At 36.8% G+C, this 72,089-nt stretch overlaps 2 protein-coding genes and 1 non-coding gene across 6 annotated transcripts; 1 reads left to right on the forward strand and 2 right to left on the reverse strand.

Annotated features, from left to right (window-relative positions):
- The first annotated feature begins 4,167 nt into the window (after nt 1–4,167).
- On the forward strand, nt 4,168–36,085 carry LOC106661634 (cytochrome P450 306a1). Of its 4 annotated transcripts, none has more exons than XM_024225572.1 (9): nt 4,198–4,275; nt 4,323–4,495; nt 6,483–6,798; nt 29,513–29,658; nt 29,715–29,914; nt 30,175–30,448; nt 34,726–34,858; nt 35,155–35,355; nt 35,804–36,085. In XM_024225572.1, the coding sequence occupies exons 3-9, from the start codon at nt 6,483–6,485 to the stop codon at nt 36,010–36,012; spliced, it is 1,479 nt and encodes a 492-aa protein (XP_024081340.1). In that variant the 5' UTR covers nt 4,198–4,275; nt 4,323–4,495; the 3' UTR covers nt 36,013–36,085. The 4 variants fall into 4 exon arrangements, with proteins under 4 accessions (XP_014240651.1, XP_024081341.1, XP_024081340.1 ...); XM_014385166.2 differs by having other exon boundaries at nt 4,215–4,275; nt 4,337–4,495; XM_014385165.2 differs by lacking the exon at nt 4,323–4,495 and having other exon boundaries at nt 4,168–4,275.
- On the reverse strand, nt 10,081–10,154 carry Trnak-cuu. Its single transcript has one exon. It is a non-coding gene; the product is annotated as a tRNA-Lys (tRNA).
- Nucleotides 36,086–42,385: 6,300 nt separating the features above from the next.
- LOC106661588 (cytochrome P450 18a1) lies at nt 42,386–45,842 on the reverse strand. Its single transcript, XM_014385103.2, has 6 exons — nt 45,137–45,842; nt 44,745–44,866; nt 44,401–44,667; nt 43,858–44,285; nt 43,608–43,783; nt 42,386–43,305 (listed from the first exon to the last, which is right to left on the reverse strand). The coding sequence occupies exons 1-6, from the start codon at nt 45,492–45,494 to the stop codon at nt 43,061–43,063; spliced, it is 1,596 nt and encodes a 531-aa protein (XP_014240589.1). The 5' UTR covers nt 45,495–45,842; the 3' UTR covers nt 42,386–43,060.
- Between the last annotated feature and the right edge of the window lie 26,247 nt (nt 45,843–72,089).

The following is a 72,089-nucleotide window of genomic DNA, read 5'->3' on the forward strand; positions in this document are numbered from 1 at the left end:
CCTGGGGGGGGGGGTCTTTTTGCATTCTTCAGCTGTGGATTGGCCTATGCGTTTCTTCTTTTATTTCTGTACTTCGCATTCACCATTGAAGTATGTATTGAGAAGGATGCTCTGATCTTCTAAGAGCGCACCTATCGGTCTTTCTTTGTTTATTGTGCAAGACTTACACCTCCACAAGCGAGGCTTCGTGTTGCTCAACTCCGAGTTAGTGTGACCAGATCTAGAATAGTGCCGTTTAGAGGAATTCGTGTCTGCAAATACACACCCTAACCTTCTGCATACCGCATAGGTCAGTAACAATCCTCAAGAGCAAGCGAAGCATCAGACGCACTATGGCAGTTGGTTGGCACGAGTGATGGCCCAGTCTCTTCCAACAAAGGCGTAGCGTCTAGCTTTCTTGAAGTATGTACTGCTGTAACAGATAAAAAAGACATGTCCTCAAACAGCAATACATTCAAATGAACATTTAATTAAAACTTAATAATTAAATAAAATATTGTGAAAAGTCAAATTGAATCGTATTCAGTTCACCCTCATCTTCCGGTATTGGATAAAATTTCCCGTTTCGAAGGTGAAAAACATTTTTTTTTTTTTAAAGCGGTTGCGCTTTTTTTCTTCAAACTAGAAATAAAACAGATCGGGTCTCAAACTCAACAGTCACACAATTTAATTGATACGTCTGAATGGGCAAGAAATACTATCCGGTCAGCCTTGTAGACTGAAGTGACAGCGATACGGGAAAAAGTGCCTCGGCTGGAACTTACCGGTTTTTATATTTTCAAGGATGATTTTCTCATTTATTTTCTTTCTGCCGGGGATTTGCATTTAGGATATATTTGCCTGGGCTCTCCTACCTCAACGATAATTTTTTCCTTTATTTCTTTCCTACTACCAGAAGCTTTTGGTGACTTCTTTTTTTTTGAAGAACAATGGAAGCTCCTTTGAAATTTCAATTTTTAGGATGTTCTATTAGCTTCCAGACGTAAAAACCTGGACCAAATTAATTATTAATTAACTAATTAAATAAGGTTATTCAAGCAAACTTTTTCTCATTTCCCCGAAAGAGATAATTTGTAGTACAGCAACTAACCACCAAGTTCTCTAACCCTTTTTAGATGGCCCGGTTGAATTTCTCTTGAATAGATAACGTTATCGAAAAACCGAAAAATACATACGTCATATTTTTAGTCTAGTTTTAAATGTTTCCTCCTTTTTGGTAAAATTTCCGAGTCCGTCAGGGAACCTTTTTTGGAGAAAAATTGTACAGCGTACCTCAGTTCCAGTTCATCTTCACATCCTGACTTACCATTTTAAAGGATTTTTTACGCTGAAAACAATTGTGCAGTTTTAAATTGGTCAAAAAATGACAAGTTATGGCGAACAGTTTGAAAAAACAGCCATTTGGTTTAATATTTATTTCATGTTCGAACTGCCTGCCTTGCGTAAAGAAGCAAAGATTTGCTCTTTTTAACCATTCTTCAACGGTGCTCAGAGTGATGAAGTGATGGATTGGCAAGCATTTTCTACCCTTCGCCACAGATCTTCAACTGATGTTGTGGATGCCTGGGTTATGTTTGGCATAGACACTGTTTTTTAAATGGCCCCATAGAAAATATTCAAGTGGAGTTAATTCGGGTGACCGAGGAGGTCAACAGATCGGGTCATGACGTCCTATCCACCAATCCTGGAAGTGACGATTTGAAAAACGTCTCACCTGCAAAAAATTGTGTGCTGGGCATCCATCAAGCTGGATAATCGTTCTTGTCATTGTGGTAGAGGAACATCATCTAATGGTAATATTGGTAAAACCTCCCTCAAAAATTTAAATTTAAATTAGATTAGAAGAAATAAGGCCCAATTAATTTATTTCCGAGAAGACCACACCAAACGTTGATACTGTGAACCACCTGATGATGACAAGAGTACGAAGTTCTCGCATTTTCCTCCTCTCAAGTTCAAACAATCCGACGGTTTAGTATGCCATTAGAGGTGAACTTGGTTTCATCAGTCCATAGGATGTTTGGAAGAACGTTTTCTTCAGCCTCCCAAATCGGAATTTGTGCAAGGAACGTTATATGCCTGTCATAATCAGAGTCTTGAAGTCCCTGGACAAGATGAGAGCGACACTGCTTAAAATTGTAAGCCTGGAGTGCATCTCTAATTTTATTTTTTGAAAAACCTAAAATCCTTCCAACATTTCGTAGAGAGGAATTCGGATTTTCACGAACATACAGAAAAATTTCAATTAACTGTTGTTCTTTATATATGATCGGGATGAAATGAAAATGTCTGAATTAATTAATTGAACATCATAAAAATTACGGACAAAAAACAAATCATCTCAGGCAAAATTTTGATAGCATGAAGACCGATAAACATTGAAACAATTCCAGTATATTTAGTGGACTATTGACCAAATTACTTCTTTCAATTAATTAATCTTTTTATGTAAGGTTTTGGTCGGAATGAAAAAGGTAGTGACACGAGCGGGATTCGTACCCACGATCTTCGGCTCAATATTATACAGGGTACGTCAGGCCCAGTTCAAATTCAAAATGTCAAATACATCCTGTTACATAATTTTACATAACCTCGATACAAAAGAGTGGAGTTTTTGGTGTGACATTCGTTAGAAGGATCTAATCAATGATATCAGATGAGGGCAATTTTCTAAAAAGGGACGTGTCTATATTTACGGAGACGGTCGGTCTGGGTCAACGTGCGACTTTCGCAAAAGATAGTAACCTCATTAATGCATATGTGTACGTGATTGTGATCATGCGAGCATGGCGGATGGGATGCTGACACCGTACAAATAAGTGGACCGATCCCGTGGCTCCTTACAGCTTCCTGCAATTTCGCAGGAATCGGGTAAAACTACGGTTTCACGGACAACGAAAAAAAAACCATTCACTTCCTCACATTAAATCAATTCGATATATAAATTATATTAATATTGAACATCAGAATATCAAATTTTCAAACTTCAACGACCAACCACAATAACACTATCATTTATGTACAATATGTGTTTTTTACATTTTGAAAGCGAAACTTGGGCATGTTTGAGGACTCCAAATAAATAAATTCTTGCTTTACGTCACATTTTAGCCTTCAAATTACCAATGCCTTTATACATCGTGGTACAAATTCGAAACTTGACTAAGAAATATTAAACACGCATGTTTTGTTTTTTTGATAGCATCATCGGTTCAAGAGAAATTCTGCCGGGCCATCAAAAAAGACACCCTGTATACGTATTAGGGCAGGTGTTCCTCAGGGAAGAATACTTGGCCCATTTTTATTTTCAATATACCATTATTCACTGCAGATATTCCTACATGTATTAGCATTTCAACATGTACATTCTCAGATGATTCAGCGATCTTATACGTAATTCTCCCCTTATATTACTCCTCAATTAACACTCAATTCTTACACGAACACCTGAATGAATTAACAGTATGGTTCACTAAGTAGAGAATGAAGATAAACCTAACGAAAAGCGTACAGATAAATTTTACCCTACGTAAACATATCTGTCGTGCAATGAGTATAAATGGAAACCCCATTGCCTCCCACTGACGTTGTTCGTTATCTTGGACATTTAATGGATAAACGTCAATGGATAAACCGTTGCTGCCACCGACGCCCCACTACCGTTTATTACTTCCTAAAATCAGTAAATGTGTCAAGGAAATGTCAGTAAGGTAATCGGAACTGATATGCAAAATTGTTATCGATTGGCGTGGCCTGTATGAAGTGAAGTGTATGACACCTTATTTGGTCACAGGTTGAATTTAAACCAAACCAACATCCTTCAGGCTTCTATTGTTCCCCATTATTTTTATCTTAATTTATAAGGTTTATTTCGTCCTTTTGTGAAAGACGTTTTAGGTTTTTACAATCGAGAAAGACAAATAAACTATTTAATGACAATTAGAAATATTATTTATGTAAGTGTCTGAAAATATTTTTTTTCCTTTCCTCTTGATGGACTGGCGTATTATGCCAAGATTTTCCACGAGCTGAAACAAATCGACATTCTTTTCTAAAGCGACGTTCGTTTAAGGATTGACGATAAGAATTGAATAAATGCATAATTCAAAACACCGAGGAAGGAGCCATTAGTGTTAACTTAGCGTATACGTTATCGAGAGTTTTTGATGAGGTAGCACGGGTTCTTCTCCATGGTTTGTTTGAGTCAGTACTATCTCGGACGGCCTGGTGACAACATTTTAATAGCTTTGTTTAAACTCGAGAGAGAAAAAAAAGGTATGCTTGTTTGAAGATTATTTTTGAATGTATTAAGTTCTGGAAAGTCCTGGAAAACAAGGTTGTGGGGTCCGTGTCTAAATGGATTTTCCATCGGGACAGAGCAGATGCGTGAAGACAGACAGGCAACTGGGTCAAACAGAATCGGATAGATGACACAGAATCGAGGGGACGATAATTGCTCAGCAACCATTCTTCCCACGGCTTGTCTCATCTCACGGTAAACATCATCTTCAAATAACTGGCGTTTTTCAGTTCTTTTCTTTAGGGAGAATGGACATTTTAGATACTGTAGTCAAAACGGAAAGTCCTGGTTTAACATGGCTGTTTTTACATGGCCCAAGTCACGTAAAAACAGCCATTGTAACTTACATCTGATTTGACTAGTGGGGGAATTTTAAGTTCGGGTTTTCGCTAGGTGTAGAAAAAATGGAGTATTGAGAGAGGTGAGGATGTTGTGGTTAGATATTCAGAAAGGGCACCCGATGCTTTGGAACCTCTACATTCTTTGAATGTTAGAGAATTAGGTTGAATCCCAGAGTTCAAGTCCATAAGTCCATACATTTTTTAAAATTTATTCAGATCATCAGTCAAGTAATTGAAAGAACAACTGATACCGTCTTTTAAGTATAGTTATTGAGTTTCACGTCAGTCTTTGTTCATAGGTCCCAGCTAGCATACATTATCAGGATCTGGTGTATCAGGATATAAAAAAGGGCGTTAAAGTTAACTGTCACATATTTACTTTTAGACTTAAGATGTTACTTTTTATTTATTGCAACCCAATTCCAACCCGATTTTGTTGATTTCTGCTGGTGACCATAGGAGCGAGATGAGGTCTTAAGGTACAGGTCGACATTTCCGTAAAAGGAGAAATAGGAGTGTCATGTGTACATGGTATAAATAATAGGACCTATTCCTTATGGACACAGGCATAATCAGTTCAGCACAAAATGTATCATTTAACAATGTGATGGTAGTGAACAATAAAAAATATGGCAGGAACGTTTCAGAACACGGGGATGGGAGAAAGGAACCTGCCATTGCTGGAATTCTCGATCTTTAGGATTCCTGGTTGATCGGTTTAGGGTTGTCATGAGTATGTACGAGTATGTATTTTTAATCGGCGTTGAGGATTGTTAGGGTGGAACAAAGAAGTCCTTGGACTAGAGAAATGGTGTGGAAGTTGTGAAATTTTTCTTCACGTCCGTCACGAATAGTATGCCTAGGTCTTTGTAGGCGTTTTGGTTAATGGCGTAGAAGGAATTTGAGGATGTGACGCACAAATGTCGATTGAAAGGATTGGATTCTTTGGATATTGGATGGCTTGGCTGAATCCAACATCTCGACTACGTAAGTCAAAATCGTCTAATTAGTGTCTTATATATTGTTAATTTATACTAATGCATAATAATTGCGGATTTGGGCCCAAGTGACCTCCGAGTTTTCTATATCTTCAGTTGAGTTCTTGTCTTTTGTTGTTCTTTTTTGATGTGAGTGTTCCATGTAATTCTCCTGTCAAAATATAACTCAAGGTAGTGTTAGTATATGTGCACTGGTTTCATCTGTGCAACGTCACGTGCCAGATAGTAAGGTCTAGATATTTTTGGGTTGATTACGCTGCAAAAATAGGATTAGAATGTGATGAAAGGATTGCGGTGTCGAGGAAGAAATCAATAAAATAAAAGACAGAAGTCCTTCCTCAAAACTTGGAATTATCTGTCGGACCTGTAGGATTGCAGTAAGGTAAATCAACGGAAATTATAATTTTCTTGAAATAGCAATCCAATTTATCTAAAGACTGTGCTACGCCCACCAATATAAAGACATAAAAGAACAGTAATAACGTGTTTAAACGTCATTGGGTCTACACTCGCGGAATTTTGTTTATGTTACCCAAACGCTGTACTCCTCCTGAAGATGACACAAGGCTGAAATTCATTTGAATAGATGTAGACAGACTCAGTAACTAAAAGTGCTGGTTCAACATTGTTCACCGACTCTCAGACCGACACCCACTATCAACGGACTGAGATTTTACTAATGGACGAAAGCACGTAACGATATGTTTCTGCAGAATGTACCTTCATCTTGAAAGTTTTTCGTTTTAACCTACACCAATAAATAAAAATAGACGTTAAGAAAGAATCTATTGCATAAACACCGTTTAAAATGAAGATATTATCTAAGATTAAAATTCATTACAGATGGATATCATGGTGACCATGGCGATTGCTCTTTTAATCGGCTATCTGCTTTATGTCTATTCGAAATGGAAATCGTTCCCCCCTGGGCCCTGGGGTCTTCCCATCGTCGGCTACCTGCCCTGGATCGACAAGGACAAACCATACATCACACTGACTGAACTGGCGAGACGTTACGGCCCCATCTATAGCGTGTCGATGGGCTCGGTCTCGACCGTCGTTGTCTCCGACGCGCAGCTGATCAAGAACGCGTTATCCAGGGACGTTTTCTCTGCGAGGGCCAACCTCTACCTCACACATGGAATTATGAAAGGATACGGTAAAAACTTTACTATTAAATAGAAATACATTATGCATGAGTAAAAAAAACCGCATTAAATAAGACATAACGAAAGTTATATTTTAAATATACTAGCTATGAATTTTACAAAATAGTGGTTTGCCAAGTTGCTGTATAAAAGTCGCGGTGACTGGTTAGATTTTTGGGAAAATGGTAGAGTGAGGCGTACCCTTAGGGATTGGGGATAATCCCTGCCCAAACATAAATAATGGTTCATTTATATTTATTAGGTTTCGTGGTCCGCTTGACCAAATAAATTATTTTCAATTAATTAAGGTTTTGGTTTACTTTTTTGTGTCACAAGTGGGTTTCGAACTCACGATCTTCGGCTAAATACGCCTGTGCTCTACCACTTGAGCTATCGTGACTTCGATCCACTCGGACACCAACTTCCCATCTCAACCCCACCTTTTGAATTTTCCCTCCTTTTTGCCATTTTTCAAATGTGTAATCTATTTGATTCTTGGTGACAAATCAAAACGTGGAGTTGGGAAGTTGGTGTCCGAATGGATCGAAGCAACGATAGCTCAAGTGGTTAGAGCAGAGGCTTATTTAGCCGAATGTCATGGGTTCGAATCCCGCTTGTGACACTGACGTTTTTATCTCAACCAACACCTTAATTAATTGAAAATAATTGTTAATGAAGAAGGGCTACGTGAACGGTCTGTAATTGCATTTTCTCAAAATCTGGATCAATGTAACATGAGATATATTGAGTAAACGATCAATTTTCATACTAAGACAAATGAGGAATTTAGTGCCAACAGTCTGCATTAAATTTTGCACTCAAAACTACTTGCGCCATAAAATTAAAAACTTGCCTTTACTGAAGGCTTCCTGCACCTTTAATATCAAGGTCTAGTAATGCATAAAATACCTGGGAATACGAAATCAGGTAATTCTGGTGTGTGTACCAGTGAACAAGGTGATTGAAGCAACGAACAAGCTCACTAACTAGCAAAAACAGGTGCGGCTGTCACACTTTTTGGACCAGAACCGCAAATTGGCACGCCTCAAAGCACATCAAATGAATGGAGAAAGAGATGGCCACAAAAACAATCAAAGAGGTTCGCAATATCCCAAGTGGAAAATCAAAAACTACCTATTTAATTAAGAATTAAGGAAAATAGGTTTTTGTTATTTGTTTTTTGGTTGTTGAACAACATACTGCAGCATGGAATTTTCCTTCGTATATTATAGTATTAAAAAATACTAATATTTAATACTAGAAAACAATGAAAACAAAAAGATTTTTTATAGGTATACAAATGCAATTAACACTGAAGAGGACTTATGTCATGATGTCGAATACTGTTACGAAAGAAAATTCCATGCTGCAGTGAGTTGTTCAACAACCTACAATACAAATAATAAATTTATAAAATAAACAGCAAAAATGTAATTATTATTATTTTTAATATATAAAAATGATAGATTTTTATCCTGGCCACACGTTCAACTACCACCAAAAAGTGAAAAACAGAGACAGAAGCCTGCCAACTTACTAAAAAGGAGAAATATCATAACATACCCTATGTGTCATTGCAAAGCAGTCCGGGAACGGTACAGCCTTTTCGAAACGTCCTGGTGCTTAAGGGTAGTGCACTTTGGGGCTTTGGAAATAAAGAAGGGTCAATTTCACAATAGATCTTTTAGGCCGCAGTGGAAGAAAGGGAGAATGGTCAGTTCAGTGACCCCGGAGGGAAAAAACAAACAGATAATACGTTTTGACCACGATACATGTTTTAAGTTAATATGCAATAATAAAAATTTAATGTCTCACATCATTACACGTTTTAGGTGTATAAAGCTTTGGTTTGATAGCAATTGCATAGTTATAAATAAAGATATGGAAAGCATATGGAAGACGGCGACTCATCACTGTAAAGGTCCAGAACTAAAATATCAGCAGCCCTGATTTTCTTTTTTTAAATAAACATCGGCACTGAGAGGGTAGATGACATCGAGATTATTATGAATTCGCTGGTGCCGACTCCCGAAAAAAAAGGAAACCTAACTTACTATTAATTTTATATTGTATACAGGGTGTCCTTTTGATAGATGGCCCGGCAGAATTTCTCTTGAACCAATGGCGCTATCATAAAATCAAAAAATACGTGTTTAATATTTTTTAGTCTAGTTTCAAATTTTCACCATTCGTGAAGGCATATTATACAGAGTACCTCAGGCCCAGTTCAACTTCAAATTTTCAAACGTCCTGACATAGCCATTTTAAAGGATTTTTTACGCTGAAAACAATGGTGCAGTTTTAAATTGGTCAAAAAATGACAAGTTATGGGAAACAGTTTGAAAAAACAACCATTTGATTTGATATTGATTTCATGTGGGAACTGCCGGCCTTTCGTAAAGAAACAAAGATTTGCTCTTTTTAACCATTCTTCACCGGTGCTCAGAGTGATGGAGTCAGGGGTGATGGATTGGCAAGCATTTTCTACCCTTCGCCGCAGATTGGCGTTGTCATTGTTTTTTAAATGGCACCACAGAAAATAGTCAAGTGGAGTTAAATCGGGTGACCGAGGAGGCCAAAAGATCGGGCCATGATGTCCAGTCTACCTATCCCAGAAAGGACGGAAATAACGACTCACCTGCAAAGAATTGTGTGCGGGGTCTTTGTCGTTGTTTGCAGAGGAACATCATCTAATACAAAAAAACTGTGGAATTATTTCGTAGAAATATGGCCCAATTAATTTATTTTCGAGAAGTCCACACCAAACGTTGATAATGTTTACTAGAAGAATACGAAATTATCGATTTTCCTCTCCCCACATTCGAAAATTCCACCCGTTTAGTGGTGAACATGGATTCATCAGTCCGTAGGATGTATGGAAGAACGTTTTTTCAGCTTCCTCAAATAGATATTTGTGAGGATAGTTAGACGCCTGTCATAATCAGAGTCCCGAAGTCCCTGGGCAATATGAAAACGATACAGCTTAAAATTGTAAGTCCGGAGCGCATCTATAATTTTATTTTTTGAAAAACCTGAAATCCTTCCAACATTTCGGAGAGATGAATTAGGATTTTCACGAGCATACAAAAAATTTCAATTAACTATTGTTTTTTTATATATGATCTTCGTTGAAATGAATATGATTGAATGAAGATGACTAATAATTCAACATCATAAAAATTACGGGCAAAAAACAAATTATCTCAGGCAAAATTTTGATAGCATGAAGACTGATAAACATTCCAACAATTCCATTATATAAGATAAGGTATTGGTCGAAATGAAAAACTTAGTGTCACGAGCGGGATTCGAACCCACGACCTTCTGCTCAAGACACCGTTGCTCTAACCACTTGAGCTATCGTGGCATCTATTCGCTCGGACACCAACTCCCCATCTCAACTACAAACTTTTGAATTTCTGGATGGAAGTCATAACCGGACACCCGAAGTCCCTGGACAATATGAGAACGATACGGCTTAAAATTGTCAGTCCGGAGTGCATCTATAATTTTATTTTTTGAAAAACCTGAAACCCTTCCAACATTTCGAAGAGAGGAATTCGGATTTTCGCGAACATACAGTAAAATTCTTTTTATGTAAGGTCTTGGTTGAAATGAAAAAGTTAGTGTCACGAGCGGGATTCGAACCCACGATCTTCGGCTCAATACGCCGCTGCTCTAACCACTGGAGCTATCGTGGCTTCCATCCGTTCGGACACCAGCTCCCCATCTCAACCTACAAACTTTCGAACTGGATGGAACTCATGATAGCTCAAGTGGTTAAAGCAGCGGCATATCGAGCCGAAGGTGGTGGGTTCGAATCCCGCTCGTGACACTAGCTTTTTCATCTCAACCAGACCTTACATTAAAAAAAAAGTATAATTAATTGAAATAATTTACTAAATATAAATGGATACAGTATCTATACACAAATATTCAGCTCCTTTTCGAAATTACGCTGCAGGCTTCTTTTTAGATTTTTTTTTCATTTTTTGACTAACGTAAAAATCTTTGCCTTTTGACGCAAGGCAATTCGTACATGAAATAAATATCGAACCAAATGACTGTTTTTTTTTTTCACATTTTGCCATATCTTCGTCATTTTTTGACCAATTTAAAATCCGATTCCAACGTTGTTTTCAGCGCAAAAATCCTTTAAAATGGTATGTCAGAACGAATTTGAAAACTTAATGTTGAACTGGGCCTAAGGAACCGTGTATAATTTGTCTCCAAAAAAAGGTCAATATTCAATCAATAAATTAACAAATATTGACCGCGTATTTTGTGTTTTTGATGGCGTCCAAGAGAAATTCAGCCAAGCCGTCTAAAAAAAGACACCCTGTATAAAATGGTATTAAAACCTCGATACAAAAGAGTGGAGTTTTTGGTGTGACATTCGTTAGAAGGATCTAATCACCGATGTCAGATGAGGGCAATTTTCTAAAAAGAGACGTGTCTATATTTTCGGAGACGGTCGGTCTGGGTCAACGTGCGACTTTCGCAAAAGATAGTAACCTCATTAATATTGAACATCAGAATATCAAATTTTCATACTTCAACGACCAACCCCAATAACACTATCATTAATGTACTACAATATGTGTTTTTTACACTTTGAAAGCACAACTTGGGCATGTCTGAGGACTGAGAGGACTCCAAATAAATAAATTCTAGCTTTACGTCACATTTTAGCCTTCAAATTACCAATGCCTTTAGGTATCGTGGCCCGTTTGATGTTATTAATCACTATTAGGATTACCTAATTTTCCTTTGTCTCTTTAGATTAGTTGGACGAGTTATTTATCAAAGAGGGTCAACGACTGATGTCTGTTGTGGCGGGAAAGCACGATAATTTGTGGAATTCGTCTAAACAACGTCTGGTCAAAATTAGATATAAAATCGCAGGTTTGATCTATCACACGAGTTTTTAGCATTTTTCTGTAGTTGGCCTGTGCGTCATTTCGCCGTCGTGTCCCATTTATACGTTTCTAAAAAAGTAAAGGGTTGGAACGGTTTTATCACATTTGTCTTTACTCATATCTGGGATATTGTGTATTTTAATTAAGTCGGTTTTTAACAGTTTTTTGTATTGAAATTGCCCTGTATTTCTAAATTTCCGAGTCCATTTTCCTTCCTTTTTAAAAGTCATGGTGCAATTTGGAACTTGTCAGAATTGATGAGGATACTTGGTGGTTTTGTGTGAGATGTTTCTCTCAGTTGGGATTTTCCTAACATTGTCCCTAAATGATCTTAGGGGTGTTCCCTGTACCTTTTCTGTACCTGTTGGTAGACTTAAGTCCTTTGTTAAAATTTGAGCTTAGGCTATTAATATTGCATTTCACCTTCGCCATTGTGGCCTTTTCGAACGTTTCTCGGTATTTATCCGACAGGAAAGGCAGCATCCTTTCATCAGCATGATGCTTTAGTCTGGGTCGTTTTATTTTGTCCACAAAAATTCGATATATAAGAGTGGATCCTCCTTGGACAAGTACGCTTGAACTGACCTCCTCGAGGACCAAACCTGATTGGAAAGGATCTTGCTGCAGGCTCATCTAACTTCGGAAAAGCCATCTTCAAAAATCTTTCTATAAAATTCAATATCGACTTAAGAAATCGGTTGTATTTCCTTTTGTAAAATGAGAATTTTCAAGAATAGGTTTTGTGAAATATATTATGGGAAAATTGGGCAAATAAAATTGATTTATGTCATATAGGAGAGCTAAACACCCGGACCATTTTTTGAGTGTCATGGGCAAAAAATGTCTAAATATTCCCCGCATTATTTTACAGCATTACTTGCCCTTTCCCTACTTTTCCTTGGAAAGCCCCATAAAGCACGTACTGGCCGAAATACGTTTGTAAGCGTCAAACCTCAGAATCTTGGTAAGGACAGAAATCAATTGGGCAAGGGAACAAAAATAATTCGTAATTTCTTACAATTTGGCCAGAGTGAATACTTCGATAAATTTTTTTAAAATAGGCAAAATGCATCCGTAAATAAGAAATCTAACCAATTTAAGCTGTAAGGTTTCTTGTCCCTGGTGTTGGGAAAGACGAGAGCCCAAAAGGGTTCATCGACCCAAAGGTGTTGAACATTTCAACATTAGTAGGTTAAATGGATGGCCGGCTCGATGTGTTATTAAGGGTCATCTTCCGAAGCCGCGACTGCTAAGTCTGACAAATCTTCGGCCTGTGAAATAAGACCGTCAAGGGCGGTTATAATTAACAAAAGATAATCTAGATAAGAGTTAGCAAAGGAAGAAGATATGGCACGTATTGGCGAAGGATAATTAAAATTGATAGACCAAGTAATGACAAAAACGTGTGCATTGTGTCATAAAATAGACCACATGTTTGTTTTTTTGGAGAATATTTTTACCATACTCTATGCTAGTATCGAGATGGTGTACCCATTATAAGTATTGATGCTATACTAATTACTTAACAGTATCGATACCATAATAAATACGAGTATCGTACCACACTCAATACTAAAATCTATAACAAATGGCAATTACTAACGGTACTCATTACTATCTGTAGAAACGATGCATAGTAATACGTTAAAGCAAATGTTCAAATGCATCGAAGCAAAAAAATCGATTCTGCATCATCGATACTTTATAATAAATAATAAATTTTGGGAGTTAGAAATAAAGATAAACATTGCCAATATTGTGTAGAGATTAGTGACCGTTAATCGATAGTTATTCAGATATCGTGAGATGCGGTCTGGTGTGATGTAGGTTTCAGAAAAACATTTTCTTTATCGTGCCAACGTTTCGATCTTTTATTGAGATCATCTTCAGGGCCTGGGATTTACAAACAATGTTTACATTTAACAAATACATTTAGGATGTGGAAAAGTGAATTTATACAATGCAAAATATATTTTATATTCAAACAAAGTATTTCTACTCACCCAGGCCCTGAAGATGATCTCAATAAAAGATCGAAACGTTGGCACGATAAAGAAAATGTTTTTCTGAAACCTACATCACACCCGACCGCATCTCACGATATCTGAATAACTATTGCCAATATTGCCATGCTATTTGATGCAATTTTGGGCGAGTATTATTGGTAGAGAAACAGAATCTTGAAAGATGAACCTTCTTTCTTGCACACTTTATTGGTGGTGATCATCATAAAAATTTGACTCGTACGATCTTATTTGAGGTAGCAGGAAACTGTCCTCATCAGGAATAGTAATTTTCATTCTATTTACGGCTGAAGAAGAAGAAATCATTGTTCTCTTCTCAAATTTCTGTAGATAGCTTTCGTCTTGTTATATCGTAAACGTTGTAGTCGGATTAAATTTATTATCTAATATAAGAAAGCTATCGGATTAAAAAAATTATAGTCTATCATTTTTGACATAATTACAGTTAAACAACTTTATAATCAGGTCAGTGTATCAATTTGACGAAATTCAAATTGGTAATTTCCCAAATCCGCCTACACCTTCGGTAACGTTCCTCGGTGATACCACCGCCTGTCGGGGAATGTACGGCCGTTCGGTTCAACGTACTTTCAAATTGTTAGCTACAGCTTTCTCCAAAAGAATACATTAAATGAACCAACAACGCCTATCTAAGCCGGACATGGAGTACATAAATCCATAACCAGTTCTCCCTCCTCCACCGGCCATCCCACCTCCCTGCATTAACCATCTCATCCCCGCTCTAAAGTCAACGATTAGAAAATAAAAAGCAAGGGAATCGGCCCTAAATCCTGATTTGACGTGTGCCGAGCTTTTAGAAAACGGCCAGAGCGGGAAGGGTGCGACAGATTTGAATCAGATTGATTTTGAAAATAAGTTTTTTTAATGACTTCTTAGTCTTCTCATGTGTTTTGGCTTGGGTTAAACTTACCAATATTCGAATTAATTTATGATTATCATAATCTACAAAAAAAATAAACCGTTTTTCTATTTCCTTTATTCTGATTGTTCCAATTTGCGGATTGTTTCATCGAAAAAATGTCGCAGGTACATCGTGCACATCCTCTGCAGAATGTCGCGGCCTCCTGCGTGCAGACCCGGGCTTCTTGCGTCATCGGCCACCCGTTGGAAACAGGTTGTTAGAGCAAACTTGAGTCACGGTATCGGGCTAGTTGACTAATTGGTGTCGTTTTTTGATATTCGGCTTTTATTTAACCTCGGACCCATTATGTAAAATTAGGCAACCCCCTTGTCTTCGGGACCGTTTTACTATACGCGGGGGCCTAGTAAATCCAAAGATTTACGAGTATGAAATTTAATTTGAGAAAAGTTGTACACGGGAGAGTTTGAATGTGTAAGATGGTTCATTTGTAGACAAAGAGAAATCGGCAATTTGTAAAAATAAAAAAAATATCGAATTTCACCTGAAAATCATTAGAAACACTACTTGAATTTGGATCGGGATACATACACACATGTAAAGAGTTGAAACTACCACTTCTCTCAGTCCGCTGGCATTTCTAGCTTTTGTAAATTACCGGGAGGCCTCGAGAATCACCCACCTCGGGTGTTGGTAGTCCATCCAGCCACCGAGGTTGGGGTCCGGGTGCTGTCAATAGCTAGGTCATGTCAGTTCCCAACGCAATCATTTCCTAAAACGATTCGCACTCTCACTTATTCTTAAATACATTATTTTCTATTTTCATATCATTGACTCAATTAGGGTAGTGGAGTACTTATCCAACACCCTTTACACCTATTATATACCTAACCTAATTGAGGATCGATGAGGATCGGGTACTTGATATCCGCCATCGGCCCTCACACATATGCACGCTAATAAATACATTCGCTCTCAACACATTCTCGGGACACAAAACTATCAGTACTATCCAATGAAACAACCCTGTTTCATCCAAGAGTTGGAACGGGGAGCCCAGATTCTCGCTGCAGATTGTCATATCGGGTGGTCGAGTACTCCATCCTCCATCACTCATTACAACTTACATGAGAGTCGATGGGGTAATCAATATTTCACCTTCACCCCTCTTTCACTACACATTCACGCCAATACATACATTCACTTTTTAACACGCGCCAGATGCACAAACCTGTCATTAATTTATATAATAAAACAACCCTATTTCCTCCAAAAATCGAAACAACGTACCCAGATACCCCCTGTAGATTGTCATATCGAGTTGTTAAGTACTCGATATTCCTCCATCACACATTATAACCTAAATGAAGTCGATGGGGTAATCAATATATCACCTTCAACCCTCTTTCACTAAACATTCACGCTAATAAATACATTCACTCGTAACACGCTCTAGGTGCACAAATCTATCATTACTGTATATGATAAAACAACCCTGCTTTCTCCAAAAATCGGAATACGGTTATCAGATATTCGCTGCCACGCTCAAGCATAATTATTATATCGATGGTAAGAGTTTTTGTCTTGGTCTGTTCTATGCCTTCTTTTTAAGGCAGTTTTCAATTTTGTAAAAAGTATCTGGGCCTCTTTGTGTTCCTGATTATTCCTTAATTACCCCTTAATTATCAGATCCTTCATTATGCTTCTAACTTTTGTGCCCTCGGACCCAGACAAATACCATTAGTTCTCTATTTCTACTTCATCCAGGCACACATACATCCCATATTGTTCATGATCTTACTTAAGATGAGGCCAATGCCAGTGGCTACTAATGCGGACTCCTCCCTAGCTACTCATCCGCCTGTATGTTACTTTGTCCAGTGTGGCCGGCATCCAGACCAGAGTTCCTCACTGAAGATGGCGCAAAGCCAAAACGTGTTTGAGTGACATCCATCGAAACCCGCGAGTGTAGACGGTACCAGTTCGGCATGTGTTTACGGATTCGCCCACCAACATACACTATCAACATGCACATTCTCACATCGGATGTCATTCCTACACGCTTTCTATATGGAGCCCAGGAATCGCACTCATCAAAGTGCGACACATTGAGCAAACTTTCTCTAAACGCCGAACACACACGCGATCTATGGCCCAAAAATAAGCCTAGTCTAATTAGGAAATTAAAATTAAATTAAAGAAATTGGACTTTACTACTTACAAACACCCAGGACCACACACAATATTAAAATTTATAAAAAGCAAAACTACTTAAAAAATGATATTCCTTTTTATCATTTTATCATTATTTTTATAATTAATTAAGGTTCTTAGTTGAGATAAAAAAGTCAATGGCACGAGCGGGATTCGAACCCACGATCTTCGGCTAGATGCGCCGCTGCTCTTCACTTGAGCTATCGTGACCTCGATCCACTCGGACACTAACTTCCCATCTCAACCCCACCTTTTGAATTTTCCCTCCTTTTTGCCAGTTTTTATCTCAACTAAGAACCTTAATTAATTGTAACATATTAATTGGTCAAGCGGACCACGAAATTAGTGAATTTAAGGAATTATTTTTTATCACATAAAATAATACATGGGTCAAATGTTAAACATATGATATTGGCAAATCGCCATAGACGACTAAGTCCATGATCAAATTAATTTAAATATTACGACCTTTCAATTGACGTGTTGGATTGCGTTTCCGTTATTAATTGGACGCATTTGAGTTTTAATTAGAAATAAAAAGTATTCAGAACCCTTCTGGACATGGCATAACTAACAGCCGTAACAGTCGTTCCCGACCATTCTCAACTGTTTCCAGCTAATTAATGTTGCACTTTCTGCGGCAGTTATCCTCGTTTAAATTGTGCAGAAGGCTTGTGTGGAATGTTCCATCGAGAATTGACGGGCCCACGTATGGTACCAAGGCCGGCGGAACTGATCATTGTAAACAACTTTGATTTATTTCCAGGCGCCAGTTTTTTTATTCTATCCTCAACCGAACCCATTTGGGCGGGTTTTGTTTTATTTCAATAGGATATTTGCATCTGAACTTTAATTGCTTTTGTCTTAGAGCCAAATCGGCTCATGATTTGCATATCTATGATAGATGTAATAATGATAATAACGAGCTGCTTAAAATGGAAAAATCGTTACAGTAATATATTTGCTAACCTTTTTTTTTGTTAGTAAATCAGCTTTAAAATATGATCATGCATAAATTATAAACATATAATTATTGTACATAGTAAGGGTTTATCACACTCTCCGTTGAGTTATAAAGTTCTTAGGTCAATAAAGATTTTCTAACTAGGAACAATTTTAATTGAATAAGAATTCAAATCCCACGGATTAGTGGTTTTATTTTTATAATAACTGATGATAATAATTGGAATGACTTCGTTAATGATAGGTCATGTGCGGTAGATGCATAGACTTTTGAGTCCGGTTGTGTTAGTAGTCTACATAATTGAAGGATGTCATTCTTTGGTTCTTTACAGGGATCGAGGAGGAATGACACTCGCTATGAGAATTATGTTTGAGACGGCAGACATTTTTTGAGTCCACTGTTGTTTGGATGAAAATAATCTTTGTACAGGGTGTCTCGTGTACAGACGTCATTACTTGAGAAATCAATTTTAGCTGAGAGGTCCGAAGTCTGATTCTCATTGCATTCGAGATATTTCATTTTCAGGCGAATTTAGCCTTTCTATGTTCGCACTGAGAGTCAGTCTGATCATTCTCATCGGTATTGAAATGCTCTTTCCATTAGTGTAATCAAATTTTATTGAAGGATTAATGTTTTATGACTTTGTGAAATGTTGAGATAACCTGAAATGTGAAATATCTCTAATACGATCAGACGTTGGGCAATCGAGGCTCTTTTGTCGAATTTGAAATATAAAATAACCACCTGAAGTATTGACGCCTGTTTGCTGGACAGAATGGCTGTGTTGTGTTTTAAATTGAGAGAACGCATTTATTAGCGCGAATGTATAGTGTATAAGTGCATATTTGTGGTATTATTTATAAGAAAGGTAATTCCCACTTGATTGATAATTACAGACCTTTTTGCAAATCTTCTGTTTTCGCCAAGATATTGCATTCTATTCTAGCAGAGACCCTAAGCACGGCTTTTCGGTCATGTGTTAATAAGTTCAGAATTGCCCTAAAAAGGGCACATCCATACATGTGTCTTGAAAAAGGCAGTTTTGTGGTTTCCGGCACGACCTTTCATCCGGGCCTTTCACCACCCTCGGAGAGATAGAGCAGGACAACACCTCCGGCTCCGGTTGGCCGGTACGCTCCAGCTAAGGTACAAACAACGACCACCACGAGTCCAACCTCAACTAGTAGAGCCGCTTTGATACTCTACTCCCGTGGTTCAGTATTATTTTTAAGGTGAGACTGATCGCCCACCCGGGAGTTCATACGAACCTACTGATGCACCCGTTGTCTGAGGGGTGCGGGTTCCGTAACCCAGGAAGCCTCTGCCAAAGCAGGGGGTAAGGAAGAGAAAGAAAAATTAGGAAAGGAAGGAAGAAAGTAAGGGGAAATTTGCCTTATCATTTGTCAGCCCCATGCACCAGGGTTGATGGTCGGACTTTGCCTGGGCCTACAAGGAAGGTGTCCCTGTGGGTAGGAAAGGAAAGCAACCCGGATAATGGCCTTCAGATTTGATCTTACCAATCTGAATTACATGGAAAGATCGAACACTTGGTCTAGAGTCGCTTAGCTCCGCCCGTATTTCTGCTGATCTCATTTGGGGTTGGAAATTGTGGAATGGGACCCTTGGTATCCAGAACTTATATTTATCACTGTGTGCTTCAGCGATCACTAAGGAACCATAAATAGTTCTTTGTCCCACATTGCAAAACAGAATATGGACTAAACTCCCCTCTACCGAGGATAATAAGATTGCAGAATCATTATCCCAAAGAAATAGATATAGTTCACGAATCCTTAAGTTTTTTTTTATTATGTTTTTTTACTATTCCTCTTGTAGATTCATTCTGTTGGAGTTTTAAATAAATAAATATTCATTCATCGTTAAGATTAGTTGGATAGGCTATGTGCGGTGGTAGAGGTCAAGTACTGCTTGAGTGGACAGTATGTTTCGCCGTTCCCTATCATTTACATCTTCCGTAGTGTTGTATATGAATTTAAGAATGAGCGAGAGTGAGAGTGATTGTTCAGCTTTGGACCGCGTCTTGGAAGCTGGTATAACCTAACTGTCGATAGTCGCGGAGATCTAAGTAGTCGGGGTCATGACGGACATGCCCAACCCCAGACTGCACCAAACATACAAGAGATTCTCAACCTTGGAAAGTTTGAAAAATGGAAACTTAGAATGTTTAACTAATGTAAGACCATTGATCACTGCTGTTTAATCAAAACTGGAAGGGTTTTCAAAAAGTTTTATTTGTTGCACCAATGAGTTGGAGTGGGCGCTATGGTATTGAGGACTCTTGAGTATCGAATTAGTTTTTTGTCAAAATGAATTTTGAGATTGATGTGGTGAGAAGATAATCGGGATTCATTGGCCTTTCTTATTGATTTTTGAATGGAATGACAGTATTTCAGAATTGATGGAAGGGGGAAGTTAGCGGGCTTAAAGCCAAATTTTCCCTCGTAAACTTTACGGCTCTGAAAGGAGAAAAAAATACGACGCCCAGTAATGAAATAAAAGAGCGACTCGGCGAGACAGTATTGCGTCGCGGACGGAAAGGAAGTCTAAGAGCATTTGCTGAAACCGGTTCCACGAAGAAAGCGAAAGTTATTGGGTATCATTTTGCTTTCAGACCCTTTTACACAATTCTGTAGATAAAAAAAAATTAACCATCTTTCTCGCTCGCACTTTTCGGAGAGTAGAGTGAATTTTCATTTAGGCCCGGGAAAATTAAGGCAATGAAAATGTCATAATCGTTGCAAAATTGGCATTCCTTCTTCTTCCTGTGATATCTAGAAAGCACAATTACAACGTTAAAAATGCAGCCTATTTTTTTTTTAAATTTTGGATACGAAACAGCCAATGTTGACCCCTTGTCCAAAATTATAACCAAATCAAATTATCATACAGAGTCACTTTTTCCACTTGCCTTCGTGACACCAACAATTAACTACAGATCAAATGGTAAAGTCGCTATGAAATAATTTGTTTATCACATAGAGGTAAAATATAAGTGATTTGGAAATTTCCTTTCACATTTTTCTACAGCTTTTTATGATGAAATTGTGTATCGATGAGAGAAATGAATGTGAGAATGAGAGAGGGACTATTTGAGGAATTTCTATGAGAACATAAATCTCACTGGCATTTATATCATTTGCGTATTTTGAGAATGGTAATTTGATTTATTTATTTACTGGATCTTCCCACAATTATATATTAATAGTAATTAATCATTAAAAATAATTAACTTAAAATTTATAAGATATCTTTCTTTGTTCGCTCTATCTCTCTCCTTCCCTATTTCTCTCTCTTTTTTTCTTACTGTCTCTTTCTTTTTTCGCTCTCTCTCACTCTCTCTTCCCCCTATTTCTCTATCTCTCTCACTCTCTCCCCCGCCCTAGTTCTCTCCCTCTCTTTTTCTCTTACTGTCTTTCTTTTTTTCTCTCTCTCACGCTCTCTCTTTCTCTTACTGTCTCTTTCTTTTTTCTCACTCCCCCTTTCTCCCCCCTATTTCTTTCTCTTTCTCTTTTTTTCTTTCTCTCTCATACTCGCTCTCTCTCCTTCTTTCGTTGTCTCTTTCCTCCTTTTCTCTCTCTCTTCATCTCTCTTTCTCCCTCTCTCTGTCTCTCACTCTTTCTTTATTTCTTTCTCTCACTCACTCCCTCTCTTCTTTCTCCCATTCATTCTTTTTTCGCTTTCTCACTCCCTCTCCGTTTCTCTTTCTCTGCTTTTCCCTCTTTCCCTATATCCCTTTTTCCATCCCTCTTTCTCTCAATCTTTCTTTTTTCGTTTTCTCTCCTTCACTCACTCTCTCTTCTGCTCTCGTCCTTTTCTCTTTCTTTCATTTCTCTTTCTTTTCACTCACAACACTCTCTCTCCCCCTCTCTGTCTGTCTGACTCTGACTCTCTCTCTCTCTCTCTCTCTCCCTCTCTCTCTCTCTCTTTCTCTTTCTCTCTCCCTTTCTCTTTCTCTCTCTCCGTATATGCACTCCAGCCTGCACCCTATACATTCCGTTAAAATAAAAAAATCTGATGTTGAATTTATATACCATAAAAATAAATACATAATCTACGGGGAGAACTACGATCAATCATTAATTATGAGGCTAAGTATGGTTTGATATGTTGCGATGTTAATTCGTCAGTTCTTGTGAGCCAACCCCCCCAGTGTTGTCGAACCGGGCCGAGTTTTGGGCGGAAAGGGTTCCGAGATATTTACCCGATTGTCAAACTGAGTCGGAATGCAAAAAGTCGAGTGGGTGAGAGTTAAGTTTATTGAACCGACGTCCTTTGCCAGACCTCAGCCGCAGTCACTCCTCACCAACTTGTAGAATGTTAAGGTCAGTCCCGACCTAATAACGCCGCGTTAGGCGTAAGCGCCTTCTGGTGAATGACTATCCTTTGCGCACGTGGGAAGGAGGGAAACCGTCTAGAAGGAGGCGGCAAATAGCAAATTCCTCATCCGTCCTTTTTAGATATTTTGATGAGGAAGTGAAATTTTTTACCAATAGAAGTATTACTGAAACAACGGTTATATAATTTCAAAGGAATGAAAAAAATTCAAGTCAACAATCAACATAATTAATCTTAAACGTCTCATGATGTCAGTAAAATATATCAAACTTATTATGTTATTGTTATTTTATTGTACAAATAGGTAACCAAGTTGTATACACTTTTTCAGTCAATAATTTTTTTTTTATTTAAAAAATTAAAACTATATTATTATTGTAATGGAGACCGCGGTCGAGTGGTTATGGTGTAAGACTCCTATTTGCCACGCTAGGCGGTTCTGGGTACCAACCCCGCAGAGCCTATGATTTTTGGTGTTTATAATATGAAAAATTATTGAAAAGTTTGACTCCTTTTTCGCGACACCCTACGATTAGTTGGACGTTAAGCCCTCCTGTTTAACAGAAATTACCTCACGTTTTTGCATCCACTATAAAAATTATTACCAATAAACATATAGGATTAGGTAACCAAGTTGGAGCGGCGTTCCTTATCTATGGACAAAATAAAGATGTTTTACAGCAGTAAAATAAAAGAGGCTGATTGGTGCAGTAATAACCAACCCACTTCTAGCTGCCTTGAGATCTTTGGTGTGGATTGCACCTCAGGATGAGAAATGGAAAGCGAACGTTAAAACAGACAGTCAGGTAGCCCTAGAAAAACAAGAATCGTCAATCTCATCTGATCAAAAGAAATCTGAAATGCTTCGATGAAAAAGGACGGACAATAACATACACATGGGTCAAAGCTCACATCGGAAGAGGAAACGATGCTGGAGATCGAGAGGCAAAAGATGCTGCAATGGGCACAGATGACCGTGGAATTCTGTCGTGCACCTCAAAGTCATATGAAGTACCAAACTCACCAAACTCAAATGTAAATAGTTGATTGGATGCATGGATCATGACAGAGGAAGCGTCGCGTACCAAAAAGTTCTGTCCAACAGTGTCGGGAAGAATAAAGTCTGACTAATCCTTTTTAAAAATATAGTTCCTACTCATAGTAAGTTGTTTTGCAACGATCCGGATTTCGAGCCCTTTAGCTCATCATCAGGTTAAAGGACTTCTACAACCACGTCTATCGACATGAATTGCCAAAGTGAACCCGCTGATACCTCCGCCAACACGACGTTCCAATTATCAGCTGATTTTTTTAATGGCGCTCAATTTGAACGTGCGAAACGCGAAAATTATAACCCAAATAAATATTATAATAGTAAATACTTAATATTATTAAATTACTGTAAAAATAATAACAATTAAAATAATTAGTCTAATTATTTGGACGTTTCATATTATTTATATACATATTTAAAATGGGAGGTAGATCAAAATCTGTTATATTATTAATGCATTTATCACCATGTTCTATTTTAAATTTTTTAATTTCCAATTTCTCAAATCAATCTAGTTCTTTCCCTTTGTTGAAACTATGTAACACTCTTGTATTTAAATTTGAATTGAAATTATGTTTTGTTTCTTTTAGATGGTCCTTAAATTCCGAAAATTTGCTCGATTTAGGCAAGTGTTCTTTTACTCTCGTTTTTATTTCTCCACCACTTTGTCTTATATATTTAATATCACAATCATTACAATTGAGTTGGTAAACCCCGCTTTTTGCCAAGTTGTCTACCTTGTCTTTAGTTTTTGAGATGTTGTTTTTAGTGAACCCGTACTACAAAGGATTTATCATTAATATTGTTAGATTAAATTATCCCAAAAAGAAGAGTTATAGTTGAGAATAGAATAAAGATTCGTTATCCGTGGTGTGTAAAAGAGAAAGGGCGAAGAGGTCGGTATTAAAATCCATTCCCATAAGTTTAGTGATCGTTTCAACCGACGCGTTTATGGCTTTTTTTGAAAAAAGCGATTACGAAACATTAAAATCCCGTAAGAGTCGTTACCTGGTCGAGATTCTTATAACGCGCTACTGCTTACACCTGACGAAAGTGTTTACGCGGTTGTTCTTTCCCCAAAAAATCAATAATAACAATAAAACTCAATTGCGTTTCCTAAATAGAAAAAGGGGGCGTCGGTGGCCGCAACGGTTTAGGCGTTGACACGGCGCTCATCACTGTAAGATAAAGGTCCCGGGTTCGAATCTAGCGGCCCTGCATATTTACAAATGGAATTTTTTCAAATACACCGGGACCCCGAGGGCTGATATAGCCTCTGCTGTTGCGAACCCTCGTTAAAAAAATAAAATAAAATATTAAAAAAAAGGAAGAAGAAAGACGAAGACATTCCGCTAACCTTTCTTCTAAAGATCGACTTTAGAAGTATTTCATTTCAATTTTCAAAATCAAACATGTCCAGCCAAAAACAACACTTGCCTTTTATGGACAATAGTAGGATATTTAAATAGAAAAGAAAGTGACCGAAACAATTAAGAAGAACAGGATATCATTTACTCATATTTTCTCTATGCATTATGTCCTACGAGGTAAAGTAATTTTTTTTCCGTTTTATTCCAAATTTTTTAAACTGTGGAATTAACTACAACAAGAAAATTCAATGGTGATAGAGAATAGCCTAGTACACTCGGATATAAATAAACGTAAGCATTCACTTGTCTATCGCTAACAGTCAAGGTCATGAAAGAGGTCATCGGGAAGTGTGGCTGAGGAAAGTTAGGTTACTAAGAGATGGGAATCATCAGGAGAAGTTAAATTTGCGCTGTACTGATTTGATGGCGAGGGAAGCATCAGGGATGTTGAGGTCATGGTGAAGGGTACGATTGAACACATAGAAAGGAGCATTTGCTATACAACTGTTGGGTTTGGATTGGAACGATTGGGTTCGTTAGTAGTTTGGATGCTATGCCTGAATATGTCCATGCCGCAGCGAAGGAACAGGGAATGACGGCTCCCCTCTCATATTCTCAATCTTAAAGGTCTAATTTTAAATCCATTACGAGGGTCCGTTTTGGAGATATGGATCTGGAAAAGTTCACATCTCCCAAACCCCCGGAGCCAAACTTGCTCAGGGAGCCCTAAAAACCCCACCGCAGACAAGCCGCGTCCAGGCTCCAACAGACACAGCCCTCTTTAGTTAGGGCAAGGGGCTCATTTCAAATTTTCATGCAACACCTATAAACAAAATCTAGGAGTTGCTATCCAAAAAATAGCTCCTCTCAATTAAGTACTCTGGACAGATCATGTCATCTTATGTTCTAAGTCTTCGGGGATTTTGCAGAATTTACATTGATCTTCTGCTTCTGGTTTATTTTATGAAGGTAAATTCCACAAATTCCTTGACTAGACCTAAGCCTATTCATAACCCTCTTGGAAAATGGAACATTTTGAAACCAAGGTTTTTTACACAACTGAGGGTTTACAGAAATATAGAATTTTCCAGTTTGTATGCTTTCACTATACTTATGCCACTTTATCCAATTTTGGGTCTTAATTACACTGTTTGCATCTTGCAAGGGAGGGATGGGAGATACTACACCATCTAGTACGGACTCTCTCGCCAAACCGTCTACTTTAGTTTTACCCCTGCTGCCGGAGTGTCCACGCGCCCACAGGAATCGTGTATTCACTCCTTTTGACGATTTAATGAGGACCTTTTTAATTACCAATGTTACAAGATAGTTGTTATCTGAATCAAGTTTAAAATTCTTCAAACTCTCCAAGGAACTTTTTGAGTCCGACGAAATTAATAATGATTCACTTTCTTCATATACATATTCTACTGCCTTAATGAGTAATGTTTTGTAGTTGTTAATTGTTAAGGGATACTTTGGATTATCTGTCTAAGAGTCGAGAGTGTGGTTTGTATCGACTATTCAGTACTTGTCGTTTAAGTCTAGTTTGGGAATTCCATATGAACCGTCGATGTACTAACTAGCATGAGTAGAGGAACACCGTTGAGATATACAAGAGGAAGGATCACTCGCTGTAATGTGAAATTGATGTACTGGCATTTATTTTTATCCTCCACTTCTTTGCCCAAGGGCAAGGTGAGAAAGTAGGGAACGACAAGGGATTATTATTGGACAGGATTGCAGTGTCATCGGCAAATGTGAACAGGGAAGTATTGGAGTGATTAGGGATGTCAGGAATATATATAACGTAAAGGATTGGTCAAAGAACACTACCTTCAGGACTCCTGTCCCAACATGTGGATGGGTGAATGGGAAGCAAGCAAGAATGGGATGCAACTAAGAAGTAACGGTAAAATTAAAGCCCATAATTAATTCCATAATTTTATAATCCTTTTTTCCATATTATCCTCATTTAAAATCTCATGGTGCTGTACCGAGATTCGATCCCAGAACCGATTGCTTGGCAAATCCGACTCAGGCGTCCTAATCCTCACCCCTGCGACGTTACATTTGGAATGTTCCATGTAGTTGGTGCACTTCCTCCATTTTCTTGGTATGTACAAGCGACTATCCAACAATTATTATTCTAAATTTCGAATCGTTCAAGATTTTAAATATTTGTATAATAAGTGGGAGATGAATCTGCAGATTAGTTGCTTAAGATTAGTTTCCTCTGCCTTTTGTCGTTGAGGTCTGAGTTGTTGATTTGTCTCTTTATAATATTTTTCGTGTTTTGTGTATTACTAAGTTTTTCTATGTTTCTGTACGTCATGAAGTAAATTTTAAGAATGTCTGTATTTTTGAGCAAGGTTACATAGTTCGATTTTCCCGAAATGACCTTAGATTTCTACCTTTAATCTTCCTGTCTGCCCGGTGTATTTTGTCTCCGCCTTTGTACGTTACAGGCAGAGTGATCCACTACTCGTACGACACTAGTTCAAGAGCTACGAGTAGTTTTATAACAAAAACCGTAGATAGTTGAAAAAATTTTATGTCCGAAACGGATGAACATCAGACCCTGGTTCATACGAACCTTTTTGTTGCATTTGAAATGTTGAAAAATGAACTTTGTCGTATGGGTAGTGAATTACTCTGTAGATGCCGTTTTACTTGTTTCGTCAGTCTTATCTATGTTTTGCTTCACGAGTTAACGAATTATGTTTTTTTTCTTCAGTGCTGTATATGTGCTTAATATGTTAAATATATTGGCTAGTTTATAAGTCTCATTCTATGTAAATATATAACTTGCCCTATAAGTTTGTGAGGTGTCGTTTTGTTTTTGCCTCGTTTGTTTAATAGTTTATTTATTGTATTTATGTTGTGGCAGATTATGCTGTTATTGTTTGTACTTCTCATTGGATAATAGTTCTGAATTTAGTCTGCCTCTCTTGTAATTTAGGGATGCAGTTTAAGTCTGTTTGGGTGGTTTGTGTCAGCTCTTGTGTTATCTGTCGTTGGTATATATATTGGCATATAACTGTTTTCGGTATATATCAAACTGGAATTGATTATCACTGTTTTTAATAGATTAAAATCTTCTTTACTTATTAAACCCAGTTACATTTTATCTATGGCAGTATCTTAGAACAATCTAGGGCAGAGAACGAGGTGTAACAACCTTTTAGGCATACATATGAAGGAAACTAAACCAGGCGCTTGTGACTGAAGGGCTTCGCATTATGTATGTTTTATTCTTGTCGAGCAACAAAGATTACCGTCCCAATCCCTGACTTTACCCTGTAATTGATAAGTTCGCCATTAATGTCACATTTGGTCCGCCGATTTCCGCTATATGTCAGAATGTATTCTTATTACTTCCCAGTTTAATGATATGTACATTGGTTTAAACATTAAAAAAAACTTTCAATTAATTATTCTTTATGTAAAGTATTGGTTGAGATAAAAATTCAGTGTCACGAGCGGGATTCGAACCCACGACCTTTGGCTAAATACGCCGCTGCTCTAAATTGTGTAATTAAAAAAAACTGTTTTGTATCTAAAAGCATAGCCAGAGGCTACTTTAGTAATAGCACCCTTTATGGCCTTTTTTTTCAAAATTTCATTTAAAAAAGTTAAAAATATATATTACTCTTACGTATCGTTCGATTAAGTTCCGTTTATTAACACGTGGATCGCCAGGTCACGTGGTCTGACTCACACACAGAATATGATAGCCAGAACATATCTTAATGGGCTAATTAACTTTCTAATTTATTTCAAAAGATAGATATAACGACTGGGTCGAGTTTTCCATTAAGCTTGACGACTACAGTAATTCCAGGGTGATGACGAACGGTCTTGCAACCCAAGGAGATCTGCCAAGCCTTACGAGCGCAATTCGTTTATTTCATTCTTATTCTCAGCTATTATAATAAATAAAAATTTATAAAACTCGTGATTTAAAAACACACACGTACATCGAGATACAACCACTAGAAGTCTATTCATTATATGATATACCGTAGGTGCATTGTTTGCAATTCAAAACAACATAAAGAACTATGACATAAAGAAACATTTAAGTTCGTTTGTATGAATATAATAGATCGTGTAAAATCAAAATGGCCGGTTTCTGTTTTCCATAATAGAATGTGAGTTGATCTACGCCTTAGGTAACGTTAAAAAAAAGTAGACAGTTCCAACACCTACTTGCTTCCAACCAAGCCACAAAAAGGGTTGTAACTTGCGAAAAACGTTTAAAAAATCGACGGGATCTGAAACTTTACCAAAGGATTATCATGTACGATGAAATTTTTGTTGTTTGGTTACACCCACTCGTTGTCAATGGATAGTTTGCGATTAGCCGGTTTTGTAATTTGCTGCTAGTCCGTTCTAGACATTCTGGAACTACTAATGATTTCTTCATCACAAGTCAATCCTTGGAGGATGTTATGAACTCTGAACTATAGGGCGGACAGTTAGAAATAATATACTCAAAATGGCCATGGCATTAAGCAGCTTTGGTTGACTCACCGTCGAACCAAGATCTGTATTGGATCGAGCTCCTAATTTAATCAATATATATAAGCCATACCTCTTCTTGTACCTTTGATGACCTAATTTATTTAAAAAGTTAACCATTTTGTAGAGCATTGTACAGTTGAAATTGTGGTGCAATGTTTTTCGACCCCCCCCCCCACGTGGTACCGACGTGAGATCAAGCAAACGGCCGTTCTTGTTTTTTTAAATTTTTTTTAACGGCTATTTTTTAAACTTAATAATATGCCTCATTTAATATTACTGACACCTTCTGATCAGAAAATTTAAAGATTCTTTAAAAAAAGTTTGCTAGGCTGTGGGATGGGTTTTCATGGGAGAAACCATGATAGTTGGATAGTCCATGACCGAAAGTATTCACAGTCTTTAGTCGGACATTTTCAGGGCTGATCGCTGCCGAAGGTGAAAAATGGAAGGAGCAGCGACGTTTCGTGTCGTCTTTCCTGAAGGGGCTCGGAGTCGTGAAAGTCGGCGCAAAGAGGGCGTTGATGGAGAAGAAAATTCTCGAAGGCGTCCGTGAAGCAGTCGGGGTAATGTAAAACATAAACGATCCGAATCGGACAATTATTATCCGTTTACTCCACAGATGCTGAGTCGACTCGATGGAAAAGCGGAGGATCCTCACAACATCCTTCTTCACTCCATCGGCAACGTGATCAACTTGGTCGTCTTCGGAAAGACATGGGCATACGACGACCCCCAGTGGATCTGGCTAAGGCGTCTTCTAGCAGACGGAATCAAACTAATCGGCATTGTAGGGCCTGTCAATTTCTTGCCTTTTTTGAGGTGAGTTTTCTCAAAAAATCTTGACTTTACTTTGTAGTTTCTAATTCACAATCGCATGCTTTACCCGTATTCCGAGGTTGAAATGAAAAGTCATTTGAAGTGAAAAGTGTATCGAAAGAGAGGCCGGTCGTGGTCACTTTCTCGTCCAAGAAATCCGATTCTGTAAATGTGACCCAGAGACCTGTATTACTGACCTGCGGGGCTCACGAAATTACTCGTAATCTAAGGTAGATTAGATTGTAATGGTAGTCCGTCCGTAGGTGGTGGCCTGGTTACAACCGTTTGTTGCGCTACCTGAAAGACGGAAAGTCGGAGACGCACAAGGTCTACAAGGAGATCTCGGACGGCTCGTCGACGGACGGCGAACATCTCCTCGCCAATTATAAAGCGGCCATGGCGAACTCGCAAGGAAGACATTTTGAGGAAAAACAGATGTTCCACGTTTTGGCGGACATGTTTGGGGCCGGAACCGACACCACGCTCTCCACGCTCAGGTGGTTCCTGCTTTTCATGGCGGTCAACCCCTCCATACAGGTAATTAACGTATTTTATCCGTAAAGAAAGGGAAGCGAAATCCTGAAATAAACATTTTATAACTACAAGCTGAAAATTGACTTTAATTTGAATATAATTACCTAGTCAACTGGACAGATTTAATCACGTCATTATAATATAATGCCAGTGCTTCAACACTGTTGGATGTAATCTAGTAAACCGGTGAACCTTGATTCCGGATCACAATGACGAAAACATGAGACATAATGCTCCGCTTTTGTGCTCCTGTCCAGTTCTGCAGAGATTTCGAATGTCGGAGGTTCCTCTCTCCCACCACCAGAAGACGAAGCTGTCCCACTTTTAAAAGGATTTCTGGTCGGAATGAATCGCCCTTTTCTGCTGCATAGCTTCGAAATATCCGACTTACTTGTCTTGATTAAAACATGCTAATAATAATATAGTCTTTATTTAAAAAAATAAGTACAACATAATCATCTATTATTTAGACTAAATACTTATTTACCCTTTGAATATCGAGGTGTCGTACAAATAATTTATACATACATAATGTTATTACAATTTAATTTCACCTACTCATAAATGCACTTAGTAACTGTGTGAGGTTAGGGATGGTTAGGTTATGGGTTTACTAGATTACATAACCACCCCAAACTATGTGAGGTTCGAACTTGAAACTGAGTCCTTCATTCTGCAATTGCTTGAAATATTCAATTGTTGGATAATTTTTTAAATATATTTAGTACCATCTGTACCTTATTTACATTATGGTGACAGTGGTGGATACTATTGTATTGTATTGGATGCTATTCTCTATTATTATTCTCTTATGAATTTGCAGCTGTCCACCAAATCAAAGGGATAGGGATAGGGATAAAAGAGGCGGCCACAAAGCCTACAGCACCTCGACCTGAATAGTTCTATTGTGCTCCCCTGTTATTTATAATTCACTGGCCAGTTCAGATTTTAACCAGCCTCCACAGCTTTGACAGCGGCTCCTTGGTGAAGGATCTTGCTTGTGTTTTTTCTTGTCCTAGTTGCAAGAACCCGCACTTACATAGACCTTCACAGAAACATATAATGTGTTCTGCGGTCTCCTCATCTTCCTGGATGTATCTGCACAGTGTTTCTTCTGTCTGTACTCCTATTCGGTACACGTGCTTTCTCAACTGGCAAGTGCCCTGTCAGGTGTCCAAACAGTATCCTGGTTCGGTTGCGGTTGCCTTCCTGTTATAAGTTTATAAGTTATAAGTTTTGTAGATGGTCCTTCTATGAATCCCTTTGCGTGCCTCATACTTGTGGTATTGTTCCATCAGATTTTGGACTCATTAAGGATCCATTTTAAAATGTATCCTCTTTTGTGGCGGGCTGCTAAGCCGCAGTAGGGTTCTGCGTCCAGAGAGTTTATGTTGGCCCCCTTTTGCCAACATGTCAAACTTTTCGTTGCCTCTAAGCCCCGAATGTCCAGGGACCCATGCCAGGGTCAGGTCAGGGCCTCCATGCTGTTCCAAACACTCTTTGCCTTCGGCTCGCATGAGGTGCCTGGCTTTCAGAGAAAATGTCTATTTTCCGGGAATGTATTCCTAGCCTTTTTATTTCTCTGGCGTTTTGTTCAGTCGCTATGATTTCAAACTGGAAAACTGTAGCATATTTACCTAGACCCCCAGTTCCCGTACCCTTGTCGGTTTTGGAGCCGTCAGTATACCAGTAGGGGTTTGCCTTTAGCGGTGTTCCTTTGCCCCATTCTTCCCATCCTGGTATCAGTACTTTGTACTTTTTAGTAAAGTTGTACTTTGGAGTAGAGGCATCAATTGGCATGCCTAAAATGGCTCCTCGTCAGTTTCCATTATTAATTTACACGGCCTATCCTAGCAGATGGTTGTCCATTTATGAGCCTGTGGGCTGCTGCTCTGGCTTCTCCTCGGATTAAAATGTGAAGTGTTGGGAGGTTTAACAAAACTTCCAGGGCCGTCGTTGGCGTTGCGCTCATGGCACTAGTGACACTGAGACAAGCTTGTCTTTGTGTGCCACTTAATATTATATTATATATGCCTTATTGCTTTGGCCTGTAGAGTTTTGGTCCACCACACCGTCTTAGGACACAGGTGTATAGCCAAAGGGTCATTTTGGGGTTTAGACCCCAGTTCTTGGAGCAGAGCCTTCTGCACCTCCCCCAGGTAGGCAATTTTAGTTCTTTGGGTAGTTTTAGTTTGGTTTGAATTCCACATGAGCCGAAGGTCTAGTGTAATCCCTAGATATTTGGCCTCCTTGGAAAATGGAGTCAGATTCCTGTTTAGGCTTGGAGTTTTTAAGCTTTCTGTTGTCCTCTTCCTTGTGGATGGAATCATTATGGTTTCATGCGGGTTGATTGATAACTCCTCCCTTTTGCACCATCCGTCTACCAGATTGAGGGCACGTTGTATTCGATCCACCAGATGTTCGCATGGCGGCCTTTGACTACTACGGCAAGGTCATCCGCATAGTCTAGGCAGTAGAATCCTTCTAGTTCCAACATTTGTAGGAGCTCGTCTACCAGCGTCGTCCACAGTAGAGGTGAGAGGTGCCCCCCTTGCGGGCACCCCCTGCCTTTCTTAGCCCCGATAGTCGCTCCGCCCAAGGTGGATGTGATTATCCTGTTCCTTAGGCCTTCTTCCACCCATTGGCCACCAAATCATACTATCCATCATGATCAATTCTTCTCATTCTTCTATTCCCTCGGGTCAAGATTCATTTGTGGTGGTGACTTCAACGTGAAGCACCTAAGTTAGGGTAGCCGAGTGGCTACTCCTCGCAGACAGCTGTTTCAAAACATGCTTTCACAAACTAATTATTCCCATATATGTCCTTCTGGCCATCTTCCCCAAGTAAACGACCCTACCTGCTTGATTTCTTCATCTGTTCCAACATATAAAACAAAGTATCAAACAAAGTTTTCGCTGTTCCTATTAGGTTGTCAGCAAAAAGATGCAGGTTTATGGTTATAAAATAAAAACAATTAAATAAATTATTTTAAACATTTTTTATTCATTAAAATACCCTCCATAACTCTCAATCCATCACTCAATCAGCCGGTTACGATTGACCAAAGATGGCTTTTAAGCCGATTTCTGGCGCATTGCTTCAATTTGAAAGCAATACATTTTGGATTGATTGTCTCGCCAGGATTCAAGAAGCTGTAGTAAATCAGCCCGAATTAAGCCCACCAAGGTATCACCATTTTTGATGACTTCTGGGCTTTGGAAAATGTGGTTTTGCTTCTCCATTGTCGAACCGCTGTCCAGAACGTCTGCTGTAATCGAAGAGAATCCATTTTTCATCACAAGTAACAATTCTTTACAGGAAAGGTTCGTTTCTGTACCGGTAAAGAAGTGTTGCACAAACTTCACGAGAATATTTTGGCCGTTCTTTAATGCATGAGGAACCCAACTTTCGTCAGCGACGGTCGATTTGCTAACTGAAAGATTCTCAGCGAGTTCTCGAACAGTTATTCTGGGGTTTTCTTGGACCAAATCTGGCAGAACGTCATCATCATCATCTAGGGAAGAAATCCTTCCACGACCTTCTTTGTCCTCAAGACTAATGCCTCTTTGTCGAAATTTTTTAAACCATCTCTAAACGGTGCTCTCACTCACACTGTCGTCGCCCCAGACCTCATTAATGTATCCGGCCGAGTTTAAACTCGTACAACGAAATTCATGCGTTGACATGTTAGTAATGGCTGAATTATCCCCAAGCAACGAAATGCTAATGACATAAACAAACATTTTTTAAGAGGGTTAAAATGTGATGACATTCTACAAAAGAATAATCCATCAAACGTACAAAGTTACAAATAAATTTTTAAGCTCGGGAAGAGCATAAGTAATCTTCCATCATTCTGGAAAGGTCCCTTAAGAATAGAGAGGTTCGGACAGGAATCACATTTCTTTAAGAACAATTCAGAGATCCCATATTACAATTCGGGGACAGAGCAAGCTTTTTCCAAATTAAAGATTAAAAGCAACACTATTTCACTATAATTAAATTCGAAATCAGACCGTTACGATCGATGAAGACTTGCTTGAACAGGGTGGCAAATTCTTGAGCGATGAGGACGAAAATTATTTACCATCATGGATCATTTCTCGAAGATAGCCTCTACTACCTCGTTAACCATTGACAAATTGATATTGAGAAATTAAAAGCACTAAAAACTATATTTTTTTAAATTGAAATCTCAAATCTAGCTAATCTTAAATCTTCCTTTCTGATTACTATTTTATAGTCTACTCTTTTAACTAGAATTTTTAACTTACCAGAGCAGAGTGAGGGAGGAGTTGGAAAAGGCGCTAAACGGCCGGCAAGATCCGACCTTGGAAGACATGGAAAACTTGCCGTACACCATGGCATGTCTGTTTGAAACCCAAAGGATCCGAGTGATCACACCTCTGGGTAAGTCATCAAAACAAATACGTATATAAAATAAAAAAATAGCACAGTGAGAAGAATGATGAAAAATTCATTTTTATTACAATCTAAAACGGCCTGAGGGAAAAGAATACATCAATATTTAGGTGTCAGTGTTATCGATTCGCATTAAAAGACCATTTGCTTTACTAATCTAAATATATCGTCCTCGTGGCACTAATAAAATCAGAATCGTTAACCTTTCGAAATGTTGCGAAATAAATTAGTAAATAAATGGTTTAAAAAAAAATCAACCAAATTGAAAAATATATTTTTTACAGGCATTCCGCATGGTACGTGGGAGGAGACGGATCTAGGAGGATACAGAATCCCTCGAGGCGCGATGATCATGGTACTCCAATGGGCTGTCCATATGGATCCGGAGGTATGGGACGACCCGGAGTCTTTCCGACCCGAAAGGTTTATCGATTCGGAAGGAAAAGTGATTAAAAATCACCACAACTTCATGCCGTTTCAATGCGGTAATTAAAATTTATGAAAATAGAAAAACTCAACTATTTCGGCAGAATAAAATATCAGTCATTTCTAAAGACCTTCTTATGGATGTAACACTTATATTACATACATAATTGTGTCTTATAAAACCAAATTTTTTATATATATTTTTTTAAGAAAGACAAAGTTTTCTAACATGTGACATTTCTTCTTGAGGTAGGTCTGCATCTTCGCTGTTTTAATCTGACTCGTCTGTTTTGGGCTTTTTGTCATTTGCAGTAGCGAGTTTCAGTGGTTGGCCTGTGTATTTTTTTTTCTGGCGATGGTACTTTGGTGCTTTCAAAACATTGACATTTCCTGCATGCGTTTTGATGTTTAAAACAATTCAACACGTTGAACTTTTCAGCAATCTGTGTTACTACCTTGCTTACAGTCAAATAGTCAATTTGATAACATTACGACCACTGGTTACAGGGAAAAGGATTTGCCTAGGCGAGGAAATGGCTAAGATGATGCTGTTTCTGTTTGGAGCCGGCATCCTGTGCAGATTCGTCGTCCGCGTATTAGAAAAGGGTGATGATCTTCAGAAAGCGTTGGAAGGCAACATGGGCATCACATTCAGCCCTGAGAGCCATCATCTCGTATTTCAAGAGAAGACCAGTGTGCAAGCGGATGGAACATGATTTGGTCAGTTGTCAGGTTTTGTTCGAATGTAAATAATCAAAATGAATATTTTATTAAATGTTTTGCTTTCAATATTTGTATTTATTGTTCGCCCTTTAATGGAAAAGTCTATCTGACGTGATGATACTTCATATAACTCAACCAAATATTTCATTCAACATATTTTCCGTTAATTCTGTATTCACTAATTTCGTGGTCCGCTTGATCAATTAATTGTAATTAATTCTGTATGTTTCTTTTCTATATTTTCTATATAATTAATCGTTTTATGTAAGGTTTTTGGTTGAAATGAAAAAGTTAATGCCACGAGCGGGATTCGAACCCACGACCTTCGGCTAAATACGCCGCTGCTCTACCACTTGAGCTGTCGTGACTTCGATCCTTTCGGACACCAACTTTCCATCTCAGCCTACGCCCTTTCGAATTTTCCCTCATTTTTACCATTTTTCAAATGTCATGTAATCAGGATTCGATTCTCGGCGGTATATGAATTGGCAAAATGAATTTGAAAAATGGCAATATGGAGGGAAAATTCGAAAAATTGTAGATTGAGATGGGAAGTTGGTGTCCGAGAGGATCGAAGTCACGATAGCTCAAGTGGTAGAGCAGCGGCGCATTTAGCGGAAGGTCGTGGGTTCGAATCCCGCTCATGGCATTAACTTTTTCATTTCAACCAAAAACCATACATAAAAAGATGAATTAATTGAAAAAATGTGTGGTGATTATTCTCGTGAGTATTCTCACGATTTCTGAATAATAATTGAAAAAAGTAATTTGGTCAATAGACCACTAAATATAATAGATTTTCTATATATTGTGCTTCTACATACTAATTTTAAAGTAATAGGTGCTTATTTACGGACGCAAAGCATTATACAACTTTCACTGAACTTTGAATCGAAATGAAACTGAAACAAAACAGTTTTTCAACCTGTTACTCAGCTAGAACACAATAATTTACGAGCCTTTCTCCCTCTTTTTCTAAATTATTGCAAAGAGAATAAGTCTTAATATTTGGACATCGTTTTGACAGTTGAAGCATGTTGAACCAGGTAGAAATAGGTTTTAGCCTACCCGGCGTGATTTGGGGTTAAACTCAGCTTAACTGATAATCTGTTTTCGACAGCCGTCAAGAACTCGTTTTAGTATAGAAATTAAACTGACACTGCTGTGATTATTTCTATGATTTATAGAGCTCATATTGTACTTGTAGTTCAGTGAGTTTCTAATTCGTCAAGGGATTTGATTATTTGACCTGGCTGTTATGATTGTTTTCCAAGGTGGTCGAGTAGGTCTTAAAACACCTTTTCTTGTGGAAAGTATGGCAACCCAGTCCGACCCCAAGCCAATCTTTCTCCGATGTTCGTAAATCTACTTTATCTTATCGTTTAGATTTCTTGTCAAAATATATAGACAATTGTTTGGGGGGGGGAGCAATTTTGAACATAAATCGTTTAGATATTTAGTCAATTATAAATAAATAATTAAATAAATCTTATTTAAATACAATGCGTAATTTTATATTATTTGCAAGTAGATAACTGATAATACCCCATCCATGAACTCTTTTCGCCAGCGCCTATTTTTTTTTTACCTACACCTATTTCTGAAAGAATGAAAATCTTGTGGCCATTTCTACTTCAGACGCATTACGTGCATATACAGATGGGTTTTCTGTTGCACAAGGTATGAACACCTAGAATTTACTATAGATCCTAATAATCCCTAATATTATAATATTAAAATCATGTAAAAGAGAAATTTCATAAGAAGGAATAGACGGAAGAAGAGTAGCTTTCAATACGAAAAGACACACTTTTATGTGTTTATCTTGGAAAATAAGCAGGATTCTGCTACTTATTTTAATGCCGGACAAAACATTGCAGATTTTAAAATAATCTTCAGCAAAAGATATGATAAGCAAAATGTTTCAGAATAGGAAGAAGCATTTAAATACCTGCCACTTTGTCTTTTGTTTCATTGTGATAAGGGTTCAAAAGGGCGATCGGCGCAAACAGAGAAATTTGGAACATTTTTGGTCAATTAATTTGTGGTGTATGGGATACCATTGGTCGTCTTTTTTTTTCTTTTTTTCAATGGAAACCAAGAACTAGAGGATTTCCCTCCCTTATTGTACTTTATCCCCGGCTCCATTTTTTGGGGGCTCGCAACACAAGTGTGAATTTGAGCCCCCGGTGTGCCGGTGTTCTTCCATAAGAAACTAATTTTTGAAGGGGGTTGGGACCAAATTCAGGGTCACTGAGATCTAATCCCGCCCCTTCCATTGATGAGTGCCGTGTCAATTTCTTTCAATTGCGGCCACCGGTCCCCTTATGCGTCAGAACAAGTCCAGAGGCGATGGTGGGGATCGAACCCTCGACCGCGGGATCTACTAGCCAAGAGTCTGACGCCTTAACCACTCCGCTACAGCGGCCCCCAAGGTCGTCTTACTATTTACAATTTTCTTTGTAATGGGATTTTGGAATTGGAGGGGGGACTGTGCGGGGTTTTGGTTTTGAAGGACTGTAAACTATGGCTATTGGATGGTTTAGAGGTGTCCCACAGTCCAAATTTAAAGTTTAATCCATATATGTATTTAGAGTCATAATTGACCGTATTAATTATTTGAATTAATTATACATTTAATTTAAGGTTTTGGTTGAGATGAAAAAGCTAGTGACACGAGACAGATACGAACCCACGATCTTTGGCTAATTGGTGTCCGAGGGGATCGAAGTCACGATTGCTGAAATGGTTCAGCAGCAGAGGCGAATTTAGTCTAAGGTCCAGGGTTCGAATCCCGCTCGTGAACTAGCTTTTTTATCTCAACCTATAACAACAAATTATGTCCAGGCTCTCCCCTCCATGCTGGAGGCAGGAAAGCAAGAACGGATAGTTCAGTCTAGCCTAGGCATTGGAAGAAAAACAATAAGAAAATATCCAGCTGAAAGCTAGTCAAATCAGATTTGTATCAATTTAATTTTTATTAGTATAAATTATTACTGTTGTGTGGCCCATTTTCATTTATGGTTGTTTTTTTAGGTATTTTCCATTTTAGTTATCAAGGTTGATTATTTTAATTTTGCCCCTCAGGCCTATATTATTCCCATAGTATCTAATTATTCTTATATTGTTAGTTTGTAAGCAAAGGTTATGTTTTGTTGTTTTATATTTTTTATATAACGTGTCTTGATTCATAAGGAAATACATTTTTTGTTTTAAAAGAAACAAAATAGAAGTGTCCCTCGGCAATTGTGTTCAAGATTTATTTCAAATCAAAATTCCTTTGATTTTGAGGCAGATCACCGGCCTCAAGGTTGTTAATCAAACCTTAAAAGACGGAATATACTCATTCCTTAAAGGACCCACAATAAACCAAAACCAAAAGCCCACAACCCGAATCCTAATCAACATCGTATTGAAGGCTGGTTGGCGCATTAAGCCACATCCGAGTAAATTTTAAAATCTAAACATTTTATTGTAATTAATTATTCAGAGATCGTGAGATGCGATCTGGTGTGACGTAGGTTTTAGAAAAACATTTTCTTTATCGTGCCAACGTTTCGATTTTTATTGAGATGATCTTCAGGGCCTGGGATTTATAAAGATTGTTTAAATTTTACAAATACATGTAGGATATGGAAAAAATTGAATTTATACAATGCTAGAAAATTTTACATTCAATCAAAGTATGTGTACTCACTCAAAGTTATGAATTTATACCATGCTAAAAAATTTTATAAATTTTAGATAGAAAAATGCTAGAAAATTTTAGATTAAAAAAATGAATTTATACAATGCTAGAAAATTTTAGATTCAATCAAAGTGTTTGTTTTCCGTGTAGATGTGTCATTTTTGTGTGTCGTGTTGAGAGTGCCTCACTCAATCTAAACTTTTCTTGCATTGTATTTTTTTTAAAATTTATATCTAAAATTTTCTAGCATTGTATAAATTGATTTTATTTATTTTATATAAAAATTTTAGATTGTATAAATTCATTTTTTCACATTCTACATGTATTTGTAAATTTTAAACAATGTTTGTAACTCCCAGTCCCTGAAGATGATCTCAATAAAGATCGAAACGTTGGCACGATAAAGAAAATGTTTTTCCGAAACCTGCATCACACCAGACCGCATCTCAACACCTCCGAATAATCACAGTTACGGCCGATTTACTCAGCAATCGTCAACTAACAATAAAACGTGTGGTGTTTGGTGACCGTTAGTCAATGATTATTCGAAGATCGGTCTGGTATGACATAGGTTTTAGAAAAACATTTTCTTTATCGTGCCAACGTTTCGATCTTTATTGAGATCATCTTTAAGATTTATAAAAATTGCTTAAATTTTACAAATACGTGTAGGATGTGAAAAAATGAATGTGTACATTGCTAGAAATTGTAGATAAAAAAATGAATTTATACAATGCTAGAAAAAAATTTGATTTAAAAAAATAAATTTATTCAATGCTAGAAAAATTATTGATTGAAATAATGAATTTATCAAATGCTAGGAAATTTTCGATTCGATCAGAGTTTCGTACTCAGCCAAAATGCATGTTTTCCTAATACTTTGATTGAATCTAAGATTTCCTAGCATTGCATAAATTCATTTTTTTTAATCTAAAATTTTTTAGCATTGTATAAATTTTTTTGTATCTAAAATTGCTAGGATGTATAAATTCATTTTTTCACATCCCACATGTATTTGTAAAATTTAAACAAAGTTTATAAATTACAGGCCCTGAAGATGATCTCAATAAAGATCGAAACGTTGGCACGATAAAGAAAATGTTTTTCTAAAACCTATGTCACACCAGACCGATCTTCGAATAATCATTGACTATCGGTCACTAAGCACAACACGTTTTATTGTTAGTTGACGATTGCTGAGTAAATCGGCCGTTTTCGTGTGAACAGTGGTCAGCCGACAGTATGACGGCGCTAAAGCCCGCACGACTCCTAGGACTTGCGGAACGGTCTTCGCCGCCTTAGAAAAGTCGACCTTGGCCCACCCCCCGCACCATCAAAAGACCGACCGCCCTTGCACAATCGCTCGGTTATCAATGACACAACAACCGGTCCCAAAATGCGACCACTCCCTTTTTATGGGAGGATTCCATTGCAGGCAGCCGGCGAGATAACGGAAAAATGGAACATCGCCGAACTACACCGTCATCGTATGGAAAACGGCGGTTTTTAAATCATTATCGCCCGACGTTGTTGATGTTGACGTTCGTGTAAGTGGCACATCTCAGCGAGCAAAGTTAGATCCGATTGTTCTCCACGTATGTAACAGACAGCCGATTTGTCAGCGATTTTTTAAGAACGGAAAGGTCGACGATCGCCTTCCGCTTAAACGCACGCTTGCAGTTTTCGCAAGGCCTTTAAAACCTTTATCACCCCGAGATTGCAACGTGCCATTGCATAACAATGTTTTCGGGATAAATTTGAACAATTATCAAACGGATGACCCATTTGACGTTCAAAACAGCTGCACTAGCCGAAAAATATTCACCGATTTTCAAACAAACCTACTTAACTGGGCCGTTTTTAACCTTATGTAACCGGACGTAACCCATTGTTATCGTTTCCTGACACACTGACATGAATTTCATTACGACATGTGAAAACCGTCTTAACGTCAGGATGCTTGACAAAAAAAATCGGTTTTCCTCTAAAAGAAAACGATAAAACCGTTGAACCCGGTGGGCAACGCACTGTTACTCTAAATATTTTCATCCCGTTCTAGAATTATTTAGGGCAGTGAGATTAGCTGAGTTCAAACAATTACACTATTTTTACTTGAATTATTATTTTAATTAACATCGAAATCTTTAATACGTAATTGTCGTTAAAATTTAATATTTATACCGGCTTAAAATCATAGTTTATTTTTATTTTATTTTTTATAACAGAGACAAAATAAATCTACTCCAGGTACTTTCACATCGATAAATTCATCCTTTTAAAATGGTAGGTTGAAATAATAACTATTTTTAAAATTTTGACTTGAAAATAGTTTTATATTTTAAATATTTTCAATATTTAGGATCTTAGTACTCAAAACTGAGCAGTCCTTTTGATTTAGAACATATTTCAGGTTATTTAATCATTACTTGCCTTACAGTGAAAAGCCAAAGGTTGGTTTAAATTTATTTTTTGCTTTGTCCATATTTTGTAATTTTATAAAATGGATTGGCAAATATCAAGGAGAGAAATATTTTATGTTTAATTTTAGAGCTTCATACATAAATACACAATAATTCAGCCTGTGTAAACACCAAAGCAAAATTCAACTTAGATATATTATTTTAGGAAATGATAGGTTGGGCTTATTTTGTTTTTTAGGAAAAAAAAATCAGTACATGTAAAGTTTACTTTTTTATTAAAAAAAGAAATATAAAAACGTTCGTATACATGAGACGTAATCTCGTCTTAATAAAATAATTTATACAATAATAAAAAAACATATTTTATTCAAAATGGGTCATGCCTGTGTTGGTAAAACTGCAGAGCAAAATCCGAAGAGGGTCTGGTTAGAGACGTCCGTTGCCAAATGGGCATCGGGCTAGGAGCGAGCGTAACGTTGCCCCATCCGCGGACCCTGAAGTTTAAATTATGACTAGAGACAGGAACCAACATCAAGAACACATGAGAAAAAAAAATCGTTTGACAAGACAAATGAACACAAAAGACCAGGCTTATTATCTAAGAGTACACAGCCGAAGTCTAAATAAATAAGACGATGAACACAAAATTCAAGGAATGTCTCAGAAAAAGACGCTTAACGATATGGCACTTTAGCTGATTGATGACGACTTAAAAAAATATTGACGTGGAGGTATATTGTGCAACACAATTCCAGATAATAGCTTTCGATAAATTGATTTGAGCTTTGACCACCGGATCAAATCAAACAATAACAAAACAAATCAGTCTTTTCGACTCGAATCTAAAAATTCTAAAAAAACGTCTAAAAACAAAATCCGAATTCAATGTGTTTGTCGGAACGAGGAACGATGGTTGGGCGATTGTCGCGGGTTTTAGTGGGCTCCGACGCTCCGCACCCCCGGGGCCGAATTCAGGAATTCCAGGCTGGAATCCTGGAGCGGCCGTTGCGTCAGGCTGACTCTGAAGTGTTCGGGCGTCAGGGTGACTCCGATGTTCGGCCTCAAACTGGGCGGCGGACAGTCCTCCGGCACCCTCGCGTGAAACGTGTGCATGAAACTGGCGAAGAACTGGAACAGTTCCAGCCTCGCGAGTACCGCTCCCAGACACATGCGCCTTCCTGTTAACAAAAGAAAAAATTCAAAATTATCAATCTGTTATCATTAAAAAAAAATTAAAATTATATTTGTGTTATATCTATGCGCTAACCCCTAACAATTTAATATTGTCATCATCCGGCACGATTCTAAATTATAATCAACATGATTTGACTGAATAACATAAAATATTCTGACAACAGCACTTGATGCACAGTTACAAAAAATTCGCATTATTATTTATGTCTCGATTTTTTTATTTTTTTTTATTGAATATTAAAAATATCATAAAAGGAGGAAAATAATTTAGTTCCGAATCACTTACCGACTCCAAATGGAAGGAAGTAGTCAGGACAGAAGATTTTGTTCTCGGCTGTGAGAAATCTTTCAGGCTTGAAGGCTTCCGGTTCGTCCCAGAGATTTGGGTCCATGTGAACAGCGTACAAGAGTGGAATCACGTGCGAATTTGCCGGAATCGTGTATCCTTCCAATTTAATGTCTCTATAAAAAAAGAAAAACACAATAGAAAAAAAAAATTTTTTTTCAAAGATATATTCTAAAGAAAAGATACGCACTTTTTTGGAGAGTGTGTAGTTCCGAGGGGTACGACGCTGGACAGTCTGAGGGTTTCCAGGATCGCGGCTTCCGTGTAGGGGAGGAACGGCCGATCCTCGAGACCCGGTAGCCGGTGCCGTCCGACGACGTCGTCGAGCTCTTTCTGCACTTTTTTCGCAACCTCGGGCTCGTGAAGCATGTAGATTATGCTCCAGAGAAGCGTCGTCTTTGTCGATTCCATCCCGGCGGTAAAGATATCGGCGATGATTTGTTGCAGCTGCCTGTCGTGCTGCTTCCCTTCGAAAAGTTCGCTGTCGTTCCCGGCCTCCTTGGCGTCCTCGATCTCCAGGAGATAATTGTCAAGTAGATCCCGTATGTTGCCCCGGTCGAAAGACTCTCTGTGCGAGTCGACCTTCTGCTGGAAAAACGCTGCAGTCTCATTTCGATTCTAAAAACAAAAAATATATTTTTATAAAACCTACTAAAAATATAAAACATCAAAATATTTTAAAAAAACACTTATTTATTATAATTATATCGCTGTTAAAAATTTTTTTACCAACCTTTTCAATTTTCTTTTTGACGGTCTGAAGGCCAGGGAGGTAGCGCATTATAGGGAAAAAGTTGGCGTAGCTGAGAGAGCCGAAGAGGCGGAAGCCCTCCTCGAACAACTGCATGAAGCGCTGGAACTGCGCATCTTTCTGATCGAATCTGACGCTCATCAGCAACGTGCAGACTACGTTGCTGATCGACGTGCACAAGATCGGGTTCAAGTCCGTGTCCGTGTGTTTCTCCTTGACAAGAGATCGGAGGAAGAACTCGACTTCTTTCTACGGGAAACATTAAACCATGAGTCTCGGGATCGGAGAAAAATCTATGATGTTTATATTTGTTTTTGTGTGTTTACCATGATTCTGGCCGCCATCTGATATTTCCCTTGGCCGGAGTAGTTCATACCGAATTTTCTAAGCTTCTCGTGTAGAAACTTCCTCTGGTCTTTCCAAAGTTTGCCGTCACTGTTAACGATCCCTAAAAAAATGAGGAAAGTTTTGTTATATATTTTTTCAATTATGCGTCATAAATAGCTTAGTCATAAATAGAGCTTTTTTTAATTTATTTTTTTTATTCCATTCCCTCACAACCTTGAGGAGAAGGTTATCTATCTTACAACGTGTGCGAGAGCCAATAAAAATTAAATCACTCACAATAAATGAAATTTTTTTATGATTTTAGACGAACCGCTTGAACTACCCAAGGTATATCGAATTTCGCGATTTTGAGTATAAAAATTTGAATTACCGTATCCTTGCAGAATCGTCGAGAATTCGGTGTGGGGTCTGCCAGTGCAGTCGTCTCTTTTGAAGGTGTCCCTGATGATCTTGTAATCACTCAAAACGACCACGAACTGATTTCCCAGCTTGAGGCTGAAGACACCGCCGTATTTTTTGGCGAGCCGTTCAAACTGGATGTGAGCGTCGGCCTTCAGGAAAGGCAAATATCCGACAAAAGGGAGCCCCCAAGGGCCGGGGGGAAGACGTGACATCCTGAGGGCGAAGGCGATCGCCAACCGGGCCACGACCAGCACCAGGGCGAAGACGAGGAAGGACCGCGTGTCGACCCAATGGGCCATCAACTCGAACAGCCTGGTGGTGAACATCCTCCCAGCGGCAATTTTGGAATACTGGGCGTTTTGGCCTCTGGGCCGTTTTATAGAGAGGGCCGGCCGCTGGTGGGGGCAAGAGGGGGGCCTCTTCTCACTCCACGCCTCTCTTTCCAGTAGCCGCCCGCCGTTCCACCTGCCTTCTCCCGGCTCCACACCGGCTTCCAAGTTAATTGGGTCATCGGGACTTATCTCTCCGTACACGCTCCCATCGGGGTTGGTACTCGTGAAAGGGAGCCGAGTCCCTCGACTTCGCTTTTCCCAAGACAAACCGTAAAAAAAGACCACACCAAGGCTTTCATGAAAGTTCTTCACATCACGAATTGCTTTTTTCTCCCTCAATGAAATGGATTAGTCATACATTACATTCGGCAATTCGATCAACTTAGTCCAGCAGATGGAAGGTTCATCGCCAAAATATTTCTGACCCCGGGTGTTATCGCGTATATCCAGCTCCACACGACGGTTTAATTTTAACCCTTTAGCTGAATTTAAACTATAAATTAATTCTTCAAACTCCCCGCGATGCATAAATCGTATGAAGACTAAAATTGTATTTTGTAACCAAACAGGGATAAAACAGAAATCTGTATATGGAGCAGTTTTGTGAAAAAAACGATGTCCTTCTAGGAAAGATCCTCCACGCTAGCCACAATAGATTTGTTGAATTCTAGTTAACATAAACTTTCTTGTCCAATGCTTTTTTATGTCGACCAAAGATTTCTTTATAATTCAATTTACTTCAATATCATTCTTATCCTAGTTATAGCTCATTTTTTGATAATTTACAGCCATATAAAGGCAAATAACACTATCAATGGCAAGTATTAGAAGTTACAATAAAACAAAAAATTACATTCTGCAATCAACTTAGTCCAACAGATCGAAGGCTCATTGCTAAAAAAATTCTGACCCCGGGTGTTATCGCCTACATCCAGTTCAAAACTATACAAGACAATTTTGTTTATTATGTTGAATTTAACTTTAAATTGGTCAGTGGCCGCAACGGTTTAGGTGTTGACACGGCGCTCATCAATGTAAGGTAAAGGTACGGGGTTCGAACCCGACATACTTACAATGTTTTTTTGTTTTGTTTTTAACACACGCACCCCGAGGGTAGATATAACCTCTTCTGTCTCGAACCCTCGTAAAAGAAAGAAAAAAGCTATAAATTAAATTCACTAATTTCGTGACTAATGACCAATTAATATATTACAATTAATTAAGGTTTTTAGTTGAGATAATAAAGTCAATGTCATGAGCGGGATTCGAACCCACGATCTTCTGCTAGATACGCCGCTGCTCTACCTCTTCAAAATTCAAAAGGTGGGGTTGAGATGGGAAGTTGGTGTCCGAGTGGATCGAGGTCACGATAGCTCAAGTGGTAGAGCAGCGGCGTATCAAGCCGAATATCGTGGGTTCGAATCCCGCTCGTGCCATTGACTTTTTTATCTCAAATAAAAACCTTAATTAATTGTGCTATAAATTAATTTTTCAAACTCCCCGCAATACGTAAATCGAATGAAGACAAAATTTAATTTGTAGGCAAACAAGGAGATAAAACAGAAATTTGTATAAGGAGTAGTTTTGTGAAAAAAGATGTCACTTGTAGAAAAGATCCTCCACGTTATCCACAGTAGATTTGTTGAATTCTAGTTAACATAAACTTTCTTTTCCAATGCTTTCGTATATCGACCAAATATTTCTAATAATAAATTAAAGAATAAATTCAATTTATTTAAATTTCATTTTTAACCTAGTTATACTTTTTTAAATTATTTTTTAAAATAATTTTCAACTATATAAACAGAAGATCATCCCTGAAGATGATCTCAATAAAGATCGACACTTAAATTCACTATTTTTCGTGGTCCGCTTGACCAATTAATAACATTCAATTAATTAAGGTTTTAAGTTGAGATAAAAAAGTCAGTAAGTAATAAAAAATTCAAAAGGTGGGGTTGAGGTGGGAAGTTAGTGCCCGAGGGGATCGAAGTCACGATAGCTCAAGTGGAAGAGTGACGGCGTATCAAGCCGAAGGTCGTGGGTTCGAATCCCGCTCGTGACACTGACTTTTTTATCTCAACTTAAAACCTTAATTAATTGAAAGATCGAAACGTTGGCACGATAAAGAAAATGTTTTTCTCAAACCTACATCACACCAGACCGCATCTCACGATATCTGAATAATTAACGACTAACGGTCACTAATCACCACACATTGTAGGAACTATCAAAAACGCATTTAAGACAGTATATATAAACAGATAACAAGTAACACTAGTAACGCAAGTGTTAAAAGTTACAATAAAACATAAGCGTCTAGTACTTAGTGACCGTTAATTAATGATTATTTGGAGATCGTGAGATGCAGTTTTGTCTGATGTAGGTTTAGAAAAGCATTTTCTTTATTGTGCAAACGTTTCGATCTTTATTGAGATCATCTTCAGGGATATAGAAATTGTGGGTATTTGTACTCAATAATACTTTGAATAAACATAAAATTTCAATATTGCGTACATCATTGTATAAATTTTTACATCTTAATTGTATTCATATAATCCAAACAATGTTTTTAAATCCCAGGCTCTGAAGATGATCTAAAGATCGAAACGTTGGCACAATAAAGAAAATGTTTTTCTAAACCTACATCACACAAGACCGCATTTTACGATCTTCAAATAATCAATAAAACATAAGATTACATTCGGCAATCGATCAACTTAGTCCAGCAGATTCAAAATTTCTGACCCTGGGTGTTATTCATCCAGCTCAAAACTATAAACGACAATTTTCTTCCTTTAGCTGAATTTAAACTATAAATTGATTTTTCAAACTCCCCGCCAATACATAAATCTTATGTGCTACTTAATTATCGAAAGGGGAAGACTAAAATAGTAATTTGGCCGTTTCCGATCATTTGGGTCAGCCTATCATCGCTTCAAGCGGCCGGCCCTGTTTGTTAATTTGTACACAAAACCACCTATGAAGATGGCGAGAAGAAACCATATTGATCGTTTAAAAAAAAACCCAGGCCGCATGAAACCTCTTAAAACTGATATTGATTTGATTGATATATTGAATGTATTATAGGAAAAAAGTCCGAATAAAAGGCACTTAACCAGATTGAAAAGAAACACTCGTACATCCATGGTACATTTTATGCCCCCATGTTTGTATAATAGTCGTCGATCTGTATTTCATATCGAAGAGAATAAACAAAAGCCTCCCTTACCCGTTTCAAAAAAAAAAAATCAGTTGAACTTTGTCGATAAAAGATATTGTATATTTAAAGGAAACATAACAGGCTAGACATTACCAAGTTCAGCTTGTTCAAATTATTCAGAATTTATTCTGTATTTCCGAGAAAACGTTTTAGATGTTAATACATCCACATCAAGAAGAAAAAATTCAAGATTTATTCGAAGTAAACAATGGTCTGATAAATAAAACAACAAGGTAGTGGCTAAAAAAATGATTGGGCTGTCGAGATGGGCAACTGTTCATCATCACCAAAACAAAAACAGCAAACAGAGATAAGATAGAAATCTGTATATGGAGCAGGTTTGTGCAAAACGATATCACCTGTAGCTAAGATTTTCCACGCTAGCCACAATAGATCTGATGAATTTTAGTTAACATAAACTTTCTTTTCCAATGCTTTCGTATGTCGACCAAAGTTTTTTTTTAAATAAATTCAATTTACTTCAATATCTTCAATTAACCTAGTTATAGTTTTTTTTTTTTTAATTTACAACTATAAAAAGAGCTATAAATGGCAAGTGTTAGAATTACAATAAAACTAACGTGCAAAGTTGCAAATAGTAATTTAGAAATTACAAAATAGATCGTAATGAAAATAAAACTTGGAGATGATACGAATTTTCCCATTTATAAACAGTGGGTTCATTGACCGATGGGCGTGCCAGTTTTGGACGATCAGCTGAGCGGGAGGGTGCTAGTGTGTCTTTGAGGTGAAACTTGGGGGTCGGTGACCCCCGCACTCTCTCCACTGTCGAGGGGGGGCACCGACAGAGTTCCTTGCCCCCGGCAACGCGCCAACGGGGTTCAGGAAAGGGTACGGGAAAGGGTACAGGGTGGACTAAGGTGCCGAAGGACGGCCATTCTTTTCTACACCCCCGTTCAAATCTCTGGGGAGGCGGCGGTGGTGGATCGAGACCGATGGATCTCTCGATTTAAATCGTCTTTGTCGCTTATCTGCTATTCGATGATTTGTTATTAGTACAAAGTACTGATAAGCGTTAAATGTTCATCTCGGATATCATATGTGAGACTGGATTTAGCTTACTGTCGCCTGTCACGGTTCCACCCGATTTGCAACAGAGAATCCAGGTCAAAAATCGATCCCGGAAAACTGTCATGCACCGTGTTGACCCGGCTGTCCTGCTTAAGGAAGAGAAGCAATAAAATCGAACGGATCCAAGTACTACAAAATAACGTTGTGAGGATTGTCACAAAACCCGCAGAATCTTCGTTGTTAACGTCATTTCCTATTCAGTACGTTGCACAAGTACAAACTTATCCTTTGCTCAACCCTTTACGTACTACTGAAATCCTCGATGGTTCTTCAGGGCGAAGCAAGATCCTTAATACTCGGAGTTTGAACCTGTAAAACAGACATTCAGACCTCACCAGGGACACACGTGTTCTCCTCATGTCAAATTAATTCTCAGCACCAATCCGAACCAAACGAAACGTCCCGTACTCTCCAATTACATCTGCAAAACATCGAAGTTGAACAAAACTTATTGTGTACTGGGGCTTTAACTCTACTAGCTCACCTTATCCGTTAATCCTGTATCTAGTAATCCTTACCATCCTCAATAATTTTGGAAGGTGAAGCAAGATGGTGAAAACTTGAAGCTTGAACCCGTAAAAAAGATAGTTTTGCCCACACTAGACAAATAATTCCACCCATCAGAATCAACGCAAGCGTCCCATTCTTCTCAATTCTATCTCCAATGAAACAAAAGTTTACACTAGTTACTGCGAACTTCATTGTACAAGTTCAAGCTTAGCCATCCATCAACTATTTACTTAGAAATCAAATCCCTATCTTTATCAATGGTTCCACACAGTGTAGCAAGATGCTGAATACTCGGATTCTGAACTTGTAAAAACGGGTGTGTTCGAAGGTTGATATTTCTATACACACCAGACATATGATTGTCCTCCTATGCCAATATTTCTTGGCTAATATATAGGTTTCTACACTCATTTGAATAAAACCAAACATCTTCAATTCACTCCACAAGAAAGTTCAAGCTTATCCTTAAATCCCTATCCTACTCACTTCACGGTGATACAAAATGCTGAATACTCGGAATTTGAACCTATATAATTAAAGAGGATTAGCCGTTTTGGTTCGTATAGGTGCGGAAACACAATTGCTTTTTCCACATGACATTGTTATCTTCAGCTCCCATCCAAACTAACCCAAAAGGTCATTCTCTTCAATTCCAACTGCAACACGTCAAACCCACGCAATACACTGGTTACTTTTGGGGACTGTCATTGTATCCTTAACCCTTTACCTAGTACCAAAATGTTTATCTTTCTGGCTAGTTCTTCAGATTGAAAGTTGCTCAATACCCGGAGCATCAATCTTTCAAGTCGGATTTAAAAGTTATTACTAGGTAGTCCTTTCTAATATGTTCATCGCTGATATTCCTATGCAGATTAGACACACAATTGACCTACTTTGTTTACAATTATTCTCAACCATCGACAATATCCAACACTACCTAACAATCAAGAATAGCATTCCTTTGCTTAACTAAAGGCAGAATTTAGGACCAAAACATAGCGCGTAAAATTTATTAAAAATAAATATGGCCAGGTAGCGTAATCTGCCTGGCGTCTATCACCTCAAAAATATCAATATCGCTGTATTCACCCAGGCCTCGGTTTCTATCTTGACGACAATTCCAGCTGGAATCTGCACACTAGACTGGAAAGATTAAAAATGAATAGACGTTTGCAACTTCAGCACATACTACAAGAAAAACAAAGCTAATTTACTTTATATTACAAAGCTAACATTACTAGACCCAATATGGACCTATGAACTGTAGAGTTAATGTGTGGTGTTAATCGATAATTATTCAGAAATCGTGAGATTGACGTGAGGTGTGAGATGACACCAGACCGCATCTCACGATTTCTGAATAATTGTAGAGTTAGTACGAAGTCACATGTCATATATATATATATATATATATATATATATATCCTCCATGAAAACTAAAACGCAATGGCAAACCAAGAACTCTCTTAAATAGTACAAAGCGTAGAAGGACAATTATTTTCTTACAATAACAAGAAAAAGACAAAAAATAGTTCGAATATTTTGAGGAGACCCTGGGTCAAAGGAACTTTTGTGTCATGACATGTATGCAAAATGCCCTGCAAAGAAGCAACCAGCTCGCGTCACGTAGAAAATTTTACTCGCAACCGTGTTTTTCAATAATTTATCAAATAATTAAATCGTTAAAATTATACCTACGTAATTCCTCTGGTTAATGACATTCCTTCGTCATTAACAACCACCTCTCGGCATATTAAATTTCTATTTTTAACGTTTTTCGTTAATAAACTTCCTCCTTAACTCAAGCGGGTTTGTACCAGTATTTGGAATATAAAAACGAATAATAAAGTAAAGTGTAATAAAATAAGCAATAAAAAATTTGTAAAGTAAAAAAACGTAGTAGTGGGTGATATCTTGCTTGATCGTCTCCTATCAACCCGGTCTGTCTAGTCTCGCTGGTTTTGTCTGTTTCGCATTTCGCCATATCGCCATCGTGGTATTAGCGCGTTGTTTCGTCAATAAGTTATGTAAATATTTTTGAACAAATTTAAAGCGTGGTTTTTTAATAAAATTTAATTGTGATAAAACATAATAAACAGACGATCAAATGATATATAAGTACATCGTTCACACAATATGATTAATAAACTAATTTTCTAAAAAGGAGAAAAAGTTGTTAAGGAAAAACCTAGATATCAAAGATTTCAATTGGCTTTTCTGTAAGTTGCGAGGTGAAAAGTTTTTGGTTTTGGATTTTTATAATAGGTTACTTTGTATTAGATAATAAGGCCTTTGTTCTTTGCCAATAGAGCTTTTCATTCATTCAACTTTGATTCAGATCGGCCTTTCTACTTTATTATCGTTAATGAGAGTCTAAAGAAAGCTTTATTCATCGGGATTTTCCGGCATCGTTATTGCACTTTCAATTTCGAGTGGTAATTCTACATGGGGATTTAAAATTCTAATAGTCCATTTGAGCCAACAGTGTCTCCGTAATGCGTGGATTTTTCCTGATCTGTCTCCTGGCCGAATTGGGTTTCCGTGTGAAAATCCTTAAATTCGACTTTCATTAGTTTGACTTAATGTTTCGAGAAAGTGGTAGAAACATAGAGCTAAAAGCAACTACTGGCGACACGAAACTGGAACGACTTTTCAAAATTGACCCACTTAAATCCTACCGAATTCTTCCGCCGATTCCTCTCCGTTTATACACCACCAACTTCCTAAACATCAGGCTCGGTTACTTTAGAAAGTTGAAGCAATTTTTTTGATCATTTGGTAAAACTGAAGAAGCTCCTAAGGTAATTAGATTTGTCAGTTAAAAAGAACTTGCAGACCATTCATCAATAATAAAGCTCTGTTCTTGAACTTGCACAAGATTTTTTGTTAAAGCATTCCGCAAAAAAAAGTGAAAGGAAAACTCGGAAAATATTTAATAAGTACATATAAACTTGGAATGTTTTCATTTTCCTCGAGAGTGTTGATGATCTCATGTTCTACTCGAGCGAGCATAAAAGTTGCAATGTTTTGACTATGTCCTATAGCCAAAAACATCAGTTTCCATGACACACACTAAAAAACCGAAGTTTTACTGAACCACAATGTAACAATAACATTAAATATGTGGTGATTAGTGACCGTCAGTCTATGATTATTCGGACATCGTGAGATGCGGTCTGGTGTGACGTAGATTTTAGAAAAACATTTTCTTTCACTTTCATATCGTGCCAACGTTTCGGTCTTTATTGAGATCATCTTCAGGGCCTGGGATTTATAAACATTGTTTAAATTTTACAAATACACATCCTACAAATTTTCTAGCATTGTATAAATTCATTGTTTTAATCAAAAATTTTTTAGCATTGTATAAATTTATTTTTTTAATCAAAATTTTTTCTAGCATTGTATAAATTCATTGTTTTAATCAAAAATTTTTTAGCATTGTATAAATTTATTTTTTTAATCAAAATTTTTTCTAGCATTGTATAAATTCATTTTTTTTATCAAAAATTTTTCTAGCATTGTATAAATTCATTTTCTTTAATCACAAATTTTTCTAGTATTGTATAAATTCATTTTTTTAATCAAAATTTTTTTAGCATTGTATAAATTCATTGCTTTTAATCATCAATTTTTCTAGCATTGTATAAATTCATTTTTTTAATCAGAAATTTTTCTAGCATTGTATAAATTCATTTTTTTAATCACAAATTTTTCTAGCATTGTATAAATGCATTGTTTTAATCAAAAATTTTTTAGCATTGTATAAATTTATTTTTTAATCAAAATTTTTTCTAGCATAGTATAAATTCATTTTTTTAATCAAAAATTTTTCTAGCATTGTATAAATTCATTTTCTTTAATCACAAATCTTTCTAGTATTGTATAAATTCATTTTTTTAATCAAAATGTTTTTTAGCATTGTATAAATTCATTTTTTTTAATCACCAATTTTTCTAGCATTGTACAAATTCATTTTTTTAATCAGAAATTTTTCTAGCATTGTATAAATTCATTTTTTTTAATCAAAAATTTTTCTAGCATTGTAAAAATCCATTTTTTATCTAATATTTCTAGCAATGTATAAATTTATTTTTTCGCATCCTACATGTATTTGTATGATTTAAAAAATGTTTATAAATCCCAGGCTCTGAAGATAGCAATGAAGATCGAAACGTTCGCACGATAAAGAAAATGTTTTTCTAAAACCTATGTCACACCAGACCGCATCTCACGATCTCCGAATAGTTATTATTAAATTTCGTTCATAAAAATTCGAAAAAGACATTCTATACAGCTTGCTAATAATCTTTGCCCATTATCTATTCCTGAAAATGAATAAAGACGAGGAGATTACATTTTTATATATTTTACTACATTTAAGTATAGAAATAAGAATGGTAGATTCTAGGTACTTTTATTTTATTTGATTCATTTATAGACCTATAAATATTCCTCATTGCCGATTTCAATAACCATATTATCCTCCATCATCCTCCTAATTTCTTCTGAAATTAAATACCTTCCAGACAAAAAAGTAACGAAGATTGTTATTAAATTCTTGTTGTAAAGAACAGATATTGGCGTTTCTGACCTTGCTGTTGTATAAATATTTGCTGGTTTACAGTGCAGCGCCGTCCAAAGTCCTTGAATAATTTTGTAGCTGTACCTGGCTTAAGATAAAGATTTATTCCTCCCAGATAAGACAATTCATTCGTATTCACCGTTGTATCGTGTTATTGTGCTAATAAGATAAGTACGAATATAGGTGAACGACCTTTTCCATCTTCTAAATGTGCTAACGTGTTAAGGAAGTTTTCACTTTCACAATTTTTTTAATTTCAAAAATATAATCTCTCCTTTGATGAAATTTAATTTTATACTACTTGGACCACCTTTTTGATGTCTCTTTCATCAATTTTAATCCAAATCCTAAGGTTAAAGTATTTTACAATACAACACAATAAAAGAACATTTATAGGCCATGCACACTTCGGTCACAAAACTTAACTTTAACACGATTAACAAAGGTAGACATGTTTGAATGGAAATACAAAAATATATCTAACAATTTACAATTTATGTGAGACAAGTGTGGTATTTTGGAATTAATAACACACCGCCGTCAGATAAATTACTGACTTTAACACATTGCTAAATACTATAATTTGATGAATGAGCCGTTATTAAGTATCGAGTGAGCTTTTAGATCGGAAATAGAACGCTCCCATCACGAGCCGCTCGACTTAAACACACTTAACAAGATTAGTACAGTTTGCGGGGAATACTCTTTAAATTATGATATATCATTAGCACTGCAATTTGAATGAATAATCATAGTGGTAAAAATAGGCCGATAAGAAGTTAATACGTTTGAGAAAATAATTCAAAAAAATTACATTTGTAAATTCCAAAAAATATCGACATTGACTCACTTAACACGATTAACATTATTAGCACAGTAGTACATGTACGCTATATGATGCATATAGCATACATGTAATCTAATATTAAAGATAAGAACCTACTACATGTATATTTTTACGTTTGAGAAAAATAACCGAAGGAAGTGTTCTTAGTGAATAACAAAACATTACAAATTTAGAACGCTTAAGATTATCATTACACGACACTTGAAAAATGGCAAAAAGAAGGGAAAATTCAAGAGGTGAGGTTGAGATGGTAAGTTGGAGACCGAGCGGACCGAAGTCACGATAGCTCAAGTGGTAGAGCAGCGGCGTATCTAGCCGAAGGTCGTGGGTTCGAATCCCGCTCGTGACGCTGAATTTTTATCTCAACCAATACCTTTCATAAAGATTAATTAGAAAAAAGTTCATTCATCAATCGGACCACGAACTATAATAGATTATCATTACAGTGGGCGTAATTACCGTCCAATATAAATGATTAGAACCTAATACATATAATTTTGAGTTTGAAAAAATAACTGATAAAAAATGTTTTTCTGAACCACAAATATAACACATTAGCATATAACATATGCGTTTGAATAACAATACAACAATTTCCTCACAAAAACTCTCGAATTTAATACACTTAACACGATTAACATCATTAGCGCAGTTTGAACTAGTGCACCTAATGTTAAGGATACGAAACTACCATATATATTTTAGCGTTTGTCATTTAAGCGAGGGAGGCGTCCTCTGTAAATAATACAAGTTACAAATTTAACACAATTAATAAAATTAACATAATAGCATTAGATTAGCACAGTTCGGATAAATACACCTAACGTTAAAGCTAGAACCTCCATGTTTAAACATATGAGAAAATGAACTGAGTGTCCTTTATGAATCACAAAAAAAACACAAATTTAACACAATTAACATAATACCATTAGATTAGCACAGTTCGAATAAATATACCTCAAGTTAAAACTAGGACCCCCATGTTTAAACATATGAGAAAATGAAACGAGAGTGTCCTTTGTGAATCACAAAAAAACACAAATTTAACACAATTAACATAATAGCATTAGATTAGCACAGTTCGAATAAATACACCTAACGTTAAAGCTAGTACCCCTATGTTTAAACATATGAGAAAATGAACCGAGAGTGTCCTTTGTGAATAACAAAAAACACAAATTTAACACACAACAAATTAACGTTATTATCACTGTTTGAGTGGATACTTCTAATGTTAAAGATAGGAATTTGCTATATATAATTTTTCGGTTGAGTAAATAAGCTGAGAGAAGTGTCCTTTGTGAATCACAAATATTCACAAATTTAACATGCTTAACAAAATTAACATTGTTATCACTGTTTTAGTGAATGCCTCCAATGTTAGAAAACAGAACCCTACGAAGTTGATCCGTTAGAGAAAATGAAACATGGGAAGTTTCCGTTGTGAATCTCAAAACTTCACAAATTTAACACACTTAACAAAATTAACATTATTATCACCGTTTAAGTGAATACGTCTAATCTTAAAGATAAGAACCTACTACATACATTTTGCAATTGAGAAAATGAACCGAGAGAAGTGTCCTTTGTGATCCACCAAAATTATTCAGTTAACACATTTACCACGATTAGCATTAGTAGCACAGTTTGCTGAATGCCCATAAATTTTAAGAATATGAAACAAGGAAAGTTTCCTTTATAAAATAAAAAAAAATTAATACGCTTAAAAAAATTCAAATTATTAGCATTCTTTGACTAATTACCTATAGGATAGAAGATAGGACCCTATGAAGTTTATGCTTTTCAATGAACCATGGAATGTGTTCTTTGTAATAAATAAAAGTATCTAGTGTGCTTTTAGTTCCGAAATAGAACACTTCCGATACAATTCTTGACTTTAACACACTTAACACGAAAAGGACAATTTGCGTGAATATATTAAGATATTTTTTAAGGCGTTTAATCACTAACAAAATACGGTAAACATTTTTGTAAATATATATAGTGATAGGCCAATAGAATCGTCTACTTCTTAACACTACCTAATGTATTTTATGTATATCCCGATGTCAATTGTTTCTGCTTTCATTTAGCCGTCCTAAAGGCCAATTTTTCCATTTTATTCGCAAGATGAAACTGAATAGAGGCGGGGGCTCCGATTTTCGAGAAGAAGACGTCAAAAGTAGGGCGGACCGATTTTGGCGAGGGAGGAAATTGTCTAAGGAAATTTCAGGAAACTGGACTGTGCCAGATTTTCCTTTTTTTACGTGTGGCACGAGCTGCGGCCGTTGACCCGCACTGAAGAACACGCTCCACAAACCCAACTGGTGAAAGTAATGGACAGCCAAAAAACCAGCTCACATACTCCGCTATTTTTACACACTCGTGGACCCCCTACTCTCTCTCTCTCTCTCTCTCTCTCTCTCTCTCTCTCACACACACACACACACACAAACACACACTCTCTCTCACACGGTCTGTACAATACTATACATTGGTATCCTATATCTATTTAGCTATTAATCTCTCATTAACTCTCACCCCTTTCTCCACCTTTTTATCGCCAATTTGTGTTACAAATGATCGAATCCCATGCTTTCATGATTCCCCAATTAAGTTTAAACACACCAAGCCTTTAATTTTGTCGAGATCGTTAAAATCGCGTCGAGCCTGTACTTAATCCAAACAAGAACCCACGGGGGCAAAATATCGCTCAATTTGTTTTCCCCCTCCGGCTCGCACCATATCACCATTATTATTAATATAAAAACTGCGTACGATTTGACGTTGATTCATTAATTTTTCAAAAACTCTATCGAGTTTCGAGTTAACGGGATACGAGTTTTAGGAGTAAAAAAACTTGTTCCCCTGAACTCGTACCGAACTCGAATGCGAAACTGTGCAGATTAAAATGAATTAATTTGCTGTTCATGTCATTTGAAACGTAAAAAATCAGCTTTTTAATTAAGGATTTATTAATAGTTGACAATAAAGCTATGCCAACGCCAATTTTGAGGTATGTAGTGTTCACTAATCTTGATTTTTTAAAATTCTTTGTATAATATATTAATCCATTTATTTCAATGGTCTAATTGACCATATTAATTATTTCAATTAATTATTCTGTTTATGTAACGTGGTTGAGATGAAAAAGATGGTATTTAGCCGAAGGTCGTGGGTTCGAATCCCGTTCGTGACACTAGCTTTTTCATTTCATTTTTTTATCAACCTTACATAAAAAGAATAATCTTTGAATAATACTGAAACTACGTTCTTAGAACATATTAATATTTTTTATGCGATCGACCAGCCTTTACCGGCCTAGACTAACAGTTGTGACCATCCAAAAGCTTATGTGCTGCTTGGTGGTTCCCCATTTTTGTTATTTATTTTTTTTTACGAGGATTCGCAACAGCAGAGGTCATATCAATCCTCAGGGTGCCGTTGTTTTGAAAAAAAGCCCATTTGTAAGTATGTCGGGTTCGAATGCAGGGCCGCTGGATTCGAACCCGGGACCTTTACCTTACAGTGATGAGCGCCGTGTCAACGCCTAAACCGTTGCAGCCACCGACGCCCCCCCCCCCAATTCCCCATTTTTCTATTATTATTAGTGCCAGTGTGAAAATTTATTCTTTATTTTAAACCTAATTTCTATAGATTTATTAAATATTTTATTTTATTCATATCTAAAGAAATCTGTAGGGCGTCGGTGGCCGCGATGGTTTAGGCGTTGACGCGGCGCTCATCACTGTAAGGTAAAGGTCCCGGGTTCGAATCCAGCGGCCCTGCATTCGAACCCGACATACTTACAAATGTTTTTTTTTTTCAAAAACATCGACACCTCGATGGTTCATATAACCTCGTAGTTGAAATACCATCGGAAAAAAATCTGTAATAGCAATGAAGTGAAATAATTCCATTACCGTCGAGCTTTGAATGATGTAATGACCATGGTATTGGCATATCTTTTGTTCTGGAGGCACTGGAGGATGAAACTGACAATGACCCCAGTTGCTATTGAGTCTTATGACGTCAACTGCTCAGTTTGGCGTTGTGTTTGTTTCTGATCGGATGAGTAGTTTCACGTCATCGCAATTATAACGATTCGAACATAATCATTATAAACGCCTGGCTTCAACGTTTTAAGGTAATACCGTAATGATAGATTTGCTTTTTGAAGGCGTGTGTACATTAAGGATTATGTAACATCAGTAGGTAAAAATTTTATTCGACTTCGCTTTTTAGTAGACTAGAGGTATTAACGAAACCAGTGCTAAGTGTATTAAGTCAGGTTGTTCCTTGACTCAAATGTACTGTTTAGACAGTAATAGCACATTTGACTCCCGTTATCCGTTGTCCCAACGTTCTAAATAAAACCTGTGCTAATAATGCAGGTGTGGTAAAATCAATAATATTGATAATTCACAAAAAAATCCACTTCAACTGTTCTAATAATGCTAATCGTGTTGTGTGTTGAAAAATCGAAAAAAAATCGATTTAAAACGATGAAGATCTTAAATTAAATTGATTTATAATTTTTATGTAAAGTGTAGTTGAGATGAACAATTAGCGTTATAGGGCCGAAGTAACGATAGCTTAAACAGTGGTCGTAGGTTCGAGTCCCGCACATGACGCTAATTTTTCATCTGATCCACACTTTGCATACAATTACAAAGCAATTTAAATAAATACTTTGTTTAACTAGGACAAACTAAAAACATATATTTTACATTAATTCATATTATTGCATGTGTGCTAATAATGTTAGGTGTGTTAACATCAACAATATTTGGGATTCACAAAGGGCACAACCATCCTTTCATTTTCACTTTTGACAACATTTAAACGAAGTCCCTCTCTCTTTAACATTATCCATATTAACTTAAACAGTGATAATAATTTATTTCAGTCAAGTTTGTAAAACATGGGGATTTTGTGATTCGTAAAGGACACTTCCCTTAGTTCATTTTCTCAAACGTTTAAACAGAATAAGTTTTTGCTCTCTTCAAGATCAGGTGTATTCACTCTAATGATGTTAATCGTGTTAAGTGTGTTAAATTTATAATTTTTATTATAACAAAGGACGCTTCCCTCGGATAACATTAAACGCAAAAATATATGCAGTAAGTTCTTATCTTTAACATTAAGTGCACTAATTCAAACTGCGGTAATGATGTTAATCGTGCTAAGTATGTTAAAGTTTTTGTGATTTATAAGGACTCCTCCTTGGTTTATTTTTACAAATTCATAAACGTCGAAGGGCCCTAGCCTTAAATTAAGGTATTCCATCAAATTGTGCTAATAATTAGTCTTTAACATTAAGAGTAAGTGAGTCACAAAGGACACTTTCCTTGGTTCGTTTTCTCAAACGGATAAACATCGTCGAGTGCTATCATTTAAATTCAGGCTCAAACTGTTTTAACGTAGTTTCACAATAATAGTAGTGTTCTCGCAGACTGTGCTAATCTTGTTAAGTTTGTGAATGTGGCGAGGTTTTGTAATGAAAATTTTGTATTCTATCTAACAGCTCACAGTTATATATATATCATAACACATCTTATAATAAAAGATGATTCATTCAAACCGTGCTAATCGTGTTAAGTGTTTTTTAAGTGTATACATTTTGTGTCCTAAGAGTGTTATTTCGAAACTAAAAATACCCGACATTACCACCGTCTGTTTTGTCATTATGCCATTTCGTAAAGTATTTGAAATTTAGACTTTTTTCATCTAGTTGTTAGTTGCTTGTAATATAAAGTTTTCACACTGAAAAATTGGAGAAGAAAAGACAAGTAAAACTGAGAAAAGAATGGTCAAAAAAATTGTGAAAGCGGGTAAAATTTAATTCCAACATCATACTATTTACATCAAATCACTTTTAAATATTCTATCAACTGTGATTATTTTTGCGAACCGTTAGCATTATAAGTTATCAATCATTTCAGAACTCGTAGGAAATTTAGCAGATGAAAATTTCGTAAGATCGTTTAAGTATATTCTGAATACACAGACAAGCAAAAAATTCCACCCAATTGACTTTTTTTTCATTTTCTCGATAAAAGAAAATTCTGCTCTTAATTTGTCTCATTGTTTTTATCAATAAATATTTGTTTATTCTATGTTTTACATCAGAAATATCAATTAGAGGTAAACACATTTTTTTGTGTGTTAAAAATGCCACTTAGTGCTGAGGATGTTGCGCGGGGTGTGGCCTTTATTGATGATGGATGTTCTGTCAGGTATGCGGCTATCGCTGTTGGAGTTCCCTACGAAACTCTGCGAGACGCCGTTAGACGTTTTCGAGAAACTGAGTCCTGTCATAGAGTGCCCGGTTCTGGACGACCTACGAACAGAACTACAGGATGACCGTTTTTTGATTTTGAGAATTTTGCGAAACTGGCACCTTACTCTTGTTCAAGCGATTCATCAGCTCCAGGAAGTTCGAGGTGTCAAAATTGCTGAATTGCTGAACGCATGCTCGAAGAAGATTAAGTCAGTATCGACTCATGGCTTTTTGCCCCGCGAGAGGACCAAAATTCGCCAGAACATATAGAGTTGCACGGTTCTCATTTGCTTAAGCCATGGTCTTTGGACGATTGGTCTGGTGTACTTTTTACAGATGAGTGTAGATTCGCTCTACGATCTCAAGATGGGCGTAAAAGAGTGTGGAGAAGGCGAAATGAAAGATACGAAGCTTCTAATTTTGCCCAGAGCCAACCTTTCCAACGTGTGATGGCGTGGGCGGGAATTTCAATGGAGAGTCGTACAGAGTTGGCTGTTGTTCGTGGAGGGCCTTTGACGGCCACTCGTATGTGGATGAAATTTTTGGAACATCATGCGTTGCCTATCTTCGATGAACCCAGCGACCATTCTATTCTAATGCACGATAATGCCCGTCCACATGTCGCTCGCACAGTACAAACGTACCTTCAACAGCGTAACATCAGGGTCTTAGCAAGCCCTTTCTCCAGACTTGAACTCGATCGAACATTTGTGGGATAACCTCAAAAAAAAAAAAAAAATAAGAGCACGTCCATCACTTCCTGAAACACCCCACGATCTTAAAGGACTCTTCGTGAAGAATGGGCTAACCTCCAGCAAAGAGACATTTCCAGAATGGTAGAAAGTGGAATGGTAAGAAGGAGGAAATACGCGATATTGAAATGTTAATTAAAAATCTAAAAGAAGCTCCTTTCTTAGCAATTTATATATTTTTAAACTTTTTGTAGACAAAGACTCATTTAATCGTTAAAAAACGTGAAACTTTGATTAAGATACAAAAATATATTCAAATCGAGTTATATTACAAGTGGGTGGAAATTTTTGCCAGTGTATTCTAAAATAATTTGTTTGTAGATCGGAATGGAAAGTATATTGAACAATGTGTATGTGCATTTTTTAAAATATTTATTTATATTTATTATTTGGTGGGATTTGTTGTCCAATGCTTGTTGTATATTGAAACTATGCAAAGCTTTCGGTATATTGCAACTTACTCAGGGCTCTACAACGGATATACAAACATAATTTTTTTATAATTACTCAGCGTTGTTATAATTACTCAGCGATCAACAATCAGCTTATTTTTACTACTTCCAGATCCTCAGTCAATATTTAAAGATTATTTTCTTTTATCGACATGTACACAACTTTTTCTCTATATTTTTTTAAATTCTAAATATAATGGTTTTTTAATAATAGTACTTATTATTTTTAATTATTTATTTATTTATTAAAAAACTATTATATTTAGAACTAAAAAATAAGAGATGGTAAAGAAAAGACAAAAAGTTTTTGATGTTGCTTCGGAGGAATGCTTAATTTAGTAACTTAGTTTAAGGTTAGCAGGTAATTCCTTTAATTTAGAGTGGGCGTAGTTTTGTTCCTGCTGTTTCCTCCTTTATGTTAAGATCACTGATTTTTTTGGTAACAATGTAAAATTTCTATCAGTAAAATTTCTATTTTCCTTTTAACAAAATTATTCACTTTTTTATTTATTTGGAAATCGTGAGATGCGGTCTGGTGTGATGTAGGTTTCAGAAAAACATTTTCTTTATCGTGCCAACGTTTCGATCTTTATTGAGATCATCTTCAGGGCCTGGTATTTATAAACCTTGTTTACATATAATAATTAAATTTTGGATGTGAAAAAGTGAATTTATACAATGCAAAATATATATTTTTTTATATATTCAATCAAAGTATTTCTACTCACTTAAAGTGTTTGTCTTCTGTGTAATTGTGTCATTCTTGCGTGTCGTGTCGAGAGTGCCAGTGAGATTTCGCTATTTTGTGTTTAGATACGTTGGATTTTGAAGGGGTGGGGAAGGATGTCGGTATAGAAACGACATTTTTGTATAAGGTGTCGGCTTCTTTGAGGTGAAAAGAGCCGACGAAGGGAAAAAATGTGTTGGTAATGGTTCGGTCAGATTATCCTTTAAGGATTGTATAGAAAGGGATAAAATAGGAAAAGGAGAGCTAAATTGTTGGACAATTAGGCTATGTGAAAAATATTTGTTGTGTGGAATGTAATGATATATGTATGTTATCTATATTGAATTTGATTAATGATATTGGCGTAGCTGCGACTGAGTTTACATGTATCTGTTCTGTAATCGATGCTGTGTTTATCTCTGTTGATATAAACCATTTTTAAGAAATTACGTTTATGTTTGTTTTGTTCTGTATGTAATATTTTTCGATTTTTGAAGTCGAAATTGTGTTGGTGTTCAAAATGGTGGGTAGCGAGTGCTGTAGGATTTTGCTTGGGTTCTTTTGCAATCATAGATATGTTGCTTTACTCTTTGGCCCAGATATTGGGATGTAAGACAGATGTAAGTTGCCGGACAGTTTAAACAGTTGATCTTGTAGATTACGTCAGATTTATTTGTTATTGGTGTGGGATCTTTAATTTTGGAAAAAAGATAACTTCAAAATAGCTTTCAAAAATTATAAAACAATTCAAACACTTTTTTCCAAAATTAAAGATCCCACACAAAAATAAGAGATAAACAATAAGACAAAGATAAACACAAAATAGCAAAATCTCACTGGCACTCTCGACACGACACACAAGAATGGCACAATTCACAGAAGAAAAACACTTTGAGTGAGTAGAAATACTTTGATTGAATGTATAAAAAAAATATATATTTTGCATTGTATACATTCACTTTTCCACATCCAAAATGTAATTGTTATATGTAAACAAGGTTTGTAAATCCCAGGCCCTGAAGATGATCTCAATAAAGATCGAACGTTGGCACGATAAAGAAAATGTTTTTCTGAAACCTACATCACACCAGACCGCATCACACGATTTCTAAATAAATATCGATAGATAAAGATCGAAATAAATAACGGTCACTAATCACCACATAAAAAAATTATTAATTCGTTTTCCGCAAATTTAGTCCTCAAAGGTTAAAATAAAAATAATTTTTTACTCCAATTTATTTATTTATATGTATCTTTTATTTACGAGTGTTCGCAACAGCAGAGGTCATATAAACCCTCAGGTACGTCCATACACTCCACGATCTTGGAAGGACTCAAAAGGACTCTCGTGAAGAATGGTCTAACCTCCAGCAAAGAGACATTTCCAGACTAGTAAAAAGTATGCAGAGGAGTCTTCGAGATATAATAAAAGCAAGAGGAGGAAATACGCGATATTTAAATGTTAATTAAACAAATTTTATCTGTCTTTTTTCCATTTTCTTTAGCAATTTACATTTTTTTTTAATTCTTTGGGCAAAGACTCAATTATTAAACGTTAAAAGACGTGAAACTTCGATTAATATATAAAATATATACAAATCAAGTTATATTACAAGTGGCTGGAATTTTTTGGATTACCTTTCACCTTAGAAGTTCGTTCTAAAGATGTCGATAAGTGATAATCATGTAACATGAATCTTAAAGTAGAAAATGAGTAAACATGAGTAATATTGCTTTTAAAAAAGAAAAAATCTATAAAACGTTTGCTTTAACAACAGCATACATTTTGAACCTTTTGAACCTCAAACAATGTGCGACAGTTAATCGAAGCAAATCCCGTTTTCTCCGGGTTCAAACGGCATTTTATTAACTTGAAAAAGTTTCCCTGATCAAGTCGATTTATCCACCAGTTGCCGAAACGGTGAACGCATTGTCGTAACACCTCCTTTTGAGGCTTTATATCATAAACGATTCGCGCACGACCGGCTCAATCATTGTTTGCGTCTGTTGACCCCACTGTTTGGAACTATTTATCCTTCGTCGCGTCCTCGGATTTCGATCCGAGAGATTATTATTATTATTATTATTATAACAGATAATCCGTTTTACTATCCTCGCGAATAATCGGAGTCGAGACCTTTTCCCTCTGTCTGAACGTCACAAATTGATCGCACGGGTTTGATTTCGATGAATGAAAGAAAAACCCATTTTATTAATAGAAATAGACATCATAATTTTAATAAATTTATCATTGTTGTTTAACATTAAATTCAAAACTACTTTTTAATTATTTTTTTAATTAAACATGCAAGTTTATCTCAACAGAAAACTTTTATCTAAAATTAATACAATAAATCAACAAGTAATAATTAAAAGCTTTACCAAGAAATATCAATATGTATTGTATGAATGTTTATGTGGGTAGTCATATGGGTTACATCAGGAGTAAAACAACCATGTTATCTTGTAATTTTATTGAGAAATCGATTTCGAATGCACCCGCCTTATTTAATTTATATTCTCAACTTCTTAGAAATTTTATTAACTTGAAAATAACACTGACATTAATAACAGAATATTAATATGAAATAGCTGCGTAGGTTTATGGAATCGTTGATTTTATTACAATGCGAGATTTAATTATGTGGCTCGTCGTTTCGGCGATTTTAGTGTGTCAGTCGCTTTTCGGCATCTCGCCGTCTTCAGTGATTGTCCTGGGTGTTATTTTATCTATCGATGATCAGAGTAGCAACAAACCGTCAATTATGGGTAGTTCGATCGTCTCCGATCATTCTACTACGCGTAGTTGGTTTTGGTCTTCAGACGCAATCCGACATCTTCAGTGGTAGGTTTGTACATATTTTTCTTAGCAGCATAAGTAACTCAATGGATTAACTCAAAAAAAAAAAAAAAATTGAAAGGTTGAACTACAGAAATAGCAGGAATATTTTCAATGAACATTAAAATAAAAAACGAAGTTCAGGAACAGGCGGTACAATACAGATATTCGATTTTTTATATTTTTATGATTCCTGGCCGACTACAGAAGATGGTGAGATGCCGAATTGTCCGGAACGGCCAAACTTAAAATTTTTCGCATAAAAGAAAAGGGCAGTGCCTTGTCTCAACCTGTTTATAGTCCTGACTGACCGAATAGGATGGCTAGATAGCGAAACGGTCAGAAATGACCAAACTTGAAATAGTTCTTGTACCTTGTTGACTAATCATCGAAAATTCTTCTGAATACCTTTTGCTTTAGACACAATCATAGATCGTATAGATTAAAAAAATACGTTAAATCTCACCCTACTTATACCCTGACAAACTGAATATTTCTTGTACTTTGATTGACTGCAATCACCCCATGACTTTTCAGTATGTCGTTCGCTTTTGACATAAATGGAAAATGTCTGCACCCTCTTTATACCCGGACAGATTATTTAAAATAGCAGAATGTTAAAATGACCAAAAACGATCATAATAAATAGTTCATCTGCATTGATTGACTACAATCATCCACATTGTTGGCTTTGACACAATCATAAAAACGAACACTTTGTCTCTCACCCTGCTTATATCCTTGTCTAAAGAAAATGGGGAAATGGCGAAATGATCTATAACGCCCAAACTGAAACATCGTAGTTCATGTATCTTCATTGACTCCAATCATCACAAGACTGTTGCTTCTTGTTGGATTTGAACGCAATCATAAATAAAAAAGTCATCAACTTGCTTTGTGGCAAAATATCTAAAGATTTTTTAAATTTTTAAATACTAACAACTAATATTTTTCATCTATTAAAAAAATGCGTTTATTTTTTATTTTTGTCGCGTTCGACTATAATTTCAATACATAAAATTGTAAGTTATTAATTTATTTGTGATACGATTTCCGAAATTGTATGACCTAGAATTGGAAAAGAAGTCACCGAACGAACTCATTTTCACATATTGTTTGCTAATTCGGAAAAATTGACAGCAGCAATTTCTGGACAACGGCTGAAGAGAGAAAGACGCGTTTCAAAATAATTTCAAAACAAACAAACACGATGCAACCGATTTTGACAAGGAAGCTTATAATAAACAATATTTTTAACGTTAACATTTTACATGACGATCGACAATTTGAATTTTTTTTAAATGGCCTCTTTATAAATTAAACCCATTATCCCATAAACGCCTGTTGTTAGCGGATCGTGCTCATCATCCTCAATGTTTAGTTTTTTAACAATCTTGTCTTTGTTTGAGATTAATTCTTATGTTAATTGTACGCTGGGTCGTGATGGGGGTTGTGTAGTGAAGAAAGGGGGTTCGAATCAGTGAATGTTGCCAAAACGAGTGGCCTAACTGTATCTCGCGAAGATGCCTACATCCCGCCTGCAAATACTCTTCAACTGGGTCACCTATTATTTTCTTCCTCATTTTCTCTTTTCCATCCACCCATCTTTCGGTTTGACGATCCGCCCATTGTTATTTCGGCTTTTGAAAGACGCAGAACGCTTTTGCAAATGATGACTTTTTATTTATGGAGACAAGTAAATATTCATTCGTAATAGTAGAAATAGGTAGAGTTTAAAAATATTTGACCGTTTTTCATCATAACATAATTAATTTATGATTTTTCCTTCTCGAAGGTGGGATAATAGGTCATATAAAAAATAAAAAACAACCAGTTTTTCTTTCAATCCACAACGTTTCGGATTTATTGTAATCCTTCCTCAGGTGAGTTAACGCAGTGGTTAAAACAGTGGTCGTCAGTCATTAATATTTTGTAAAAGTTCATTTTAAAAAAGAGCCAGTGTGGTACATATTTAAGTATTTCATGCTCCGAACGTTTTAATATTCTGCTCAAAATCACCTGAGGAAGGATTAAACTAAATCCGAAACGTTGTGGATTGAAAGAAAAACTGTTTTTTTTTTGTGTTTTTTTATGAGATGACCTATTATCCCAACTTCTAGGAGGAAAAATCATAAGTTGAACTGTTGAGGTCGAAATATAAGAAAACACCGTTAACAAAATTAATATTTGTATATATTTAATATAAAATAAGAAATAATATTTAAAATATAGTTCATTGACGATCCAATGTTATTAGACAACTTTCAGCCAGGTGATACATCTATCACTGGTACTAATCCTTGGTATGACTTTTTTTAAATAATGGCCTTATGAACTATTATCCAGAGTATTATTATTAGTATTTGTTTCATCATATATATGTTGTTGGGGGGGGGGGGAAGGTTGCGTGAATGAAAGGGCCAGGGCGACGATGGGAATCGAACCCACGATCGTGGGGTCTTCAAGTATCATCAAGCTGACCACTCAACTACCTCGATCCTATGTAAAATATAGTAAAATCTTATAGCACGTCAGTTTTTTGTTTTATTTTAAGATTTTAGCAAGTTTCTGCCTCATCTATGGTTTCCTTGGACGTACGTTCATGGGGGAATACTACTAAAGTTGGTTTTCCCTTTTCTCACTTCATGGAGATGTCGACTAATGTTTAATTTGGGATTAACAATATGCTGCCGATGTTTAACGGCAAACCATAAGATCCAACGTAGTGATCAGTAATAATCGCGTACTTGCCAGATAGTCCGGTGTCCAAAGAAACAGAAAGGAATGGACCGATGGATGGAAAAGGCAAAAAAGAACAGTAGACCGACCCGCATGAACTTTCGACTCATCAGTACACTGGGAAAGTAGAAACATGCGAAAAATCTACACACACAAAAAAAAAGTCTGTTTGGTGAGATTGTACCAAAGGATTGTCTGGTGAAACCAATCTTAGACAATGACTAGATAGCGGTTAAACGGGTCCAGTTGTTCCAAGAGCATATGTTAAAAGAATCCATGCCGTCCGTCCTGATGTCTATGAAATCTCAACTCTCCCGAGTCTCCTCGGAAACAATTAGAAACAACGAAACTCGATTGTCGCAGCGTTCCTCAGCTCCGGTCAACCGGAAAGTAGTTCTGTCACGTTCCGGAAACGTTAGATCTTCGTGGGATCAAACCCATGCCATTACCCACCGTATATGATCCTCCATTTCGTTTCGACCTACAGCTAACTCAGTTCAATGAAAAATTTAACAATTTTGCTCAAGTCGAAATTGCGATGTAAAAGCATCACCACCTCCAGACGAGATTGCGATGGTAGGTTTAGGCTTACTTATTTTTTTGTCTTTTTGGAGATGTTTGTGCGAAGGAAAACTATTTGACTACTTAGATGACTAAATCTTTATATCAAAGAAATAGAAGTTAATTATTAAGTGAATTATTTGATGGAAAATAGTTTTATAATGCACTTTAGTTATTTGGTTCATGCTGAACTTATTGGGTCTACTTCGCACGCGGTTTGTTAAACTAAGCAAACGCGTTTCGGCATTGCGCCATCTTCAGTGAGGAAGGGCCTGTCACAATGTCCGAGTAGAGCTAATAAGCCGTTGGGACCGTCGGTTGTCGCAAGGGGCGTTTGCGATAGGGGAACTGGTAATGATGTTGGATTTTCCCTCGTTTATTACTTGTTCATTGTTACTTTTTAGAATGTTCTTTTCTTTTGAACGTTTGCGATATTTATTATGATTGTAGTGTTTTCAATGGTATTTTTTCTTTTTTTACGAGGGTTCGCCACAGAGGTCATATAAACCCTCAGGGTACCGGTGTTTTAGAAAATAAGCCCATTTGTAAGTATGTCGGGTTCGAATGCAGGGCCGCTGGATTCGAACCCGGGACCTTTACCTTACAGTGATGAGCGCCTATAATGGTATTATATTAGTGGTTGAATGTGAGTTCGTTTGTGTATTTATAAGTTTTCTGTCTTTAAGTGTTATTTTTATTTTTTTATATCTGTAGGTTTTCTTTTCTTGCGTTGTATATTACTGTAAAGCTTGTTTCTATTGTGTTTGTTTCATAGTTGTGATGTATTAAGTGTGTGGGAGTAATTCGATTTCGCGCGTAAATCAAAAATATCAAATCTGCGAAGATGCAACATGGTCGAAATCCTTTGACCTTTTGCATATTTCAAACACACAAAAAAGCTCATATTTCTGGGTATGGCTTACACTGCGATATCTGGGTTCACCGAAGAGACGACCTTTTCAGGTATTGACCCCGCCGAATAATTCGTCTCAGTGGTTTTCTGAACGGGCCTCGTGCTGAATCGCAGAAACCGAACGACTAACTAACATCGACGGGTCAAATGTCCCGTGCGATGCAATTATTCCAGGGACGAGTTTAGGATTTTTTTAGTCGGTGATTTATCACCGGAGAATCTTCCATACGTTCAAAACAGAAAAGAATTTGCGTGGGCCAAACTCTAGTAATTGATATTTTTAAAAGAGTACATGTCTGTTTTAACCGAGAATGTTTTAGCCTTTAAAAATTCAAAATTAAACTTTCCTGTTGTCAGATTTATTTCTACAGTGCCCATTAAAAAAACAACCACCTGGTTTTTTCACGAAAAAATAGCTAACTTTGTAAATATATATTTTCTCAGCCCTTTAAGTCATAGACCGACACTAGGTCTCATTTTTAAACAATGTTTTCCTGGCTTCATTCATCAGTAAATTCAAAAATTCGGAAACAAGTTAATTTTTGCACTGTTCAAGAATACTTCAAATTGAGCGGTGGAGCCAGGAAATCGTCCAAAGGCCTCATAGCAATCGATAGGAAATTTTAATTTGTCAATTTCCACATTGCCCGATTTCTCAACCGTTTTCGAGTTATTCGCGATTTTTTTTGTCAAAAAATTGGTTTTTCATGTTCATGAAAAAAATCCGATCGCTCTCTCTCCCGATATTCAAGTATGCGTAAATATTCAACCGTCATGTTTTCTCAAATTTTACGCTCTGGAACATTCGTTCCGAGGAGTTTTCCAAAAACTAAATAGGGAAGCGACAATTCTTACTTTAAGCTTGTGGGATGCTGACTGCTTTTGAAATTCAACTTTTCCTTCCCATTTCATAAGTATTGTGGGAGTTTGGCTTCGAATAACAACGTTTTTTGCCCCAAAAATCGCGAATAACTCGAAAACGGTTGAGAAATCGATCATCATCGGGCAATGTGGAAGGTGACCAATTGAAACTGATATTTCCTACCGACTGGTAAAGGGCACC

Source organism: Cimex lectularius, unplaced genomic scaffold (assembly GCF_000648675.2).
Source record: "Cimex lectularius strain Harlan isolate CLEC.00 unplaced genomic scaffold, Clec_2.1 scaffold16, whole genome shotgun sequence".
Taxonomy (NCBI): domain Eukaryota; kingdom Metazoa; phylum Arthropoda; class Insecta; order Hemiptera; family Cimicidae; genus Cimex; species Cimex lectularius.

Coding starts and splice junctions, on each gene's coding strand:
- LOC106661634 (XM_014385165.2), top strand. CDS start 6,483: ATGGATATCATGGTGACCATGGCGATTGCTCTTTTAATCGGCTATCTG. Junction 30,449..34,725: donor CGGTCAACCCCTCCATACAG/GTAATTAACGTA, acceptor TTAACTTACCAG/AGCAGAGTGAGGGAGGAGTT. Junction 34,859..35,154: donor CCGAGTGATCACACCTCTGG/GTAAGTCATCAA, acceptor TATTTTTTACAG/GCATTCCGCATGGTACGTGG.
- LOC106661588 (XM_014385103.2), bottom strand. CDS start 45,494: ATGTTCACCACCAGGCTGTTCGAGTTGATGGCCCATTGGGTCGACACG. Junction 44,867..45,136: donor GACGATTCTGCAAGGATACG/GTAATTCAAATT, acceptor TCATTTTTTTAG/GGATCGTTAACAGTGACGGC. Junction 43,306..43,607: donor CTTCCTTCCATTTGGAGTCG/GTAAGTGATTCG, acceptor TTTTGTTAACAG/GAAGGCGCATGTGTCTGGGA.